The sequence below is a fragment of the Cheilinus undulatus genome, linkage group 10 (genome assembly GCF_018320785.1).
Source record: "Cheilinus undulatus linkage group 10, ASM1832078v1, whole genome shotgun sequence".
NCBI lineage: Eukaryota > Metazoa > Chordata > Actinopteri > Labriformes > Labridae > Cheilinus > Cheilinus undulatus.
In genome coordinates this window covers 1,257,559-1,329,647 of record NC_054874.1, presented here as the reverse complement: position 1 = coordinate 1,329,647, position 72,089 = coordinate 1,257,559, and the positions used below count along the sequence as shown (strand labels likewise).

At 40.5% G+C, this 72,089-nt stretch overlaps 2 protein-coding genes across 8 annotated transcripts in view; both read right to left on the bottom strand.

Annotated features, from left to right (window-relative positions):
• Positions 1-32,003, bottom strand: part of aff2 (AF4/FMR2 family, member 2) — an 81,108-nt gene extending 49,105 nt beyond the window's left edge. For 4 of the 5 annotated variants that reach the window (XM_041798266.1, XM_041798262.1, XM_041798267.1 and 1 more), the window contains exon 1: positions 31,892-32,003. In XM_041798266.1, coding sequence (XP_041654200.1) covers positions 31,892-31,944 — 53 coding nt within the window. In that variant the 5' untranslated portion in view covers positions 31,945-32,003. Of the gene's footprint in view, positions 1-31,618; positions 31,660-31,891 lie in introns of those variants that run through there. The other variant, XM_041798268.1, reaches the window with a different exon arrangement.
• Positions 32,004-37,545: 5,542 nt separating this feature from the next.
• On the bottom strand, positions 37,546-64,750 carry fmr1 (FMRP translational regulator 1). 3 transcript variants are annotated; one of them, XR_005992444.1, is made up of 16 exons: positions 64,355-64,750; positions 55,255-55,307; positions 55,066-55,159; positions 53,307-53,378; positions 52,104-52,252; positions 51,637-51,730; positions 51,373-51,489; positions 49,555-49,725; positions 46,042-46,120; positions 45,813-45,937; positions 45,613-45,699; positions 45,121-45,358; positions 44,629-44,823; positions 42,217-42,296; positions 40,491-41,279; positions 37,546-37,850 (listed from the first exon to the last, which is right to left on the bottom strand). XR_005992444.1 is itself a non-coding variant. In XM_041797153.1 (16 exons), the coding sequence occupies exons 5-16, from the start codon at positions 53,319-53,321 to the stop codon at positions 41,082-41,084; spliced, it is 1,548 nt and encodes a 515-aa protein (XP_041653087.1). In that variant the 5' UTR covers positions 53,322-53,378; positions 55,066-55,159; positions 55,255-55,307; positions 55,928-56,089; positions 56,181-56,216; the 3' UTR covers positions 37,546-41,081. The 3 variants fall into 3 exon arrangements, 2 of the variants coding, with proteins under 2 accessions (XP_041653087.1, XP_041653086.1); XM_041797153.1 differs by lacking the exon at positions 64,355-64,750 and adding exons at positions 55,928-56,089; positions 56,181-56,216 and having other exon boundaries at positions 37,546-41,279; XM_041797152.1 differs by having other exon boundaries at positions 37,546-41,279.
• Between the last annotated feature and the right edge of the window lie 7,339 nt (positions 64,751-72,089).

The following is a 72,089-nucleotide window of genomic DNA, read 5'->3' as shown; positions in this document are numbered from 1 at the left end:
TCACATCCATCACTGAGAGCTCAGATTGACTCTGATCAGCCGTCAATACGACCACAAAAAGGACATTTTTCTGTAGCGTTCACCTTTAAATTTGACCTGACAGCGAGGTCTGAGTGAGAGAAAAGGTCAGAAAGGCAACGACAGAGAAACTCACAGACTCACATGAGAGAGACCTACTTTAGGGTCCCAGACGGTTTCGGAAAAAAAGAAAAGAAAAATACTGACACACAGGGCACACCGGTAGTGGAGTGATGAAGGCGCACGCCATGTATGCAGGCAACCCGGGTTCGAATCCGGCCTGTGGCACTATCTCCTGCATGTCTCTCCGCGCTCTCTTCCCTGTTTCCGACTCTATCCACTGTCCTATCCAGTGGAGGCAGAAAGGCCAAAAATAAATCTTTAAAAAAATAAAAATAAAAATAAAAATACTGACACACAGAGAGTAGAGCTGGGAGTAGAGGGAGAATAGCGATAAACTAGAAGTAAAAAAACAGCAGAGAGCAGCAGAGAACAGTAGGGGGCAGCAGAGAGCAGTAGGGGGCAGAAGTGAGCTGTAGGGGGCAGCAGAGAGCAATAGAGACTAGTAGGGGTCAGGCAGAGAGCAATAGGGGGCAGCAGAGAGCAGTAGAGAGCAGTAAGGGGCAGCAGTGAGCTGTAGGGGGCAGCGGAGAGCAATAGGGACAGCGGAGAGCAGTAGAGAGCAGTAAGGGGCAGCAGAGAGCACTAGGGGGCAGCAGAGGGCAGTAAGGGGCAGCAGAGGGCAGTAGGGGGCAGCGGAGAGCAGTAGGGGGCAGCAGAGGGCATTAGGTGGCAGCAGAGAGCAGTAGGGGGCAGCAGAGAGCAGTAGGGGGCAGCAGAGAGCAGTAGGGGGCAGCAGAGAGCAGTAGAGAGCAGAGGGGACAAAGACTATGTTCACATAGCTGTTAAAAGTGACCGGAATATGATTTTTTTTGGCTAACATGTGACTTGTAACTATTTTATTTTATTTTTATTTTTTTAAGTTTTTTAAAGTGGAACTTTTTTGAGGAAATAAATTGATTTTGTGGGGATTATAAAGATGTACATTTACAAGAAAAAAACACTTTATGGTTTGAAAGTTGTAAATTCAAGGGGAAAAAAGAGTCTAGAAAGTCTGAAATTTTGACATTAGAAACTCAAAATTTTCAAGTTTTTAAAATCATGAATTCACATCACTGTAAAGGAAAAGATTTTCAAGAAATCAAACTGAAAACAGATTTATTACTTATTATTATTTTTTATTACTTTTCAACTTTACTTTTTTTCTGTCTCCCTCTCTCTCGTCCCTCTCTCTTTCCTCTCTCCCTCTCCTCTCTCTCTCCCCTCTCTCTCGTCCCTCTCTCTCTTTCCTCTCTCCCTCTCCTCTCCCTCTCCTCTCTCTCGTCCCTCTCGTCCCTTTCTCTCCTCTCTCCTCTCTCTCTCCCCTCTCTCATCCCTCTCTCTCTGTCCTGTCATAACGCTGATAGCAGAGTAAGCTTTGGGGATTTAATCTCCGCAGAGCTTCTCTGAGCTCCCCTGATAATTCAGTGCATACAAACTCTCACTAAAGTCTGAAACACAGCTTCATCAGCCCCTCATTCATTCTAACCAGAGAGTCTTTGGAGCAGTTTTCCTCTCCTGCTTACAAACACTGAACCTGTAGCTCAGCATGAACAGCTGCTTCTCTTTACAGATGATGGTGAACATGGAGGAGTGTGACTAATGCAGCTGCAAACTGATGAGATAAACTTTATCAGATGTGTCCGATAGATTTTTTTCCATCTAAATTTACTCTGGCAGACTTCAGCAGGATAAGACAGATTTACCTGATTAAACTTCTAATGACTGGAAACCAGGCTGACCAGTATAAAGAGTTAAAATAAATAAATAAAATGAGTAAAAGATGAAAGTATTCAGCTTTGTCAGAGAGGACAGATGGATGGATAGACATCCTACGACTATAATTAGCAGCATGTAAGTCTGTCTTGATTTGCACGCCACACTGTCGCTCCAGTTGATCCCTCTCAGAAGACTTCATGGGTGTACTGGTTCTAAACTGGTGCCATGAAAATTCATATATATGACAGATTTTCTATAAATTGTCAAAATGTGCCGAGTCATCATTCAGGGGAATTCCGCTGTGTTCCATTTACTTCAGAAGTCAGATGTCAGAGCTGGGAACGGCGTCACATCCGAGTTGAATGCGTTTCATTTGCTACAAGCTTGTCAGAGAAAGAGACAGAGCTGAAAACAACCGGACCTTGCAGAAACACACCCACAGGGAAACGTATTTAGCTGATAGACCCGCTCCACCATCCTTGGTCAAAGTCAGCTCACTTTAAAGCTCCGCCCCATGCTCATATTTAACCAGATTACACAGGAGATGAGCCACAATCATTACGGAGAAATCACGGCTGTTTTTAGCTAGCGTCGCTGGTGCTGTGTTAACATGTTTGGATGGGCTGTCTGAATCTTTGTTAAGAGGAACCCTGCATTATCAGACCAGTTCATCTTTGTGGACAGATTTTTGTATCTCTTGTATCCATATTGAACTGAAAAACTCACTAGATATCTTCATTTTGAGTAATTTGAATTTATAAACTCACCAGGATGCCGCCATGTTTGGGTCTGCGCTGGCGCTGTGACGTCACAGTTCCACAGCACTCCTTGCTGTTTTTATGCAGTAACTGCTTTTTCAGACTGGCAGCCCATGAGGGTTGCATCTCAGAAATGCAGCACGTCCTACGCATGGAGAATTATAAAATTTGAGGTCTCTTCTATTACTTATTTGCACCATGAGCAGTTAACAGTCCATCTAGACAGGAAAATGATAAATACAGTGCCATATTTACATTCTTGTAGCAAATATTTAAGGTAGAATATGTTTGAAATCTGTTTCTTGATGAACCAGATCAAGACCACAAGCTAAAATGCTGTTTAATAAAGTTGTTCCCTGAACTTCTCCTCTTTATGAACCTTTCTATTCCCACACGGTTCAGGTAAAGGTAAAGACAGTACGAGAGGACTTCCGGTTTGCACCTTTCAAAGTAAAAATCCACTTTAGCAATTTTTTGGAGAAACTCCCTTCATATGTACGTAAAGCTTTTATTTTGAAAAGCTTCCGGTACGCTTCCACTACACACTGAATCCAGTCACTTGTGGGAGGTTTACTGAGGTAGAACTAGGAGGAATGACAGAGATCTGACAGCAGGGAGACAAAACCAAGCATCGGAACGGCGAGGAGTGCTCATAGGGAGCTCTGCAGAACTGTGACGTCACACTATCAGCGTGGACTAAAAAAATGGTGGCCTCCTAGAGAGTTTATAAACTCAAATTTACTCAAAATGCAGATGTGTAGTGAGTTTTTTAGTTCAATATACATTCGGGAGGTACACATATCTATCCAACAAGATGAACTTGTCTGATCATGCAGGGTTCCTTTTAAAGCTCCACAAAAACATGCATGTTCTAAAACTTTGTAAACTAGTCTAAAGTCACATCTTTAATGCTCCTATTATTGTGTTGTTGGCCAGTCACTGCAAAATGCATTGGCACGCAGAGACACTGAGACATTATGCAGTTATTTGGGAAAAAAACACCTTTTACATACAAATTAGCCTTTTTGCATTAGCATCTAATGCTGAGGATGGTATCAGCATGGTGTTAATAGAAGTTTTATGATGCCCAAACTTTCCAGAGATCAGGAAACATTTCCACCTCTGTAGACTTTAGATAAAAGGTGTGTAAATATGACTTTGACATTGCTATAACTAACCATAACCAGGAGGATCTCTGCTCTACCCACTGTCTGTTATTCTGAATATTTAACATGGACTGTCAGGTGCAGGTAAGAGTGAATGGGATGCTCTGCAGGAGTGGGCGATCTGTCAGAATTCCATGCAGAGCTCTAGTTGATTTTAATCATTGAAACAGTCAAACACACTGGTTAGAAGTCTCTCCTCCTGACCTCTCTCCTTTTCTTTACGGCTCTGTTTCATCCAGGAGGATTATGGGATGCAAACCAATGCTCATCATTCTCAGGTCTACTCACAGGATCCAGACCGTTTCCTAGACTGCAACCTGGTCGGGACTGGAGAGGTTGGAACTGCAGGTGATGCTTTGTTGAATGCAGTTTTTGCAAATTGATTCAACAGGTGTGAAGAGAAGTTAAAAAAATGGGACTTCACTGGACTAAAATGTTTTGAGGTTTTCATAGACTAGAACTATAAAAGTTCAAATGTCTAAACAAACATTTGATTCCAGTGTCTACTGAGTCTAAAGACTGAGACTGACTTTACTAGGACGGTAATAACCTCTTTAGAACCGGGGTCAGATCGGTTCAGGACTTTTTGATTAAACTGAGATAATCAGGTGACTGAATACACACTGAAGGGACCTCCGATAGCTGGGAGCAGGTCTACAGCTCTGCTGGGGGGGGGGGAGCGAGCGTTCTGGATGATGTAGAAGTGAGGGGGATAATGAGAGAGGAGAGAGGAATAGCTGTCAGGCAGCAGACAGAAGCTTTGTTTGAAGTGTCAGTTCAATGAAGCACTTTCTCTGTTTGTGTGCCTTTTCATTGTGTGTTCATTAAAAGTGAATTCAACAGCAGGGAAATAAAGGCAGCCTTTCTGGGATAAAAGGAGGAAGAAGCTCCAGAAATCCATCAGGGTGAAAATATGAGGCTTTTAGCTTTCTCTCTGCTGATTTCATGGAGGATATGAAGGATGGCTTCTTTGTGTTTCTGTGTTAGTGACATTAGAGATGCTCTAATGAGACCCAGTCCTGCTTCCTGCGTTGTTTTCATGCTCGGCACACAAACCCTTGAATGTGACACTGATGGATTGATGAAACAGCCTGAGAGTGAGGAATGAGAAAGAAAATGAGACGGCACGGTGCAGCCCGGTGTTCTCTGGGTGGAGGAGAACCTGAAAACAAAACCCGGGAATCAGAGAGCATCAGAAGTCCTCCCAGAATCCTTTTCTCCTGTGGGTTTGTCGTTTTGTTTGTTTCACACGAGGAAGAAGTGATCTTCAGCCAAACCAGCGTGAGGTATATTTTATATTACGATTGTATCAGAAACACCAAACTACAGCGAGATTACCACAAATCCATGGATGCTTGTCCCGTATATAGACGTTACTTCTCTGTAGTCACTGGACAACATTTTACTGATCCTGGATCAGATCTGACTGATCATCATACACTGATCTCATCTAATTTATTTAATGCTGTAGTTCATTGATTGTCAACTGGTGGCCCAGGGTCTGCATGAGGCCACCCAAATATTCCCATCTGGCCCCCAGAATATGATCAAATTCAGGACAATTAAAGGTAAACAGCTTCCTGTTGCCATTAAAACAACAGAAAAAAAACCCAACTGAGATTGAAAGAGTTTCATTAGGAATGACTAAGGGAGCTTTCACATTAGGCCCAGTTGTTTCGAACCACGCCACAGCGCAATTCCTCTCCCTCCCCCTTCTCCTACTGGCTTGCTTTCACACTCAACATCGATCTGTGCCCGGGCCCACTTGCGTATTTACTCAGTCTGAAATAGCAGGTGGCGGTATGCACATAGCTGGTTTACAATCCCAACAAGGAGGAAAGAGAAGAAGAAGCTACCATGGCAACCACTGGGGTCATGACCTGAGCGAAGATTGTTTTTGTTTTGACCCGGCAAAAAGTCCATCCTGCAGCCATGGATGATTAAAACCACTTTTAAGATGCCAGCAACTTCACTCTTCATATCTGCACATCTACCACAGCTCAGAGGGTTAAATGGGCTTGCACTGCACAGATACAGCGGTTTTTGAGGTGACAGGAGACTTTTATTGCCTTTGCACCTCCTCTCACTGAAACCAACCTGTGTTCATCTGTAAGGTGAGTCACAACAGACCGTTTATTGACTGGATTCTGATGATTTCTGCCCTTTATTGAGGGAAAATGTGAACGAACGGCCGTGCTGTGGAAAGAAGTTCAGTTTTTACGATGATGTCATAAAGCTGATACGGCGCTCTGTCCCGTATCCGAGCGCAGTTGCATTCACATCTCATCCAAACCGTGCCAGAGTCCAAGACCGGGCCCCTAGTGTGAAAGCAGCCTTAATGTTTCATCCATTTTTCAGACATTAACCTGTCAGCTGTTAGTAACAAATATAAAGATCATTAAACAGATTTATCTGTTTTTCCTGATAAAACTTTTTTATGTCAACTTTCAGCTTCAGGTGTTTTGGGAGTGTCATTTCCACAAATCACTACACAGCACAGAAATATCAAACCCAGTGATGGACAACACACCGGGAACAGGAATATTCTGCTAAGATATCTCAGTCGCCCCCTTGTGGCTGGCTGTGGTACAGGGACTTATCTGGCTGTTAGAGCCAGACGACTACATATGTTTGAAAGAAAATAAAATATTCAAACAAAAAAGCTAATTTCTTTTGCTTCCTCAGAACGCCTGTAGAGGAAAAATCTGCCCTTGTCCAAATGTGGTGTATGATCACTTGATCATGCATTCATCCTAATTAGAATTTTTTTCTTATGTTTGTTAAATAATACATAAGATGAGAAACCTAAAATAAACGCATATTAAATCGCAATCATGATATTGAAGAAAAAAATCGCAATCAGATTATTTTCCCAGATTGTTCAGCCCTATCTCTTACCTGTGTTAAACAGGTCATCAACCCTCGTGTCTGGTAAATTTCTGCATTTTGCTGCTATCATCATGAACAAACGTCTCTGATTATTGTTGTTAATTGTGCCTGTGTTGATATAAGACTGGCTAGTGACAGGATTTGTACCATAAGTGGATGAAATGCTGCAGATGGATGCGGGTTTTCGAACCAGAGACCAAAACCCTGACTATGGAGCTGCTAGCAGCCATCTGAGTGAATCCAGAGCCCCTGTTACATTATATTTTTATGAACTTAGTATTTGGAATGTTACTGGGATCTGCATGTCTCAGTATTTTTAAATATTTAACAAACTAAAAAATGAACTAAAAGGAATAAGAAATGATAGAAGTGAAAACTGAATCAGATTGTTGTTTTAAAGCTGCAGGAGTGTTTGGATACCTGGCTGCTCTCTGATTGGTTTGATGTCATTATCTATAGACAGTCAGTTACCTACATGTTGGATTTAACCCTCTGACAGCACCGTCCCGTCTCTCCCTGGGCTCTTAATGAACTCTGATGAAACCCAGCAGAGCCGCGTTTCTGAGCTCTCCATCATCACATCTAAAGATTTCTTTCCTCTCTGCCTTTGATGTGAAAACCTCCGACGTCTGCCTGACGGCTGTTTTCATGCAGAAGCAGCCAAATGACTTCTAAACTCTGCATACACATAAAACAAACCTGAGGAAATGGATGTTCACGGGAAACAATTGCGGTCTGTTCCTTAAACCATCATTTGACATGCTAATTATGACAGAGATGTGCCACGCTGAGGAGCTGCAGGGTCTGAAATCCTTTACTGCTCGGTGTTTGAGAAGAAAAGTGGACTATTCCTTTATTAACCAGACCAGCGATATAGATAATTCAGTATTACTATATTCATTCATTGTTGTTCTAACAGGCTTTCTTCTGTAATCTCAGTCCTGATCAGGCTCTTCTCTCTGTCTTAGACATAATCTCTCATGTCACATGTGTGTTTGTGTGTGTGTTAGCTACAGGGATCTGGTGTGTGTGTTCCTATCTCTTCTATAATGAAGCCGTCAGTGTCAGCCTGTCACATTCTGCTCATTATAAAGACAGCCATGGGAGAAATTCACTTTAATCTGTCAACATTTAAATGTGGATACAGAAACAGAGATTTCCAGTTAAATCAAACTTTATAGTTTTCATAGAAGTTTGTAAAGGTGGATTTCAACGTGACTGATATCGTAGTTTTATCAGTATCAAGAAAATGAAGCTCAGAGTTAGTTCAGGCAAGACACTGTAGTCATACGGTCAGCTGATCCCAATAACCACCTCCCAGGTTCCACAGCCAATCACAGCTCTTTCTCTCAACACAGTAGCACATTTACAGATTATGTCATTCTCACTAATCTCTGCTTGCATTAATGCTGCTGCTGGCAAAGCTCCACCTCCTCCACCCCAGCCTCCTCCTTTATAGACTAAAGCTTCACCTCCTCCACCCCAGCCTCCTCCTTTATAGACTAAAGCTCCACCTCCTCCACCCCAGCCTCCTCTTTATAGGCTAAAGCTTCACCTCCTCCACCCCAGCCTCCTCCTTTATAGCATAAAGCTCCACCTCCTCCACCCCAGCCTCCTCCTTTATAGCATAAAGCTCCACCTCCTCCACCCCAGCCTCCTCCTTTATAGACTAAAGCTTCACCTCCTCCACCCCAGCCTCCTCCTTTATAGACTAAAGCTTCACCTCCTCCACCCCAGCCTCCTCCTTTATAGACTAAAGCTTCACCTCCTCCACCCCAGCCTCCTCCTTTATAGACTAAAGCTTGCTGCAGCCTCATATTCAGATTCATGCTGCTATGGATTAATTGCTTTTGAACTCATTTAATCATATTTAGCACACAATGACATAAACGTGTCTATCCATATGGGGGTTTCTAGCTGTGTGCTCTCTGAAAGTCAAACCTGCTGCTGACCCAGGGAGCATCTTTGAGCAGAGTCTGCTCTGCAGAGTAAAACTGTAGAGTCAGTTTGCAAACAAATGGAAAGAAAGGTGTCCCATTAAACTACTGTGTTTTCTTCAGAGGAGTGGTGGACTTAGCAATTTAGGGGCCCAAAGCAAAAATAGGCATGGGGACCCTCCACATCCATATTCTCCACTTTTTAAATTCTTTTTTATTTTGTTTGTTGTGTCTTTTAATCAGCTTCAACAAATGAACTCACTACAGAAACTATAAAAACATTTTTTTGTATTTTTTTTCTACAATATATTTCATTTTTATTTATTTCTGCAGTCTTCTAAAGCTGTCAGTATTTAGTTTTAAATCATCTTAAAGTTTATTTAGTTATGGCGGTGATATCTTAGCTTAATGGAGCCACTAGCACATGTGTGATAACATTCAATGATTTATAATTAGAGGAAACTATGTATAAGAAACTGTGTCGCTGCCATTCTGGAGAACTAGATCTCTGACCTCAGAAAGACTAACCTGGCTAAATAAAGGTTAAAGAAATAAAATCAGCTGAAATTTAATGCAACACAAAACCAAAAAGCAATGTGTACAAGGGCTGGAGAAAATAGAAAAAAATAAACTTTAACCTGCTGTCATGTTTTTAGTGAAGATGATGAGCTCTAGCTGCTAACTACTGTAATGACCTGTTATATTTTTCATTGCTATGTATAAAGGTAAAAGCAGAAATATCTACATGTATTGCATCAATTAAATTAACTAATAAATAACATTGTTTGACTTTTAGAGCAAACTTTGACACTAAAACACTGGAGAGTTGTTTCAGGGCTCCATCTCCACTATTAAACGGCTGATTTAGCCTCAGTGGGCCACTAGATGTCACTGTTTTTCCTGAGAATGAAACCTTCATGCTCTGAACATTACCGCTCTATCTTTAACTCTTTATTCACCGCTTACAACCATCGCCACACAATCCCAGTCCAACACGTCCACCTCAAAGACCTCCAGCCTGGTCTAACGACAAAGCTGGCTCCTACAGGGACGGACGTTAGAACTAAAAACACACGAGTTCTGACCGTCCACTCAGCTGTCTGGGTTAGCAGGAATGAGACATTCAAAGGTGTAGCGGAGACCTGACACCTCCAACATCTGAGAGTGAGTAAAACACGATCTAGACCAGTGGTTTTCAACTGGTGGGTCCGGACCCAAAAGTGGGTTGCGGTGCTGTTTTCAGTGGGTCGGGAGTGTATCTGGAAAAAATGATGGCAAGAGGGATTTTGCCGGGCTCCCTCAGGTTGGCCCAGAAAGCTCTCCCTTATGGACGGCTCTGAATATTAGAATTAATTTGCATGTATCCGAATTTTGCAAAAATTCAGTACCATGCATCCCTAAGAAGAACAGTAGCTGCTTCATCTCTGACTGACGGTAGATGTTTTTACTCCAAATACCCTCTAAAGCCCCCGTGCATTATGCTAACCTCTGCTACAAACTAATAATGATCAGTAATATAATAATAAACAGTCCATGTAGACAGCAGCCCGCTAACTGCTCTACAGCAGACTACCTGTAGTCAAATCCAGGCCTACAGAAATGTGCCTGATCATAAATGATGAGCAGCTCTACAGCAGACTACCTGTAGTCAAATCCAGGCCTACAGAAACGTGCCTGATAATAAATGATGAGCAGCTGATGATCGGCCTTCAGTGGCACAAACACACCCTGCTGTTCTTAGATAACCTCATCTATTCTGCACCAGCACACTGCCTGTCCTCCTTCTCCTTAAACCAATCTCTCATTCTCTGGGTGCATTTGTCTGTCTGCTTCTGCATGCCAGCACTCACAGGCTGTGCTGGACCCACACAGATAAACACACAGGCTCTCCGCTCACTGCCAGTCTATCTACCACAGAGGAGCAGGAGCATGTGTGTGAGCGTGAGCATGCACGAGTGTCTGAAAAAGATGATAACATTTTTGGACTCCAACAGCAGTACCTTTTCTTCTAAGTTGCTATGGTAACAAGAAGACCAGAGAGTGAGCGAGAGAGAGAGAGAGAGAGAGAGAGATGGATAGAGAGACCCCCAAGGACAGACACAGACTCATAGAGCAAACATGCCTTCTCACCACCTCCTTCACTGTCTCAGACAAAGGCTGGACCAGCCAATTATGCTGCCCTGGCACGCCGAGGGTTAACGGCTGCACGGTGTCTATGCAGCGCTGAGACCTTGAGCCATTCGGTCCTGGCTCCAACCACAGCGCGCCATTATCTGGTATGAGGGGCAAGGACTGTTGGTGTTCAACCGTTAACATGCAGAGAAGAGGACAGAGAGACTACTACCAATACTACTACAACCACTACTACCACTACTACTACTACTAATGATAATACTACTACTACTGTTACTACTATTACTACTACTACTACTAATGATTTCAATAATAATAATAAACATGCAGAGAGGAGGACAGAGAGACAGTACTACTACTACTTCTACTAAAAATAATAATAATAATACTAATACTACTATTAATAATCACGATAATAAAAAAAACACATGCAGAAAAGAGGACAGGGAGACTACCACCAATACTACTACGACCACTACTACTACTACTACTACTAATACTACTGCTCCTGTTACTACTGTTACTACAACGACCACTACTACTACTACTACTACTACTACCACTGTTACTTCTATTACTACTACTACTCCTAATGATTTAAATAATAATAATAAACATGCAGAGAGGAGGACAGAGAGACTACTACCAATACTACTACGACCACTACTACCACTACTACTACTGTTACAACCAATACTACTACTACTAATAATAATAATACTACTGCTCCTGTTACTACTGTTACTACAACGACCACTACTACTACTACTACTACTACTACTACTACTACTACTGTTACTACTATTACTACTACTACTACTACTAATAATACTACTACTACTGTTACTACTATTACTACTACTACTACTAATGATTTCAATAATAATAATAAACATGCAGAGGACAGAGAGACAGTACTACTACTACTTCTACTAAAAATAATAATAATAATACTAATACTACTATTAATAATCACGATAATAAAAAAAAAAACACATGCAGAAAAGAGGACAGGGAGACTACCACCAATACTACTACGACCACTACTACTACTACTACTAATTATAATAATAATGATATCAATAAAAATAATAATACACATGCAGAGAAGAGGACAGCGAGACCACTACTATGACCACTACTACCACCACCACTAATACTAAAACAAATACTACTGATAAAAATAATGATTATAATAATAAACATGCAGAGAGAACAGCAGGACTACTACCACTACTACGTACACTACTACCAATAATAATAATAATGATAATAATAATAATAATAATAAAATACTGGTAAATATCCAGGCAAACTCCCAAAAACATCCAAACAAATTCTATAAAATTCACAAATATATTCCAAAAACAAAACAAAAAACAAAAAATCCAGGAGAATGACAGAAAATTCCCTCAATCATCCAAACAAATTCCATAAAAATTACAAGTATATCCAAAAAAAAAAAAATAAATAAATAAATAAATAAATCCAGGAAAATTCCCCCAATCATCCAAACAAATTCCATAAAATTTACAAGTATATTCCAAAAAATTCCCAGGAAACTGACAGAAAATTCCCCCAAACATCCAAATTCCCTAAAATTTCAATAATTATTATTGGAAATGTCAAAGGACAGCCTCCCCCAATTTCGATCTAATCCCCAAAAATGTAATAACAAATTTCACAAATTTCCAAAAAAAATAAAAATAAAAATAAATAATAATAAAAAACAAAATCCAAATCAAATTTCTACCAACTACTAATGAAACTCTCCAAAATATCTGACTAAATCCCCAACACATCCATGAAAACACTGGAAAATATCCAGGCAAACTCCTCAAAATTTCCAAACATATTCCATAAAATGTACAAATATATTCCTCCTCCATCAGAAAATCCCCCCAAAACAGCCAACAAATTCCACAAAATTCCATTAAAACTCCCAAAGATTTCATTGCAAATTATCTCAAAATTCCAGTCAAACACTTAAACTTTAATGGACATCCTGGACTATAACCTCTAAATTCTAGTAGCGCTGTAGTGAGGCCAGAATGTGATGTCCTCATTCATGCAGGCTAATGAAAAACTAAACACAGAGGGATTGGTGAGGACGGCTGTGTCACGGCTGCCTGAGGGCGCAGGAACATCTTCCTGTCATCTCTGCAGGTTTCTCTGAGACTCAGCTCAGGACAGATTCACTGACACTAGTGGGTTAATTATTTAATGTGACTGTTTCTGTTACAGCTCTGAAACACATCCATCCATGAGTGGTCAGTAACAACGCTGCTGTCTCTGCAGTCATCCTCCTCATCAGACTTCCTCTTCTCTCTCTGAGTTAATGTCAAAGATGGCTGCTGGCATTAAGAGGAGCTGTTAACCTGGAGCTCTGTTCAGAAGATCGCCACCAGCCTCAGAATGAAAATAAGAACACGGAGGAAATGTTTGCAGGAATGTGTGGGAAATCTCAGATTACATAACTGTCTTTAGCACAGGTTCTTTTCCTACGCAGCGGTCCAGGTTTAGAGGAACGAGGCTACAGTTCAAGACTCAACAGGTTTTTATTATTAACAGAAAAAGACTCAGAATAGCTCAGAATAACACACGTTTACAGAAGAAATCAGAGGATTCAGAGGTTTGACTGAAAACATCACTGGTATCTGCCTCATCTAAACCCTGGAACAGTGACTCAGAGGGGTTTAGTGGTTTTTGATGGTCCGTCTGTCTGAGCAGGACCTGAAAGTCCAGGAGAGGGTCTGAAAGGATGGCAGGTGGTTTCTGGTAGACCATCAGGTACCTGAGTGATAATCTGAGGATGTTTTATACAGTAGATCCATAGACCAGCACTCTGAGATCTATCAGGGTGAAAATGTCAGATAAAGAGCTGGAAATCAGCCCCAATCACAGATAAATACAGAGACTTCTGAGGAGGCTTCACTAACGGCCACCATGACAGCAGCAGCATCTAACAGTGGGTTTGAGTTAACTGCATTAATTAAAACCCTTTTTTCTGCTCCTGACTTTATAGATGGAGACCTTCCTGCTCACTGACTGAAACCTCCTCCTCCTCCTTCTCCTCCCTGTCTGAGCCGCTGTCAGACGTTTGTGCTGTGATGGTTTGACTCAGAATCAGAGGAGAGTGGGTCTCCAACGCAGCTGGTGTATCTGCTGAAGGTGTTTGAACCAGCGTCCTGGTTGTTGCATGTCCAGACAGACAGCAGCAAGTCATGATGCAGGACAAATCTGCATGAATTTGCAGTGCTCCCATATCAAAAACAACAAAAGTTTGCATGGCTGAGTTCTGAGGCCTTCACAGAACAGCTGTATTTAAACTGAGACTAGATCACACACAGGTGGACTCACTGGCTGACGTCAGAAGGTCATTGGTTGACCTGGATTTTATTTGTGGGTATCAGACTCTGGTAACCTGGAAAAGCTTCAAAAGGAAACGTTTGAGAAAAGGCAGAGGCTTTGAAAAAAAACTCGGAGTATGATTGGGTGAACGTTCTGTCTGTCACATCTCTACGGGCCAATCAGAGCATCAAAACACGTGACAAGCTGCGCGTGCACAGCTACCAACAACGCGAAACATGGCGACTGTAGACATGTCAGTACTCGACTTTTGTTGTTTTTGAAAAGAAAACAACTCACTGCTGTTCTTTGTTCTTCTTTTAACGAAGAAATGTCGTCAAGTTCTGATAAAACTGGCGCTTTAGCAGCATCCACGCTAATCTCTTCCTCCATAACTGCACCAGCTCTTGCTGCTGCTTGTTTATGTCACGACTCTGCTGCGCCTGAAAGTACGGCCCCTCGTTGCTGATTGGTCCCATCACTTTCTAACCACACCCAAACAGTTCAGATGGGAGCTTTGCAAGATGGATTCACCAGTAAAAAAAAACAAGGAAACAGGCGTAGCCATCTGCTTTGCAAGGTTAAGACTCTAGGGGGCTGAAAACTTTTGCACACCACACTTCTCAGATTTTCATTTGTAAAAAAATTTGAAAGCTATGTTAAATTTTCCCTCCACTTCACAGTTATGTGCCACTTTGTGTTCGTCTATCATGCAAAAATCCCGATAAAACATATTCACGTTTGTGGTTGTAACATGAAGAAATGTGGAAAACTTCAGTGGTATGACTACTTCTGCAAGCCACTGTAGATGAGGAGGACACGATAAAGAGAACTTTAAGGATGTTATCAGAAGCATCAGTGAGGATACCAGACATAAATCATAGTCAGAGCAGCTCATCTAAATATGCATTTGTTCAAATTCCTGTAGAAAACTCACCTTTAAGGCCCATTTATGCTCAACGTTAAATACGAATCCGGATACAAATGAAGCCTTCTGCCCTGCTCTGTGTTTATTTCGTTCATATTTCTGCACGTTTCCATAAAACTTACAGATACGGACCAAACGGAGCAGAATCACCAGAAACCGCGGGGGCAGTGTTGCCGTCACTGGCCGATACGTAGCTCTAGTGAGACACAAAAAAGAAATAACAACGGCGGAACTTTTTGAGGAAAGGTTGTTCGACTTGGCCTCCAATTTTGTCTTTTATGCAAGAGGTACATTATCAATACCTCCTCCACAGCCGCCATGTTTGTTTTTGAGTTTGTTGTTGTCATAAACTTTTGACTCTGCGCTGCCCCCCCACCGGTAACATCGTTTGAAAATGACGTATACATTTTCGTACGTAAAGGGAGTATAAATGGGCCTTTAGCATGCACACACCTTTCTGGGCAGGATCCTGAACTGAAAACCTGAATTAGAATGAACGACCCTCGTAGTCCCAGAATGAGCAGCAGAGCAGAGACTGTCCTCAGACTGCTCTCTGTAAACACAGATTAATGCCACTGCAGCTGACTTTATCCATCATCGTCTGCTTGTGAGGCAGACTTCATGAAACTCAAACACAGAAGTCCATCAGACACACAAAACACCACCGCAGGATCAATACACACTCAGGCCTGCAGACAGTTTACCTCTCATAGTTAGACAGCAGTCAGGCCCACATCTTCAAAATGTCAACTTTTTCTCCACCGGCAGATAAAAACACTCTAAAGCTTCCAGAGAATCCTCACTAAACCACCATCCCCTCCATCAGCAGGTTCATGAAGCCTCACTGAAGCATCAGGTCAGCCAGCACAGGTCTGAATGGAACCCTGGGAGTTCTACGCAGGGCTGAAACCATTCCTAATGTAAGTCACTGGATAAAAATAATTCTGTTTGAACTGGTGCATATATGTCAGTGGTTTAACTACAGAGTCACAGTGTGCTGTGATTCATTCAGACTGGTGTTAATGTGGTACGATCCTCTTCTCTCTGCTGTTTCTGTAATGGGAGGTAAAGTTGATGCAAGGTGTCAAAATTAAAATACAGACGGGCAAAAAGAGCACACACCCGTATGTGTGTGTGTGTGTGTGTGTGATCACTGAGGGTAAAAACAGCAGAAAGTATTCTGCAGCTCCTCACACCACATCCGACCAAGCTCAAACCAAAAATACAACAGCAGCATTTAAAATAAATGATTGTGTTTCATACATCAAGGCTAGAAAAGTCCATGAGTTAATATCAGCAGTTTTAATCGATGGTTGAGAACATTTCAGCGGTGGCCAGGAGTCCCTCAGCTTAGTTTTGTACAAGAAAATAAAAAGCAGCTGTTAAATTTGTTAAATCTGGGCTCATTTATGTCATTAATACTAAGAACTGTGCCTGCGCTTTCCTCAATCCCACTCCCTCTGGATGTCTGACCATTACCGCTCTCTCCTGCAGCGTATGCCATCCACTCCCGACCGCACCTGCACCAGGCCTGTCCTGATCCCACCAGCAACCGGCACAGATTCTGACAATCCGTGTTAAATATTCAGAACAACCAACAGTGAGTTTGATTAAAGGAATGGTAATATTAATGTGTTCATTTCAGCATCACTCAAAGATTCTCCCTGAATGAAGGACAAAACCACAACATCCTCATCATAACTGTGCCACACATGGATGAAAGATCAGCTGAGAGTCTAAAACTCCTTAACTCCTGGTTATGGTTGGTAACAGAAATGTTAAAGTTCGATGTACCGACCTTATTAACAGATTATTCATTTTAAAGTCTACAGAGATGGAACTGTTTCCTGATCTCTGGAAAGTTTATGCATCATAAAAACTTCAGCACTTACAGACAGTAGAATCATCTCGACTCTGTGAACACTGTGCTGTTACTGTTACCATTAGAGAGATACCATTAGACACAATTTCAAAGAAAACAGTGAATCCGTTGTGCCTTTTCCTAATAAAACTGCTTAAAAGGACATTTTTGAGAGCTGATGTTCTCAGTTTTTAGAAAGTCTTTTTTGTTGGGCACATTTAGAAGTTTATTGCGCGGAAGCTGCTCCTTTTTCCCAGGTGCAATAAGACTAACTTGCATGGAAAGGATTTGTTTTGTCCAAATAACTGCATGATGGCTCAGCATCTCTGTACACTGGTGCGTATGTGCGGTGATTGGCCTACGACACAATAAGGGGAGCATCAAATCTGTCTCTTTGGACTAATTTACAAGGTTTAAGGACACATAATTTATTGTGGAGGTTTAACAAAGAATCACACCGCTTGTCTGCACAGAGACAGACACAAATACTAACATGTTTACTTAGTACAACCAACAAATAACAGCTAAAAAATCATGATTTCTAACACTGGCGTGTGACACGTCTCCTGTGTTGTCTTGTCTAATAAGAGCACAGAGAAGTGCTTTAAAGAGAGCTGACTTTAATCGGGGATCAGGGGTATATAAATACGTGTCCCTGTGGGTGTGTTTCAACAGTCCAGTTATTTCCAGCTCCATCACTTCCTCTCTCAGTCATAAAGAAAAATCAAAGTCATGAATGATCAGGGGACTAAAATATAATCCATTTATCTGTCAAAACCAATAAATGAAAAAACGTAAAATGGTGCCCTTTTTTCGTTTTCAACCAAAACAGAAAAACTTTTTTTTTTTTCTTTCTGAACAAAAAACGAAAAACAAAAAACCAAAATCAAATAATGGCCCGATATTGGTTTTTGGATTTTTCCTTTTGCCATTTTAGGTCTGGAAATGAAGAAACAGAAGCACATGACCATGAGGTAAATGGACTCCCTACCAAAATAAAATCCTAACTTATAAATTAATAATAACAAAAACATAAGTTACGTTAAAAAGCACTTTTATTTTTGAACAATGTTACAGTGGTTATTATATACACCATTAGGCTCATTATGATAATTTCAGGAAATAGAAATTTAAAAATATATTTATATAAAAAAATAATATTGCATGGCCATGAGAAATTATATATATATCTTAATCTTTTATTTTGGTAGGGAGTCCATTTATCTCATGGTCAAAAGGCAAAAGGAAAAATCCAAAAAACAATATCAGGCTGTTATTTGATTTCGATTTTTTTTGTTTTGCGTTTTTTTGTTCGGGGGGGCGGGGGGTCGTTTTTGGTTGAAATCAAAAAAAAGGGAAAAGGGCACCATTTTTTGTTTTTTCTTTCATTTACTGGTTTTGACAGAAAAACAGATTATACTTTAGTCCCCTGACCATAAACCCACTGTAGTTTCTGTCTTTCAGCATCAGTTTAAGACTGAAGGCTATCTCCTCTTCAGTATTGGTGTGGAGTGATGGTGTTTCATTTAATCTCGGAACTCAAAAATTCCAAGCAGCCAGTCGGATATGTCTTCAAAAATGTGCCCTGGACACGGAATTATGATTCAGACGGTCCGAGCCCCAGTTAGGAACTCCTACTGAAGTGAAATTGAAGTGAAAGGCACTACAATTTTGGATTTGACATAAAATCTGTACATATTTATGATTTTTTAATGGTTCCAGTTTCAAACCAGTAAACCCATGAAGTCTTCAGAGAGGAAAAAAGAACAACTGGAGCAACGGTGTGGCAGGCAAATCAACACAGACAGACAGACAGACAGACAAGGCACTAATTCTAGTAGTAAGATGACTGATTACTGCAGCCCTGTATGTTAGAATACAGCAGTTAAAGCTGTCTTGTCCTCAGAGCAAAACAATAGCAGACAGTCAGCATGAATACATGAACTATGACGCCATAAATCTCCAAAATAAAGGATGAGGAGGTTTGGGAAAGAGGACATTCACATGTCGACTGTACAAAAAAGAAAATATTTTCATAATTTTCAAGCACAGCATCTGCGGTTCATATTCCAGTGAGGAGATGTTATAGGTCTACGTTTAGAGTGTATGCTCATAAAAATCTCACAGAGGAGCCATGAAACTCACAAAGGAGGCTGCCAAGAACCCAGACAAAGACAAGAACGACTGACTAATACATTCACTGGAGACTGAAACAGACTTTCTGAGAGAGGAGAAGCTCTGAGTGGAACAGAAAGTGGATCTCTGTGATTTAACGGCTTACACACTGAGAAATTGTCTGTCTGGAGGTAATAGAGCCTCAGACGTAAAGGTGAGGAGCTGACCTGAATCCATCTTCTTTTCTGAAAAATGAGAGCGACTTTAGAAAAGGACGAGTCAGAATGAAACAGGAGGGAGTGGTAGAAAGAAGTGGGCCGATGAATAGAAACAGATGGAGGGCATGTTGATGAAGGAGGGGGTTAATTCTGTTTAAACAGTTCTAAACCTGAGAGACAGAGAGAGACAATAACACTGAAGGTTTAGAATTAAATTCTCTGAACTGAACTGTCTCCTAAAAAGCAAGGCTGGAATAAAGATTATTATTAAACCCTCCAAAATAAACTGCTGCAGCAGTTTTAAAAATAACTCCTCATTATTGCACCATCATTCTAACCGACAGAAGCTGAAATAACAGAATACTACAGGTATGTTCATATTGAGCTTGTATACTTCTGACTGCTCAGAGTACTATTACACCACAGTTCACACTCACCCATCTCTGATCCCATCCCATTCATAGAACCACAGGCGTCTGACATAACAGTGTGAGTGACAGCCTCATTCATTCATGTCTCTAACTCCTCTTTTTATTCAATTTCAACTATATTCAGTGAGCTTAAGCATAAAATCACACATTTTCTTTGCCAAAGCAGTGCACAAATAAAACTATCTTATTATTGTATAATTAGCAGCATGTCTGTCTGTGTTGATTTGCACGCCACACGGTCACTCCAGCTGTCCTTGAAACCTTTTTGGGTGTACTGGTTCAAAACTGGCATCATTAAAAAAATCATAAATATGTACATATTTTCTATAAAGTCCTAAAAAAGTTTTGCCATGTCATCATTCAGCTGTGTTACATTTACCTGGGAAGCCAGATGTCAGAGCTGCTAATGTCGTATTGTCAGAGAAAATGACAGAGCTGGAAAAAAACGGACTTGAAACACGTCCACAGGGAAACGTATTTGGTTGAGCTCATGTGAGAGGTTGTATATGCCAGGCATAACTAATCATTCATCTCTTTCTCCTGTATTGCATTTATCACAGTTTTTTCCTTTTTCGGTGAAAATGGTTTAATTTTTAGTTGTTTATGTGCACTAGCATTTGTCGTTTGATTCTTTTGTTAGTGTTAAGCGGAGTACACACATAAGGATTTTCTAAATCTTAAGAGATGTTTTATCTGTTACAGACCCCACACATGAAGATAAAAAAATCAGGCACTGAACAGTTTTGATCGTACTGTGTGCGGTGTGCTCTGATAATCTGAATACAGCACACCACACACATCATGACTCTGTCCCACCATCGTTCTAGAATCTCATCATCCAAACCAGAAATCTCGCGTGATCTAACAAAAACGAAGAAGAAGAAACATAGCAACAGCCGGAAAACACAACACGATATGGAAGAGGACATACAAGAAGAGGGAATGATGGTGTTCTTGGGACTATTTTTAATGGAAAAATCACAAACTGAAAAAAAGAAAAAAAGACTGTGGAGAAAATCCTGGAGACAGCGCGAACACGGACTTTATAGTCTACTGGGCGAGCTAGAGGTGAGTTGTTGTCAGTCAGCTCGCTTCTTGATTGGCTATATTCCGTTCCACGTCACAATTCACAGAGTCATGACTCAGGAGTTGTCAGCTTTCCCCACACACAAAGATTTTTGGTCGTAAATATTGAACAAGTTTAAAATTTACGATCATCAGCCTTGACGATCGGGGCCGATTATCGGGACAAATTCACTCTTAACACACCTCAGACCACAGGATAATCTTATAGGATAATCTTGTAAGACATAAGATAATTGGATGTTTACCGTGCTTGGTCGGGAAGGGGGAAAATCGGGACAAAAACAGCCCAATTATCTTTATGCGTGTACCCCGCTTTGACAAGAAAATAATGGTAAAAGTTCATTTAGAGCTTTGTTTATAAGCCTTGACTTTTTGGGGATCGGTTGCTTCAGCCTAGGGCTGCAGGGAGGAGAGTTTGCGCTCTTTTTCTCTGTTACACTTTATACAGACGAGTGAAGAAAGCAGTCACGCGTTTTTCCTGGTTCTTTACTCATTGCTAATGTTCCCTTTTTGAGGGTACAGCACTGATAGACCTGCTCCATGACCCGCAATCAAGGTCAGCTTCTTTAAAGCTTTTCATGCACATTAAACAAGATAATTCAGTAGATGTGTCACACGTTGGTGTTAGATTCATTCACTGAGAAATCACGGTTTCGTGGCTGTTTTGTCAGCTGTAGTCGCCGGTGCTGCATAAAGACGTTGAATACGTGTCTTTCTCTGCGTAGCCAACATCACACTGCACATGGTGTGTGATTGCTTGTTAAAGCTCCACAAAAAATTGCATGCAGTAAAACTTTGTAAATAAGTCAAAAGGCACAGCTTTAATGCTCCCCTTATTCTGCTGTTGACCTATCACTGCAAACACGCACCAGTGTGCAGAGACGCTGAGCCATTATGCTGTCCATGCAAATTAGCCTTATGTCATTAATCATTTACTGATGAAGACGGTAACAGCACAGCTTTAATAGAGTAGGGCTGAGTCTCCTGTCTGTGAGAGCTGATGGAAGTGAGCTGCAGTTTTTATGAAGCACAAACTTTCCAGAGATCAGGAAACAATTCCACCTCTGTAGACCTTAAAATAATAAAAGAGTCCTACTCAGGCCTCTAGTTGTATAAAATAATAGAAATAAACTAGAATACAGTATTATGTTCAGTCTCTATATATTGTCAAAGGCTGATGGTCAGATAGGCCACGTACAGGCAGCACTGCTGTAAACGCTGTCAGCTGTTTTAAAGATGAACATTTTATACAACAGAGAATGATTCAAACTGAACACAGTTAGCTAGAAAAGGGGGATTAAACAAAAATCGTCTTGCTCTGCATGCATTCTAAAATCAAAATAGTAAAAATGAGACTTTAAGACTTTTCATAGCCTTAATTTTCCAATGTAAAACTTTCTAAGCCTGTTCGAGGATCCCTGTCTTTAAGTGATGCAACACCATAAATAATCTAATAATCTAACACTCTGCTGGTGCCGGCTGGTCACTGAGTTTAATGAGGAATCATCTCAGAACAAGCTCAGGTGTTCTGTGTCTGGCGAAGTCCAGGCGAGACCTTGGTGTTTGATGCTCTCGTCTCGTCCTCAGAGGTAGAGACAGGCTCTTTCACGCTTTCTCTGTTTGCATTAACACCACTAAAACCTCTCCCTGTCATTTCCTCATCATCTGCATTCTCTCTTCCTGCCGTCCTGTGAGTTTCTTATGTGAAGTTCCCTGAAAGCTGCTGTAGCAGACGGGAGCTCGTTTGTTTCAGCATTCTGATTCTGATTTAGTTTTTCCCTCTCCCATCTAATCACCTGAGATTTTTACGCTAATCTCTCTGGGATTACTTTCAGACACGCCTAATCGTGTCCCATTCCCTTCATCTATTTAAGGTGAATGAGTATTTTTGCTCTTCATCAGTGACGGCTCCCATGGATCAATGATCCATTACACGGCACATTCAGGTGTGTCCAGCTAATCTAAAGGTGTGTGGCTCCTTCGTTCAGATGTTCTGTTGTTCTTGTTAGACCGTTCTAAAGCGGCTCTCTGTCAGTCCGGCCATGCTCCTGTGATGATTGGATCTCTGTTTGTTTCAGTAAATAAGAGCATTAACAGGGTTAAGAAGCAGAAAACACATCTGAGAATAAGGACAGAATCACTGATTGTTGATTGTAGAGCTTGACTGGATTTGATATGATTCTGATTATCACAAAGAATTATGATTGCTGGAGTTGGGGTGCATCCTCAGTTTACTGTATCTCTGCTGAGGCCTGAGACAAACGCATCCATGCAGATTTTACATAATCATTACAGTCATATACAGTGTGACGGCAGAAGGCAGCAATCATAAAACTGCACGATGCAGCCCTAGCACACGTCTCTGCTAAAAACAAGCTGGTACTCAGACCGGGAACAGAGACTGTGTTTATCTACAGCAAGCAGGATAAAGGTACGGGATTATTTAAGGTTCCTCCAAACAGCAGACAGTCCGGAGTTCATCTGAGTCATGACAGCTGTAAGAAGGTAAAACACTGCAGCAACACCAACCTTCACTGACCCACGACACCGGGTTTATTAGCAGTTAGCATCAACAGCTAGGCTAAATGGGCTAACCAGTGTCATCCAAACCAGCACTGAATGACACTGTAAACTCAAAGTTTCCCTCAACTTCTGATCAGGAGGTCATAAGCAGCACTTTAGGTTTATTTAAAGACAGGAGCTGGACAGCAGAGTTGATAACAGCTCCAGGCAGCTGCTGCAGGCAGTGTTGGTAATGCTGTTCAATCCTCAGTCACAATGGTGCTGTTTGATGCATAACTAAAGCAAAGTGTGGCTAACATTAGCAGCTAGCTACATCAGCCTTCGTTCCTCTTTGCAGATCAATATCGTGCTTTGATATGTGATCTCTGTTGTGGCCTCTGTATCGTGATACGTATGGTATCGTAGCCTCTGTATCGTGATACGTATTGTATCATAGCCTCTGTATTGTGATATATATCGTATTGTGAGGCGGGAGAAATACCCAGCCCTATCCCTAGTAGCTAGAGGTGGAGTTTAGTTTTACTGCATATCAGTAAACAATGGCAACCAGCAGATCGATTAGCTAAGACTCAGCTAGCAGTACTTTGATCAGAACAGGACATTTCTTTTTAAAGAAGAGCAGACAGCCACACTGGAAGATTTCCTTGGTAGTACAGATGTTTCTGCTCTTCTCCTGGCTTCAGAGAGAGATTATTTCCCTGGCTCCACTGACAGTGAACAACCAGAACAGCGGCCTGTTGAGCTAGCATCATGCATTACTCCCTGGAGCTCTGCAAGGGCTGACAATTTGGGAAAATAATATAATTGCTTTTTTTCTCCCAATATTGCAAATAAGTATGCGATTCGTTTTAGGTTCCTCATTATGTGCATTTTTCAACAACACAATAAAAAATCTTTCTATATTAAAATCAGCATGATATTAACTTAGAGTAGGGATGAACAATTTTGAAGAAAACACCTCTGATTATAGAGATTCATATTGCAAATTTGTTATGGATTCCTGCATCTAAGGGAGTGATCATTTCATGCTGCTCTCATTTTGTCTGAGAAAAAAATTTTAAAAAAGAAAGAAAAGTAGAATTTTTATTAACTAGGCCCAAAAAAGACAAGTGAAAGTTTGCATTATGTCAAGCATAACATCTCTGCTGCAGAAAAAAATCAGCTGGTATCTTTTTGTAGTTCAATGAAGAACCATCAGGGAAGTATTTGCAGACATCTTCATGGTTCTCCTGTCAATAAAGCTGTCTACATCTAAACCAGCTCTGTATCCTTTCTCTCCCCTCTTTATCTGTTTCTGAGTCTTGATGCCTCTTTATAAGCGCTGTAGAAAATAATTTGTCACAGACTAGCCTCCGTGTCGACGATGACCTTTTCAAACCACCCGCTAAATCGGCCTCAGCTGGAGAAGCTTCATCATCAGACCCCTCCACCTTGCTCTGACCTCCTCAGCGGCATCTCTTTTTCAAATCTACTTCTATTATTGCTATTTAAATTCAGAGTCAGAGTTTAATCTACTCCAATGTTAGGCTAAACAGCCGCAGCTTCATCTCAGCTCAACCATTCAGCCGGAAACCATCCAGAGTCTCTGTAATAACCCCGGCACAGACAAGCACCACGCTGTGGTAACAGGGACCGCCTCACACAAAAGCTCTGGACAGGACAGCGGGGTCATGGAGCAGACAGAGGATAGGTGGGGAAGCAGGTACAGCAACAGGTAGGCGGTCGGGGATGCAAATATTCCAACAGGGCAACGTTACTCAACCCTGCTCAACCAAAGAGTCAGACTGTTGAAAAAAGCCTTTGCAAGAGCCACAATGTAAGTGGTGAAAAAATGGCAAAAACTGATTAAAGTGGCAAATAATGGTCAAACAGTGGCAAAAAAGCGGCAAAGTAGGTATATAAATGGAAAAAAGTGGGTGAAAAGTGGAAAAACAGAGAAAAAGTGGCAAAATAGGGCAGAAAGTGGGAAAAATGGGTGAGAAGTTACAGAAAAGTGAGTGACAGGTGGCAAAACATGGCCAAAAAACAGCAAAAACTAGAAAAGGACTCAGAGAGCGCAGATCTCCGCCATTAGCCCTATCTCCCAATAGTGACGAATCCTTTAAAAACATTCCTTGATCCAGACAGTGATCCAGATCACTCCCAAAATCTAATGTGCCGATTAGTTCCTCCTTGGTGGGGTGGAGACACAGTGAGGCAATAGCATTGGCTTCACTACGTGTGGACTGTCATGGCGGAAGCACCCATGGTCTCACTGGATGACTGAAAGTCATGGCAGAGGGTGAATATTCCTCTATTCCTCCCAGCATTGTGAGTATTCTCGCTACAGTTCGCTGTCTTTCTCTCTGTTACGCTCCGACTCATCTCCTCGACCGGACGTGCGTCTTTCAAACTCTCTAAACTCCAAAACTTTGAATAAAAACACACCCACAAATGCTGCTGGGATTGAAGTTACTCATGTCTGCCATCTCCTGGTGTAAAGTGGTAACAGAGCAGACCTCTGCCATTAGCCCTATCTCCCAATAGTAAAGAATCCTTTAAAAAAACTCCTGGATCCAGACAGTGATCAGGATCACTTCCAAAATCTAATCAGTTCTTCCTTATGCCATTTCTGACATTTCCTGAAAATCCGTCCGTGATTTTTTGAGTTATGTTGCTAACAAACAAACGAACACACCTGATCACATAACCTCCTTGGCGGAGGTAAAAATGAGTGTAAACGGGACTAAAATGGGCAAAAATGTGGGGAAAATGGTCAAAAAGCAGCAAAGAGTGGCAAGAGTGCTGGAAACAGTTGCATTTAATGGTAAAATACAACTTAAATGGGCAAGAAGTGGCAAAAAAAGGGAAAAAAATTGCAAATAGCAAAAAGCAGGATAAAAGGCAAAAAACTGGTGGCAAAAATGGGATAAAAGTTGTAAAAATGGGCAAAAGGTGGCTAAATGAAATGGCAAAAGTGGGCTTAAAGCAGTAAAAATGGAGTAAAAGTTACAAAAAAAATTTGCAAATAAGGGCAACGGAATTATGCAAAAAAATAAAGGTAGAAATTTAAAGCCAACTGTATTAATGTGGGGATTCAAACTGATTAATGTGACTGGCAATGGACAATTTCTGAGGTCACAGTTTCCCTTTTTTTTAAGATTTTCTGAGGGAATTATATTTTAAATGACGACATAAAAGAGCCACGAATCACACGCTGAGTATCACGGCAGTACGGCATTACTACTAAAGATCCTGATTATCTAGGAATAACCTCCTAAAGTCTGTGTTTGGTGGGACACGTTAGCACTGGAAAAGTCCATAATTTACTGACATTTTTAAACACAGAGGCCGCGCATTGCCACTACAGTCGATGTTAAATCCTGTTAAAGGTTGTTTACGTCCCGCAGAAGTCTGGATGAACACAAACAGTTAATCAGCAGAACAGGACGCTTACACTCAGACTAAACATCCTGGAAGATGCCCTCTTTATGTCACGTTAAATATATTTTTATCTCTGAAACATGCGGCGGTTATCTCCTCATTCACACGTGTAATCAGCTCTAATGAACTCCTTACACGGGTTAACTGATAACCATTTAGCATCAATTAGCATGCTAGCAGTCTCCCTCCTGATTCTCTGCCATGATGATTTAGCTACACGGTGAGCAATTACTACAACGCCGCCACCTTCAATGAAGGCTCTTTGAAATAATACAAAGCCTTCTGATCTCAGAGAATACGCTCAAGGAGAGGAAGAGGAGGAGGAGGGGCAGCCAGAGAGGAGATGAAAGTCCTTTTCTTCAGGAGGAGCAAACCGACGGTGTTGGATTCATTCAGATTTAAAAACAGCGTGAAGACTTTCAGGATTGTTTTCTCACTCCTGTCTTTCCCTTAAAGGGAGAATCCAGCGTCAGGCCTGAGCCACAAATCAGAGAGCGAGTCTGTGGTTCCAGCTTGTGTCAGCTTTCAGCCCAAAAAGGATGAAGAACCTGAGAACACGGGCCTTCTGAAATACATCTGCTGGGAATCTCAAACTCCTCACATTTAAATGAAGTGAGGTGTGTGTGACGGTGACGCAGTGTCCCAGAGCTGCAGGACAAGACCGTTAACGCAGATCCAACACGTGCTGCACCGTTAATTAGCCCACACATCCCAGTCCTGGTTCCTCTGGATCATGGAGCGAAGGCTCACTCTGTAGTCTTCAGTTTTCCTGAACTGAGGGTTTATCTCGACTCTTTCTACAACATCTCTGTCAGAACACCGTCTCTGACCGTGAAGCCTGAGTACAGAAACGAGGACCTCAGTCCAACCTCAGGGACCGTCTCTGAAAGCTTTCTGTTTCTGCAAACGTGAAACTCCTCTGAGGAGTTAGCGCCATCAGTATTCTGCTTTTCAGGCACAATAACAACAACCTGAGTGTCACACAAGTTCAGTCAGAGACAATCAGAGCAACTAAACCATCAAAACACAGACAATCACAGGAAATCACTTAAACCCACAAAATCCCTGAGAAAAGATACCAACTCACTGATGAGTTCAGGTACCTCTGTAATTCTCTAATTCAGTGCAGCGCTGCCAGTGCCCTGGTGGCCTTTTTAGTACTCTCACCCCTGACCCTCAAACATCCTGAGAGCACCCCTGCTAGCGCCACCAACATGGAAAAGATGACTGTATTCAAATTAGGTCTGGGCAGTTAATCACAGAATAGATTAAATCACAATATGGCCTGCTGCAATTTTCAAATCGCAGAGGTGGCAATATTTCTTTAACTTGAAATGTGTCAAAATACCAGTTTAATAAATCAGCAGCAGAGATTTTATGCACATAATGCAAACATTGGTCAAATGTTTGCATTATGTGCAGTTTCAAGTTTTTATAATGGTTTTCAAAAACCCTCCTTTTCCTGTTTTACATGTTTTTCTTAATCAAAATAAGTGACATTAAATGATAATGTCCTTAAAGCTAATGACATCACATTTGCAAAAATAGTTAGCTCATTATAAATAAAACTGATGAAGTCCAGCATTACTTCATGAAAGTCATACTCCAGCTGTGATCAGCTGGTAGCCAGCCTCACCTCCTCCACCCCAGCCTCCTCCTTTATAGACTAAAGCCTCACCTCCTCCACCCCAGCCTCCTCCTTTATAGACTAAAGCCTCACCTCCTCCACACCAGCCTCCTCCTTTATAGACTAAAGCCTCACCTCCTCCACACCAGCCTCCTCCTTTATAGACTAAAGCTTCACCTCCTCCACCCCAGCCTCCTCCTTTATAGACTAAAGCCTCACCTCCTCCACCCCAGCCTCCTCCTTTATAGACTAAAGCCTCACCTCCTCCACCCCAGCCTCCTCCTTTATAGACTAAAGCCTCACCTCCTCCACCCCAGCCTCCTCCTTTATAGACTAAAGCCTCACCTCCTCCACCCCAGCCTCCTCCTTTATAGACTAAAGCCTCACCTCCTCCACCCCAGCCTCCTCCTTTATAGACTAAAGCTCCACCTCCTCCACCCCAGCCTCCTCCTCTATAGCTTTAAAGCAGGGATGTCAGACTCAATCACAACAGGGCTGAACTCTGGATGTGGGTCTAACCTGAAGGCCTATCTGGGTAACAATTTCTCATAAACTGTCAACCTCATCTTCACCGGTACCAAATTATAGGGGGGAAAAAAACGTAACAATGATTTTGAGATTTAGAAAAAGTCAAAAGTTAAAATCATGATCCTTAACAGTTAAAGAACTGAAAAAAATCATGAGTTTAAGAGGTCAAAATATAAGTTAAAAAATGTAACATTTTGAATTGAAAAAATCAATAATTAGGATTAAAAGTTATGTTTAGGAGTTGAAAATGTAAAGTTATGAGAAAAAAATCCAAATCAAAAGTTTAGAAGGTCAAAATATAAGATAAAACTCTTAATAATAAGTTTGCGGTTAAAATTAAAAGTAAGGCGATGGAAATGTCACAATGTAAGATACAATTCAATTTCATGAGTTTAAAATTTCAAAATATGGCTTAAAAATTTAAATTGTGGATCTTAATGTTCAAAATATGAGATAAAAAGCCCAAACTATGGGACGTGCCGGTGGTCGAATCTGGCCTTTTGCACCATTTCCTGCATGTCTCTCCCTGCTCTCTTCCCTGTTTCTGAATCTATCCACTGTCCTCCTATCTCTAATAAAGGCACTAAAAAGCCCAAAAATAAATCTTTTTTTTTTAAAAAGCCGAAACTATGACTTTAAGTCAGAATTTTGAGATGCAGATTAGAAAATATGAAATGAAAACACAAATTTATTTTCCTACGTTTCTGACTTTTTATCAGATTATTTTAACTCTATTTCTCATTCTTCTGACTTAACAGGGATATTTTCAGTCATCAAGGTTAAGTTTACATTGTCTTACTGGAGGAAGTCTGCAGACCTCATACTGGTGGACCAGTTATAATAAAAATATGATCTGGTGGGCCGGGTACAGTCATGGACGAAAGTATTGCCACCCCTGGAATTTTTCCAGAAAATTCACCATTTCTCCCAGAAATTGTTGCAATTATAAATGTTTTTGGTAAACATGTGTTTATTTCCTTTATGTGCATTGGAGCAACACAAAAAATCTGAAGAAAAAGACAAAATTGACATAATTTTACACAAAACTCAAAAAAGGTCCAGAGAAAATGATTGGCACCCTCAACTTAATATTTGGTTTCACACCCTTGGAAAAAAATAAGTGAAACCAAATTTTCCTCTAACCATCAACAAGCTTCTTACACCTCTCAGCTGGAATTTTGGACCACTCTTCTTCTCCAAACTGCTCCAGGTCTCTCAGATTTGAAGGGTGCTTCTTCAACAGCAGTTCTGAGATCTCTCCATAGGTGTTCAATGGGATTTAGATCTGGACTCATTGCTGGCCACTTCAGAACTCTCCAGCTTTGTCTCCAACCATTTCTTGGTGCTTTCTGAGGTATGTTTGAGGTCATTGTCCTGCTGGAACACCCATGACCTCTGACCCAGACCCAGCTTTCTGACACTAGGCCCCACACTGTGGCCCAAAATCTTTTGATAGTCTCCAGATTTCATGATTCCTTGCAGACAGTCAAGGCACCCAGTGCCAGAGGCAGCAAAACAACCCCAAAACATCCTTGAAGCTCCTCCATGTTTGACTGTAGGTACTGTGTTCTTTTCTTTGTAGGTCTCATTCTGTTTTCTGTAAACAGTAGAATGACGTGCTTTTCCAAAAAGCTCTACCTTAGTCTCATCTGTCCACTAAATGTTCTCCCAGAAGGATTGAGGCTTACTCAGGTACATTTGTGCAAACTCCAGTCTGGCTTTTCTATGTCTCTTTGTCAGCAGTGGGGTTCTCCTGGGTCTCCTGCCATAGCGCTTCATCTCATTCAGATGACCACGTATGGTCCCAGCTGACACTTTTGCACCCTGAGTCTGCAGGACAGCCTGAATCTGTGTGGAAGTTGACTGAGGATGTTTATCCACCATTCCAACTATCCTGTGTTGCATTCTTTTGTCAGTTTTTCTCTTCCGTCCACGTCCAGGGAGATTAGCCACAGCTCCATGGTTATAAACTTCTTGATTATATTACACACAGTGGACAAAGGAATCTCAGGATCTCTGGAGATGGTCTTTAACCTTGAGATTGTTCATATTTTTCCACAGTTTTGCTTCTCAAGTCCTCAGACAGTTCTGGGCTCTTCTTTCTCTCCTCCATGCTTGGTGTGACACACACAGACACACAACACAAAGGTTGAGTCAACTTTTATACTCTAACTGGCTTCAGGTGTGATTTCTAGATTGCAGCACCTGTTACTGCCACAGGTGAGTTTAAATGAGCATCACATGATGAAATAAAATGATTTACCCACAGTTTTAAAAGGGGAAGATCATTTTGTCTGGCCCATTTTTTGAGTTTTGTGTAAAATTATGTAAATTTTGTCTTTTTTCTTCTGATTTTTAGTGTTGCTCCAATGCACATAAAGGAAATAAACACACGTTTACCAAAAACATTTGTAACTGCAACAATTTCTGGGAGAAATGGTGAATTTTCTGGAAAAATTCCAGGGGTGGCAATACTTTCGTCCATGACTGTACGCAAGATTAACCCAAAAATAATCGCATATTTAACCGCAATATTTGGGGAAAAATCGTAATTAGATTATTTTTGCAGATGGTTCAGCCCTGATTCTAATAACTGGGGTCAAAGGTGAATGTTGTTTTAATTTTCCTTGTAGAGGAGGTCTACGCTGTCTTCAGTCACACACTGATGCATTCAATCCCAGGAGGAACTTTCAGGTTCTGCTGACGTTCTAGTGAACTTCTGTGTCCATGTCTGATCGATCACCAACACCTGTACAACTCACCTTAACTCTGAGAGCCTTCCCACACTTCTGTTACCTAACAGAGACTGACCTCATGCCACAGCTCTGGTATCCAGACTCCAGGATCCAGAACCGTTCCCTAAAACCCCAGCAGGCTGAAAAAGCGGCGTTCCTCTGAGACTGAGCAGACGTCAGCAGCTCTGGGCTGACAAAGACAGACGGAGGGCTCGGTGTGGGTCTGCCTTTCCTTAAAAACCACCTAAACCAGTGACGTGAGCTCAGAAGCAGGTATGCCATGTCCGTCCATTCATCGCCCCCCCCCCCGAACTCCCGGTAGATCAGCAGGCGGTGAACCGGGACTTACCATGGCTGCTCGATCTCCCAGTCTCTGAAGAAGTCGAACTCAAACAGATCCATGTCCTCTCCTGCTGCTGCTGCTGGTGGGTACGGTCCAAGGCTGGTGCTACGTGGTTCTACATGGGCTACCTACTGACTCAGAGAGGAGAGGAGAGGAGGCACGAGCGGCGACGTGGTCGACAGACAGGAGGGAGGGCGCGCGCACCAACACAAACACAGATCTGTACAAACAGAGCGAGGAGAGCTGGAGACACAGAGATATCCCAGCAAACACCAGACCACTCATATCTACGGATATCTGACACACAGGATCCTGGGAAATCACCACGGAAGATATTTCTTTAAAACGTGTATTGTTTCAGCTGTTAGGGTCAAATATAGATCAGTATTTCCCAATGAATCATGGACACGTTACAGTTTTCTGCATCTAATCTTTCAGAGCATCAAAACTGACTTTAATATCAGACAAACCGGAGTAAATACTAAAGTCAGTTTTTAAATGATGGTTTCATCTATTAAGGGAGAAAATCCACCCAGACCTACCCGGCCCCCTGTGAAAAACACACTGCCCCCCTTATTAAATCATGAATTTACTAAATCACATTAAATCACATTTTTATAAAGCTGAGTTAGTCTGACTATCCACACCCAGACCTGATCACTGCCAGACCTGTTGGATCCCTTAACTAGAACCTGTCTGACAGAGAAGCAGGCTATAACAGCTGTTTTCAACATGGGGGTCGGGACCCCTATACGAGTCGGAAGACACTAAGAGGGGGTCGCCAGATGCCTTCCAAAACACAAGGAATATTTTCAAATAAATTCAAATTGACTAATTTTTTTTTATCAAGTGAAATTGTCATTTGGTGGTTATGCTGACATCAACTTAAGTTTAAAACAGTGTTACTCAACCAAAGAGCCAAACTGTTGAAGAATACCTTTGCAAGAGCCACAATCTAAGAGGTGAAAAGTGGCAAAAATGGGTTAAAGTGGCAATTAAAATAATTTAAAGGGGTCAAAATGGTCCAAAGGCAGCAAAAAACGGTGAAAAGGGGCAATATCAGCATAAACTGTCAAACATTGGGTTAAAACTGACAAAATTGGGAAGAAAAAGTGGCAAAATGGCAGAAAGTGGCAAAACTTGGGTGAGATGTGACAAAAAATTAATTTCAGGTGGCAAAAATGGTCAAAAAGTGGTAAAAACACGACAAGAAAATGAGTGGAAAGTGACTAAAATGTACAAAAATCAGAAAAAAGTTGCAAATTTTGGGGAAACAAAGTGGCATTGTAGCTTAAATGGGTGAAAAGTGGCAAAAATGGGGAAAGAATTGCAAATACTGTAGTAAAAAGCAGGATAAAGGCGTTAAATACTCAACAAAAAGTGGCAAAAAGAAGTGACAAAAATGGGACACAAAGAGCCACAAATCATCATGAAAGAGCCACACGTTGAGTATCACTGGTTTAAGATAACCCTTTACATTTCAGTCTGCATTTAAATTTTAAAATGTTCAACCATGCTTCAACCACCTTTAGTCAGTCTCTGGTCTCTGGTAGTTTTATTTTGGGGGTCAGGGGCTGAAAAGTTAGGCCCCGTCCACACGGAGACGAAAACGATATATTGCCGTTTCATTTTGAAAAAGTTTTCCGTAAAAACGGAATCGTTTCAGGAAATATCCGCGTAAGCACGAAACCACTGGAACTGACTGAAAATGCTGTAGTACATATGCCAAGCCTGTAAGTGCCGCCGTATTGCTGCCATGGAAATGCTCCAAAAGAGAGAAGAAGAACAGGAATTTTTTTTGAAAGGATTCTGTACTTCTGTATAGGGCTAATGGTGGAGGTCTGCGCTCTCCGAGTGCTTTTCTAGTTTCAAATAAGTTCAAATTGACCAATTCTTCTTTTTTTTTAAGTGAAATTGTCATTTGGTGGTTATGCTGAAATCAACTTAAGTCTAAAACAACACATTAAATTTCAGTCTGCACATAATTCTTTTACAATGTTCAACCATGCTTCAACCATCTTTAGCCACAGTCTCTGGTCTCTGAGACTGGTCTTTATTTTGGGGGTCAGGGGCTGAAAAGTTAGAGAACTCCTGGCTTAAAGATCTCAAAGATCTCCAACACATCCTGAAGCCATCTAAAGAAACTAAAGACCAGATGAGAGACAAAGTCTCTGACATCTATCAGTCTGAAAGGGTTACAGAGACATTCCAAAGGCTTTGGGACTCTGACAGCCATTACCTACAAATGGAGAAAACTGTGAACAGGGGTGAACCTTCCTACCAACATGACTTCAAGAGCGCATGGATGACTCATCCAGGAGGTCCCAGAAGAACCCAGAACAACATCTAAAGACCCTCAAAGACAAGCACAGTGTTCTTATCCAGTGAGTAAAAACACTTGACATAACACCGAGCTTAACCATTGCAATAAAGACAAAATCTTAGTAAGGTTTCTCTCTTCTACTCAACTTTGTCCACATCAACATTTGGTGAAAACTGCAAATAAAGATATAAAAACATACAATTTTTTCTATGCTACAAAAGAACAGTGTCTCACATGCACATGGAATAAAACTACAAATTACACAAACATATTCCAACAATATCCTATTAGTGACTCTGACTGTTGAGTGATCATCAGAGTGACTCTGTGACTGTTGAATGGTCGTCATAGTAACTCTTTGACTGTTGGGTGATCATCAGAGTGGCTTTCTAACTGTTGAGTGGTTGTCATTTCACCTTAGCAGAGATTAACAACCTTTATAAACAAAGTAAATACGTGCAAACTAGTGTTGGATTAAAAAAAGGCCCTATTAAAATAATTTTGAATCTTCTTGCAGATATAATATGAATTGAAGTTTCGATGGGCTGATCGTTTCACAAAAATAAACAAAGCAGGATTGTTGGAAACTCTTCTAAAATAAGACACTTGAATGTTTGCATGGAGAGTATTACATCTCTGCTGCAGAAATGTATTAAACTGGTATTTAGACATGCTCAGGTTAAAAGAATATCACACCCTCTGTGATTTGAAAATTGCAGCAGGTGAAATTGTGTTTTATTCTAAATTTGGATGAATCTCTCAGTCTTGGTGGGAACAATAGCTCATAGAATCAGTGTAAGTGCTGCAGGAGGACTGCTGGACTATCCTGGCTGTGTGAGTCTCTGTTTGGATGGTGTGTCATTCTGTTTCTGTGTGAGCGGTTGTGTGTTTTGGTCTGGTCTGGGGCAACATGCCAACACCGCTCTGCATCACACAGGCAGAAGAAACAGCAGCCTGAGCCGAGGAGAGGAGAGGAGAGCTAACCACAGCATGATGCAACACTGTCTGAATGTTGTGACCTTGATCAATTTCAGCCAAATCAGCCCTTAAACCAGAGCCAACACCTCTCTGGACTTTAGAGTCCACAGTGAAAACCAGCCTGAAGTCTACCGGAGGATCGGGTACACCTGGAGGAGCAGGGAGAGTCTGTGTGCGTGCCAGCGTGTTGTTCATGTTTGTGTGAGAATAAGAAGGGCTGTCCAAATTTAGGTCAGACTGAGAGAGACAGAGACGAACTGAAGAGAGAGAGGGAGGATGATACGGTAGAAAAGGAAATAAAGGATGTATTTAAATATAAAGCATCAGGATGGACTGTGAAACTCACTAAAATGTTATACCAACAGATTACACTCTCTTTAATTTTCCAGTCAGTGGCTGGCAGAAGTGTTGAGGCCACAGCTGTCAGAGATCCTTATTTGAGATGATCTCATAGATTTAGAGAAAGAAACTCGCTCCTCTGAAAGAGTCGTGAAGGACGGCGCTGTCAGGGTTCATCATACTCGCTCTGGTTCTTGCAGATGTTTAGGAATGTGTCATGAATTTTCAAACATGTCTGTCTGTCTCCTGCTTCCTCCTACATCAAGTCTCAGAGAATTACTGCAGCGCCACAGCGCCCCCACATGGACAAAGAGAAACAATAAACCAACATTCATAGATTGTTTTACTGAATAAAGATTCTCAACCTCATGCTTATCCAAAATCTCACTGATTCCTATCTACCTTTGTACATTTCAGCAGTAATCATGACTTTAGATCTGTAAAAAGAGTTATTGTTCCTTTAATATCCTCCTTTTTATTTCTTTGCTGAGAAAATATTACAGCTTTGACTCTTTCACAACAAAAAGCCCAGAATTTCAGATATTAGAATATCTCTAAAGTCAGATATTTCAAGCATTTTTGTGAAGGTTAGAAATGAACCTTTTCACCTCCCTGCCACAGCGACCGCTGGACTCAAAAACACCAGCCACTAAATTTCAACAGGCAGCATAAAGTGATGAGGAATAGTTTAATAGTGGAGGCTTTTAGTATTCAACTACATTTGTATAAGAGCTGCCTTTTTCTTAAACAGGCCCTTTAGGAGCCAAATTTTTAAATAAACTAAATACATTTGAAAAAAAGGTCTAAATAACACATTCTTGTATATATACAGTGCTTAACAAATGTATGAGACCAGCTGTCATATCTGTCTCAGAGACCATCCAGCATCATGAAGTGCTTTAATGCGGACTCTTTCATTTTCAGTCAGCTCTCCACGTTTCACCATTTTGAACAGGAATGAGGAATTTCAAACTGAATTCACCCAAATTTGAGCCGGCTCACTGGGCTTCTCTGAGAAGTCAGAAATGAATCAAGCATAACATTCAACCACTAAAACTAATTTTTCTCTTCAGGTATGCAAGTAAATAACTATAACTTGACATATTAATCATGAAATATTAATGTGCTTTACTATTTTTTTCAGTTTTTTTGTAAATCAGTAAATTTGAAAATTCATGGATAACAATAATAATTCTATTTTAGCATTAAAAATATCATTTGGGTTAAAGAGCTTCTACATATTGGTGTATTAACCATTGCAGAAACATCAAAAATGATTCTGGTAATTACCAATGCTGTTAATTTAGGGCAGCTGTGGCAGAAACCTTACTTTGGTTAGGATGGTCTAATACATTTGTTAAGCACTGTACATTTCAGCGTATGTTGTTCATCAGGGTCATCTAGAGGATTGATCATCAACTAGAGGCCCGGGGGCCACACCCGGCCCCCAGAAGCTCAATTAAATTCAAAAAAAGTGCTGAGGGGAAAAAAATAATTGCTTTATTTGGGGTGTTTTTTTTTCCTTCTTAATCCCTATGAATATTTAAATAACTCTAAAAATAGTGGCGACTACATGGCAGCCCCAGAAATACATGGTTTAAATATCTCAAGCGCCCCCTTCTGGCTGGCTGCAGTATAGGATTTTAACTGTGTGAATAGGAGTTGACCACTGATCTAGAGGATTGTGATGCTCTACTGATGTGGATAAATCTGCTAAAACTAAGTAAATATGGCTCATTATCCTTTCCTGTCTATTTGTGCTGAGATGCTCAGGGCTGACGGAAAAATGAGGCGAGCCCTCTATTCCAGAGATTCTCCACGTGTGAGACGCCTCAGCTCAAAGGAACCTGAAAACCCAGATTTATTTACATGCAAACTAAAGTGAATACGAGGCTGCGTCTCGGCCACAGCGCGTCTCATGTTCCGGTCTGAAGCGGCCTTTAGAGATGAGGATGCACTCTGTGTGTAGTCAGTGTGAGCGTGCATGATAACAGATACATGACAACAGCGTGATTTCTCTGTACAACAAAAGTTTTATTGATGACTGTTTTTAATGACTGTACACCATTGTGAATATAAAGGTTAAATCTCACCATTTTATGCTAAACTCATAGTTCCATTATTGGTACTGTATGCGATGGATCATTGACATTTACAGTAGCTACTCTCCATTTTTGTTTGATCCCCATAATCGTCAAGGCCAATCCACAGAGCATTAGTGATGTCCGACACTCATCCGTCTCAGAGGAGGAACGTCCTAACCGCCCGCGTGCTCTGGAGTCATGAAATGAGTCAATGCAACGAATCAAGGTTCACAGTTTCATCCTGGACACAAGAAGCTTGTGTGAGATCATAAAATCAACAAATCCATAAATAAAAACAATGCCATCATCGCTCTGTAGAATCCCCATGCAGCCTACTAAAAACATTTTACACAAATTTACAGTCAACGGCGGAGTCTGCCAGGGCTTTGGGATGTTTCTGACCTACCAGCCCCTGAGGAGATGGATTCAGGAGGCCGCTGGTTCTTACAGTGAGGGGGGAGATCAGTGGGCTAGGATGGACCAGGTTTGGATTGAGCTCACACAATTTACCTTCAATGTGAACCCCCAGACACTGAGAGCGTTTACATGCACACTAATAAACCAATCATCTTCTTCTGGAGTTCCCTGATTAATTCAGCAGTCATGTAAACAGCACAACCAGATATTAAGGCCGTTATCATTTTACACACCTAGCTTTGTGGTCAGATTATTCAGCATGTGTTAACAGTTTAATCTGATGTCCTCTATTATATCTGCCAGGGTTGGGATTTCATTGTAATTTCAGTACTCAAGTACTTACTAACACTAAGGATGTCACCGTATTTGTCCTGTACTGGGTCATGATTCGTGATTTCCCAATCTAGGCAGCAGAGATGCTCATAAGTGTTCGCTAACTGCTATTTAACAACCAACAAAGAAGAGAAGGAAGCCTGAATAACAAAACACACTAAAAAGTTAGGAGCAATGAGACCTCGGCACGTCCACACTGTTTTTAAAAAGCCAGTTCATGTGCAAATAGAGACTTGGACCATACTGATGGGAGCTGGTGTCACTTTTAACTGCTTTTCCCCCTCGTTAGGTCATAACCGTGCATTTCAAGAAAACAGGAAGTATACCGTTAAGTAAATAAACCGTGTGGAGTGCTGGGGACACTCCTCAATGAGGACAGGCTTGGGTTGAGCTCAACTACCGTATTAAAGCTAGAAGATGTGCAAACTTTATTTAGCCAGAACAGATGGTACTAGCTGCAGAGAAACTGCATGTTGAAGACTTCCATCCACCCATTTATACACCGCTTATCCTGTTTGGGGGTCGCAGGAGCTGGGTGAGACGTGGGGTACACCCTGGACTGGTCAGCAGTCAACCACAGGGCTGACATGTGGTGACAGCCAGCCAGGCACTCACACACTCAATTTAGAGTCACCAGTTAACCTAATGAGCATGTCTCTGGTGATGGGAGGAAGCCGGAGTACCTGGAGAGAACCACGAATGCACGGGGAGAACATGCAAACCCTGCACCGGGAATCAAACCAGGAACCTTCTTGCTGTGAGGCAACAGTCCTCAGGCATCACTTTAATTTACTAGTAAATTTGTTAGTTTGGGCGGCACAGCGGCGCAGGGGTTAGCGCTGTTGCCTCACAGCATGAAGGTCGCTGGTTCGCTTCCCGGTCAGTGCCAGGGCCTTTCTGTGCGGACTTTACATATTCTCCCCGTGCACACGTGGGTGCTCTCCAGGTACTCCGGCTTCCTCCCATCACCCAAACATATTCGTTAGGTTAATTGGTGACTCTAAATTGCCCGTAGGTGTGAATGTGAGCGTGCCTGGTTGTCTGTCTCCATATGTCAGCCCTGCCATCGACTGGCAACCAGTCCAGGGTGTACCCCGCTTCTCGTCCAATGACAGCTGGGATAGGCTCCATCCCCCGCGACCTGGAACGGAATAAGCAGTATAGAAAATGGATGGATAGATTGTTTCCCTGTGTTCCCCTGACCTGTTAGAGCAATTGAAATTTGAAAATTTGCTAAGAAAGAAACTTTGTTACAAAAAATGCAACCATATGCACTAACACAGCCAAAATGTTTTGTCCCAATGGACAAAAATGTCCCTAGTGATGCCTGAGGGTTAAATCTTTTCCCCTTGGGAAACTCAGCTTATATATCAGGGCAATTTATAGTCCTTAAATCCCAGCTCTGAAGGACAGAATAAATGATGTAACTGGGGTTATCAGTTCTGCCTAAACCACATTAATATAAAGAACATGTCTACCTCCATCCCCCATTTTATGCTTTACCACCAGCAGAGTTTGGCTCTAAAGCATCTACCTTGTCAGAATCATGTAAATGTGCAGTTAATGTGTCAAATCAGATCATTACCATGACCTGATTGCTCCCAGACATCAGTTTATTAGTGTCCAAGTAAACGGGCTCACTGTTGGCTGAATCCACAGGTCACATGACGAGTTGGTTCCAATGAAACCCCTGTTATTAACGTCGATTCTTAAGTGCCTCAGATTTCTGTTTCCCCATTCGTACGTCTAGTTTGGGGAAACATTGATGCTCGGTCACAGCCGGGGAGATTAAAAGAGCCAATCATCATCTTATTAGCAGTAAACTAAGCACAGACTTCATGGATGAAACTAAAGTCCTCATCAATGCTAAACGTATCTGTGTGCACGTGGTTCTGCAAACATAGGAGCTGTGAGCTCTGCATCACTTTGCTGTTCCAAAGGCAGTTTGGATAAATTAAACTTAACTCAGGGCTTAAATAACCACAAAAAAGGGCAAAAAAGCTAAGTGCTGCTTCATCTTCTCTTGGTCTCAAGGTTTTTTCCGCAAACGTATCTGTGACACCAAAAACACGTGTACAACCTCTGAAAGAAGGTGAGTCCATAAAGATTTAAAGTGTCCCTGTAAAAGCACCTGGAAGTTGATGATGGCCTTTCTGATGAGTGCGTGACGCTCTTCTTTGACTCAGATCTGCTCCTGGGAAGGCAAAGGTTTCCTGATTCCTCGTCACTCCATGATTTCCTTGATTTGTTTGACTGATTCTATTTTTCTAAAGTGAGAAATCTGAACCGGGTCAGAAAAAAAAAACAGTAAATAAATTAAACAATGGTTTGCCTTTAAAGGGGAGAGGAGCGTTACTGTGGCGATGCCTCTGTGAGTGCTGAGCTGTGGCCGACTCTTCTTTACCTTCCAAACAAACAAAGTGCACCGTTATTAGTTTTCAATCAAGAGAAGAAGAGGAGAAACCGGATCAGTCCAGAGGAAACCAGTGGAGGGGCAGACCAGCAGATACCAGACCGACTCTGGTCTACAGCGTCACAAAGGTAAACTCTTCCATGCTGATGAAATATGTGTACAGTGAGTCTGACAAAAAAAAAAAAAAAAAAAAAAAAGAGAGAAAGAAAAAGCCAGAGAGATTCTAAGATGGTTTATGACTGCTTGATCCCATGTTTGTGTTTCTGAGTGTGGTCGTCAGAGTGAGAAGGTCCTCCGGTGGCGGCGTTTTTACGACACTCCATTCACCAGCGGGGGAGCGTCCTGTTTCTCCTTCTTCATGCCTCGGTCTCTGATGGGTCTCTGATGGTGATGGCGAGCTGGACCCTCGCTGCCAGCACTGAGGCCACTCTGGGACGAGGAGGGACCTCCTCCCCGCCCCCCTGAGGAGTGCTGCACGCTGCGCTCGTTATTGCCATCCACACGGATCTGTGAAGGACGTAAAGCACCGCCATATTTATCTCCAAAGAGATTATCTCTCAACTAATGCATGATGACTTATGGATGATTACGGATCCTAACGGCACAGTTATAGTCAGAGGAATAATGCTGGTTCACCATCATCATGATTGTTTAGACCAGTGTTACTCAACCCTGATGAACCTAAGAGCCAAACTGTTGAAAAATAACTTCGAAAATGCCACAATCTAAGGGGTGAAAAGTGGCAAAACAGCTTGAAGTAGCAATAAAAAAAGTTGAAAGTAGCAAAAATGGTCAAAGAACAGCAAAAATGAGTGAAAATGGGGGAAAAAGTGGAAACAGGGTCAAAAAGTAGTAAAAATGGGTGAGAAGTGACAAAATATGAGTTACAGGTGGCAAAAAATGGTCCAATAGTGGCAAAAACATGGCAAAAAAGGAGAGAAAAGTGACTACATTGGGGATAAAGTAGTCAACAGTAGCAAAAAAGAACCGGAAACAAGTGGTATTTAATGGCAAAAAGTAACTTAAATGGGCAATAACTGGCAATAAAATGGTGAAAAGGGGCAAAAATGGGATAAAAGTGGCCAAAAGGAGAAAAAAGGGCGAAAAAAAGAAACAAGTGCTTTTTAAAGGCAAAGGTAACTTAAATGGGCATAAAGTGGCAATAAAGTGGTGAAAAGGGGCAAAACTGGGGGAATAATATTGCAAATTAAGACATAAAAGAGCCACACGTTGACTGTCACTGATTTAGACAAAAACAGGCCGAAAATAATCCAAAACAGACATCTGTGTGTGAAAACAGCTCTCCAATCACAATACTGATCATTTTCTCTGATATGAGAGAATCATAATTTTCCTCTCCTTGATTCTAATTATTCTAAAATTCATAAAAACAAGCTTAAATATGACAGATTATCATTATTCCAGAGCTATCTCTGTGTTTTACCTGTAGTGTGTCTTCCTGTGCTCTTGGCTTCGAGTCTCTCACATGGCGAGGCCGCGGTTCGCTCCACTGTATGTCATCTCCTAAAGACAGGAAGTCCCAGACTCATTTAAATATAAACCGGACTGTTGACACAAACAGACTGTACTAAAACTGGACTCACAACTGTGATTCCTGATAGCAGGAAGGAGAAACTCCAAAACCGTGCATGTCAGGGCGCTGTAAAACATCATATTCAAGACTTTAGCGGTGACCTTCAAACTTTTTTTTCTCAAGACACACCACGCTTTAATCCATCCAAAATCAGCCTTTAAAATACAGTCTTTACTTGATGTTTAGTTGTGGTAATAGTATGGTTATGGTTGATCAAATTCTTAATACACACCTACACATGCAGCGCTACACCATCTGGGAACAACCCGTTCAAACTTATACTAGGGGTGGGAGAAAAAAAATCAATATAGTATCGCGATATTTTGCCTGGTGGCATATCGTATCGTCTCGTCCACCAAGTTATCAAGTTTTTCCAATTAATTAACTAATATAAACTGAAGTCTATGATGCTGGATAAATAAATCAATTATTTGGACAATTGTTTGTCCAGTGAGGTCGGCAGAGGTGACGGTCATAGAGCAGGAGAAAGTTAGTACATCAAACATGGCGGCACCAGGGGACATTAGCAACACAAGCAGGGCACGAATGAGATGGACATGAAACAAGAGGTTTGGAAGAAGTGCTACATAGAAATAAAATACGGCACAAATACGACAAACATGAGAGCAAGGCTAACGCTAACTCAGCTAAACAGTTGGAAAAATGGTACAAATCGCCATATGTGGTATCGCAACTCTGTATTAAAAAATGTTCAAAATCGCAATAATATCGAATCGTGACCTAGGTAACGTGATAATATCGTATCATTGGGCCTCTAGTGATTCGCACCCCTAACAAATACATGCTAAAATTTTAGTTTTTTCAGCAAACATTTCAGCCGTGTTAATTAAAAGAGTTTTCTGTAGCAAATTAAAAACATTTAATTTCATTCATTTCAACACTAAATTATCCAAAATATGTACTAATGAAACAAAAGCAAAGTCTGAAAATAACCAAAAAACAAGCAGAATTTCTTTATTTATATTTGAATATTATGTGATATTGCAAGTTTTAAAACAATATTTTAGTATCAAAAATACACTTGTAAAAGTATATTTAGTTTTTTATTACTGTAGTAATCAAGCATGGCATGCCTGAACACTGCTGTGAGAACCTCTGCGTTTAAGACTTTAAGGATCTGCAGTAACCCTGCGTTTGTTGTATAAAATTCAATACCTGGGGACAATTTTTAAAGTATAAATATGGATTTTAGAGAAAATAAAAAACAGACGAGTATTTTGTGCAGGATGTCTAGAGAACTTGGAATTTATTAAATTCCCATTTTTAGAAGTTAAAAACAATTTACAGCTTTGAGGATTTGAGCTGACCTCTTTTACTGCTTTTTTATTTCCTTTCTCTTGTTTTTATTTTTAATTTAATGTGGATAATTTCCCCTGTTATCATCAGAACAAGCTCTACCCAGGGTTCTGAAAATCACATTTAAAACCTTTTTAAGGCCTGAGCTCAGAAAAAAAACTGCTTTTCTGGCAGCAAAGCTGTGAAATGTCTGTTTTTCACCATTAATGCCTAAATCTGAGGATTTCTGGGATGTATTATCTTTATCCTACCAGTATGCCATACGGTCATATTCATCATAACTAATTTTATCAGGTGTGCTGAACTGATTCAGAACGGTTAACTATTAAAAGCAGAAGAATGCTTTTTGTCAGGGAAGACCTGTTTAAATGAAGTTGAGCTGCACTATTTTTATGTGGGCAGCTTGGTAGACCAGGTGTTAGAGAAGTGGACCAGTGTTTTACAGCGGTACAGAGTTTATTTAATCACAGGGAGTAATAAAATAAAATAAACTTTAAAAAAAGGGTGTCTGGGGGTCCCGCAGGAAACTGAGCATCTAACACCAACCTCCCTAAATTCTGGGGAATATTTTATTATTACAAAATTATCGATTATTGATAAAAAAAACAGCAATAGTTCCTTTATCAAGCTTACATTCTTCTGTTTGAATTTGTGATTTTTAACATTTTAAAACTGAGTCATTTCGTATTAAACCCAAATCAAGTTGCCCCAGTATATCAGCCACAGCCAACTTTTAGATAAAAATATAGGTATTAGAAGCGTGGACTTTACCTGATTTTCCAGTATATATTCAGAGATAATTCTAGTTGTTCATAAAAGCTGAAGTGGCCGTTCTTCAAGGTAACAGGACCCAAGTGGCTCCAAGTTAATTTAAGTTTCAGACCCCTGCACCCCAAATATCATCTGAGAACAAACCTAAACGACAGTGAATGAGTTACTACGAACCTTTATAACCTCCTCTTCCTCTCCCTCCTCTGCCCCGCGGTCCTCCTCCGCCCGCTCTCTTTCTTCCATCTGTTCGTCTTGGCAGCGTCCCGCCTCCGGTCATTAAGTCCTCAGTCGGAGCTAGTGACCAATCACTGAGCTCCTCTCTGTGGTCTGACTCTGTCTCTGATGCATTCGATGCCTCTGAGTTGGTGCCTGGAGAGTCAAAGAATAAATGTCAATTTTCATTTCAGTAATTAACCTTTTACATTTGGATTTTAGTAAAAGAGAGACATCCTGATGAAAAGACTCTCCATTCAAAGACTAAAGCCTTTAACTGGCTGGAGATCTGACTTTATCGTCAGATATCGGAAATCCAGACTCACTTCATCCTGGACTGAAGCCACCGTACCCCACCCCCCAAATTTAAGGTACTTAAAAATAATAACACATGAATACAGTTGATTTCCACTACTCCTTTTACATTTTTATCTCAGTTTTATTTCATCTGACCTGAGGCGAAGGCTGCACCACCGCCTCTCCTCCCTCTGCCTCCTCGTCCTCCTCCTGCATAGGGCTTCCCTCCTCCTCCGGCTCCTCTCCCGATCCCCAGCCCCATGCCGTTGTCAAACACGTAGGTTTTGTCCTTGGGGTTCCTGGGACCTGTCCCTCCTCCTCCCCCACCTCCTCCTCCTATCTGCCTCAGCTGCTCATCGATCTGAAGGCGCTCCAGGCGGAGCTGATCCACCTCCTAGAAATAAAGAAAAACAAAACATAAAGCACATCCTAGAGAAGATCCTGATGTTTCTCCAGTGTTTCTACATCTTTCTCTGTTCATATGATTCCAAAATAACTATCCCCTAAAATATCACCATGGGAGCATATTTATGGCCTGTCAAACCCTGATCGATGAACTCTCTTTGGTCTCTCTGCCTCACTCACTGTTGCTGGTAATACCGTGATTCTATCTGATGAGTATCTATCTGATTAGTGGACTCTACTCACCTTAAGGTAGTTGAGGTGATAGTCCAGCAGTACAGTTGCGTTGGAGATGCTCTCCTTGGTCCCCACAAATACAAATGGGACCATTCCCTTCAGAGTTTCAAAGAGGGGGACAAAGATTAACCCACACTAACCCAACAACAGTATTAAAGGCATATCTGTCATTAAATAAGATGTTCTGTAGTCTTTTCTTACACACTGACCTCGTCTGCTGCTGCAGCTGCTGCCGAGGGCTTCTTGTCACTCTCAGGCTCGATACGAACTCGCACCACCCCAGATTTATCAACCACCTCCTGGATCAGTTTGCCGTTTTTACCGATCACCTTCCCTGTCAGGGCAGAAACATACTCAGTCAAGGTCTGCTCAGACTTGGTTTAGTTGTCTGGTTACTTCATGGAGATTCGGACTGTGTCAGCTGAGCGACATTCTCACCTACTAAGTTCCTGGGAACTTTGATGACATCTTCAGAGAATTCCAAGTAGCTCCTGGCCATTCGGACCGCATCCTGATCCTGAGATAAACAAAAAGTTAAATAAAAATGAGTGACTAAATTTTACCCTCAAGATTAACTCCAATATAAAAGTATTAACTACAGCATACACAGGGTTCCAACACACTTATAAAAATTACATTTAGACTTTAACCCTCTGAGCCCTCAGCTTTTTCAGCCAGTGTGTCTCTCCTGGACTTTCTGCCTTAAGAGGTTGTAAAACATCAACCCTGTGGTGAAAAGTCAAGCTCTACACATCCTTTCCCTCAGGACGACCCGGGCTTTAAGAACGTGAAATGAAATTTTAAAAAGTTATGGGACTTTAAAGACAAAAGAAAAAAAAAACTAACACTCAAAGATTTTTATGCATTACACATAGTAAACAAAAATGATTTAGGGTTTTTCTGAAAACTTATTCTCACAGTAAAAAAGTAAAAAATGATCATTTTGAGACAAAAAGTCTTTAATCTAATTGAGACTTTTTTTTTACCCAATATTGTGATTACGATTTATAATGTGATTATTTCTTAAATTTCTCATCTCATTATTTTCCAACAAAAACAAACAATAATTCATTCTATACTACAATCAACACAATATTAGATTAAACTAGAAAAGCATTTGGAGAGTGCAGACCTCCACCATTAGTCCTATCTTCCAATAGTAAAGAATCCTTTAAAAAAATTCCTGGATCCATGTGAAATTCCATGTGATCCGGATCAGTCCCAAAATCTAATCAGTGCTTCCTTGTGCCATTTCTGACATTTCCTCAAAAATTTCATCAAAATTCATCAATAACTTTTTGAGTGAAATCAAAAAGTTTAATCTTTGCATAATCAAACTAACAAACAAACTCTGCCGGTCACACAGCCTCCTTGGCAGAGGCAACTAGGGCTGAAACATTTTGAAAATATATAATTTTGATGATTTTGACTCATTTTGTAAATGGATATAAACTGTTTCATTAAAGGGAATGATAATATTTATATAATTCTCACATTTAACAAGAAAAACATTCAAAAAAATTGAGAAATTTTGATTTTTTTGTGCACTATTCCAAAAAATGCCACTAGTATGATTACATATGTACCGTATAACGCCTCTGCTGCAAAAAGTTTTAAACTGTTCTTCTGACACAAATTTCAGGTAAAAGAAATAATGCACCCTCTGTGATTTGAAAATTGCAGCAGGCCATAATGTGATCTAATCTAATTTGTGATTAATTGCCCAGCCCTACTATTCACTTTTTACACACACAAAAAAATGCCCTTTTGGGAATTTGAGTCATTTTCTCAAGCGGGGTACACTCATAAGGATTTTCTAAATCTTAAGAGATGTTTTATCTGTTAGAGACCCCACACATGAAGATGAAAAATCAGGCACAGTTTTGATCGTACTGTGTGTGGTGTGCTCCGATCATCTGAACACAGCACACCACACACATCATGATTCTGTCCCACCACTGATCTAGAATCTTGTCCTCCAAGCCAGAAATCTCACGTGATCACACGTGATCTAACAAAAACGATGAAGAAGAAACATAGCAACAACCGGAGAACACAACACGACATGGAAGAGGACAAACAAGAAGAGGGAATGATGGACAATTTTTAGTGGAAAAATCACAAACTGAAAAAAAAAAAAAAGAAGAAGAAAAGACTGTGGAGAAAATCCTGGAGACAGCGCGAACACGGACTTTGTAGTCTACTGGGCGAGCTAGAGGTGAGTTGTTGTCAGTCAGCTCGCTTCTTGATTGGCTACATTCCGTTCCACGTCACAATTCACGGAGTCATGACTCGGGAGTCGTCGGCTTTCCCCACACACAAAGATTTTTGGTCGTAAATATAGAACAAGTTTAACATTTACGATTGTCGGCCCCGACCGTTTTTGGAGCTGATTATCGGTACAAATTCACTCTTAACACACCTCAGACCACAGGATAATCTTATTGGATAATTGACATAAGATAGTCGGGCGTTTGCTGTCCTTGGTCGGTAAGGGGGAAAATCGGGACAAAAACAGCCCGATTACCTTTATGTGTGTACCCCGCTTAACGCCATTCCTGTCTGCAGACTCAGAGGGGCCCGTCACGGCCTCTCTGTGTCTCTTTCTCTCCATTATGAGTCATCCAGGCTCTCGCCTTTAGTTTTTAAGTCAGTGCACGGGCGCTGTTCAGGAAAGAATGATGTGATGACGGAACAGCCTGCCACTGCTTTTTACAGCAATGCATTCTGGGATACAAATAGACAATATGATGACAGCTTTAGCTGCTAGCTGCAGGAATAATTTAAAAATTTGATAAGAAATGGATAAAAAGTCATTCAATAATAGAGCTACTGGTGTGGATTTAATCTTTAAAGACCCTGGAAAGTCACGAGGGCTGGGTATTGTTAAGAACCTCCCGATTCAATTCGATTTAAATTCTTTAGGTTGCAATTCGATTCGATTCGATATTGATTTAAATGCTTCGATGTCGATTCAGTAAGAAGTAGAGATACACAAATAACCTGTTGACAATTTTTTTATAACTATTTTCATGCCCATGTGAACATATGTGGTAGGTCACCTCACATTTTTTAGCAATAAAACATCTGACAATAAAAATCTGAACAATAATAACTTATCTGTGCATATGGAGTACAAAAGTAAAAAACATGACAGTTCTGTATAAACACTGAAAAAGTAAAGTGCATGTAAACTTAATTAATATTTCTGTCCTCTTGGAAATTGTGATAAACCTCATATAACATGGTTATAGTCGGTTGTTGTTTGGTCGAGCGTGTCCTCCGTCCATACACACAAATCACACGCACAGCGACCCCCACTGGCCAGGAGGTGAATCGATTTAGAGGATTCGTTGAATCGATATCGAATCGGGGGAGGAAGTATTGCGATGCATCGATTAATCAATTAATCGATATTTTTGCCCACCCCTCAAAGTCACCCAGGCTCCCAAGAAAAAGTTTTGTAGGAGCTACCAAGGCGTGGTTAGCACCATTAGAACAGCACAACGGAGGGATTTCAGAGGATAAAACAAATAAGTGGCTACCATTTATGGTTCAGAGGTGATTTAACTTTGAAAAACATGTCTCTTCTTGTCATATATGACAACGCCAGTTTCAGAGGGTTAATAAGAATGAGTCCATCTCTGTGGTTGAGGACATTTCTTCTTCTTTTTCTTTATCTGTAAATAAACATTACATGTAATGTGGACAAGCATGCACCAAAAAGAATGATTAAAGTTGACTAGAAAACAGAGACTGGATAAAGACAGATTTATTCAAAGTGCCTTCTACAACTTAAGACCTCTCACAAGCAAAAAAGGGATTTTAATTAAATTTAATTAAATTTTATGTCCAGTTTAAGACTTGTAAAGGCTTTTCAAGGTTTGGCAGGAACTCTGCTACAAGAGAGGTCTTGAGGCACCTAAGGCAGTCCTGCTATATCCACCGTACCTCTCCATATATGTGAAAGGTGCACGTCTCCTCGTCCAGGTCTATGTTAGTAACTCCAGGGACTTTTCTTGCTTGCTGAATGTTGGCCCCATGAGTTCCAATAGCCAGACCCATCAGGTCATCCCGAACCACGAACTGTTCATGAAACCGTGAAGCCAGCTGTCTGGAGCTCTGTGAAAACACAACCAAAGGAAGTCAGGATTAGGGGTGTAAATCACCAGTTTCATCCCGATAAGATACGATTTCGATATTTTGGACATGATACGTTTTTTTCCAATATCACAAAATCTGCCACGATACGATTTTGATTCAATTTGATATGGGGCCCAGGATCGGTATCAGGCGATTTTGTGCAAAAATGTCACACAGTTACAGAAAAACAAAACAAAACAAAAAAACAGTTTCTGCAATTAAATTATTGACAGGTCTCTGTATTTAATAAAAATATGTCTTTAACAAAAACAACAAAGACCTGATTACTGCTGATTGCCTTTAAATTAGGAACACAACTATGCACATTTGTGTTAAAACATATTGATTTAAAACAGCAAACATTTTCAGTACCAAACATTTTATTTCCTCACATCTCCAGATCCCTCTAAAGCACCAATAGCTTTGGATTTTTTCTGCAACCCTTTATAATAATGATCAAAATGTTTGGCCTGTGTTCCCATTTTACATTTTTTTCTTAAACTTATTTACACACGGCGCGCCGGTAGTTGAGTGGTTAAGGCGCACGCCATATACGCAGGCGACCCGGGTTCGAATCCGGCCCGTGGCACTATTTCCTGCATGTCTCTCCCCGCTCTCCTCCCTGTTTCCAACTCTATCCACTGTCCTATCTAATAAAGGCAAAAAAGGCCAAAAATAAATCTTTAAAAAAAAAAAAAAAAAAAACTTATTTACACACGGTAACTTCAACAGATATTTATGCTCTATATCAGCCCTTCATACTTTACACAGGGGCCTGTTAATGTGGCAGATAAGTTCATTTAGTTTATTCACCTTATGAGATTTAAATGAGGTAAAATATGGGGCATATGATATATAATGATTCTTTATCATTTTTATTTATTGCAACCTTGATTTTAATAAATGGAAAGATTTGACAGAATACTAGAGCAAAGTTTTATTATAAAAGACGTTCCTGTGATGTGCAGCTTTATAACAAGAGCGAGGGGGTGGGGGTATACAGAGAACACGTTAAGTTTGGACAGCTTATATTTTTATCATAAATCTAACGTGAGACGGCGACGTAAAATAAGTAGCGGACTTTTCCTCTCTGTGTATCTGCGGTCTGCTGCAGACATTGCTCGCTCCCTCAACCGTAACGGGTGGAGTGTTTTTATCCGTCAACGATCTCATACAGCGGTTATATACAGATAGAGAAGTAGATGTAGTCGGCAAACAGAGGGGAGAGATCCGTCCGGCAGTAGCGTCTGTCTGAAATATATCCACACAGCAGAGAGAGGACAGGAAATCCTCTTTCCCTCAGCCGCGAAACTTTAAGCCACGGCTGCTACTTAGTTAGCTTGTGGCTCACTTGTTGTGGACGCTGCCTGGGGCGGAGACTGTCAACGGGCATGCGGGAGGAATTTCAAAATAAAAGCGTAGCTTGAAGCATCCATTTAGATCGATGTTTTGACTTTCCATCGATCTGATTGGATCGTCAATCAACCAATCGATCTATTGATATACAATAATTATTTTTTACACCCCTAGTCAGGATGTCTATAGGGAAACCACAAATGAACAAATGCTATCTGAAGCAGCAGCTGTCTGAAGCCTTAGTTCATGTGTTCTTATGTAAATATTTACCTCTAGTTGTCTGCTGGCCTCTTCATTTCTCAGCATCAGAGACAGTTTGGTGCGGAGGCTTCTGAAGTGCATGTCGCTCATCATATTGGCCCGCTTCGTTGTGACCTCGTTCACAGACTGCAGGAACAACAAGACTTGAATCACACAAAGAAGCAGACTCTGGGACGTGTTTCTGAGGTTAACAGTGAAGGAAAGCTGAGTGGTTCTGTCTGACCGCAAACACAGACATTAGAAACAGAATAAAAACAAACGAAAGCTGTGTACCAAAATGACCAGCTGCTTTTTCTCAGAGTCGTAGGTGACACTGAACGATCCAACGGCCTTTTTGAAGTCTTTGTGTGCTGACTCCTTGGAGCACCTATTAACACAGAGGAGCACAAGAAATACAAGACATATTCCTCCATATATCCAGATAATTAGGTCATTATTGCTACTGTTAAAGACCAAGATCCTGTGTTTATCCTGTTTGTGTAAGCTAGTAACACACTGTTTCATCTTTGTAAGGCCTAAGGCCAAAAATACACCTGTTGTTAACTATGCATCATGGCGGCCATGTCTCCCCTGCCTGGCCAATTAATGAGAAGCAGTACGATCATGACTGGTCGGAGGAGAAGAGAATGAGGGGATGTAGCAGAGTCAACACGTTTCCTGTTGGAATTTACCTGGTAAACAAACTTTTCTTCCGTTATCTTAGATGTATTTCCTGTGTATAAGAGTGTATGTGGACTCACATCTGTCGTAAATCCTCGGGTACATCCAGTCTGATCTTGATAAAGGTGTTTTTGTTGGCTGGTTTATTTGGGTTGACTGGCCGTAGCCGCTCCAGCGTCACAATTTCATTTAATGTAGCATCACATGCAGCATATTCTATAACATAAAACTGGAGATAGAGACGAACAAAATCAGAGCAAGCTTGTTTAGCACATTCTAAAAGCAAAAATATGCACAAAAAGAAAGAATAGAAATAATACAGGTAACAACTGTAGTCTAATTTTTATGGCCATAGTCTAATTTTTATGGACATAGTCTAATTTTTATGGCCATAGTCTAATTTTTATGGACATAGTCTAATTTTTATGGACATAGTCTAATTTTTAGCATCGTAGTCTAATTTTTGTGGCCATAGTCTAATTTTATGGACATAGTCTAATTTTTATCATCATAGTCTATTTTTTATCACCATAGTCTAATTTTTATGGACATAGTCTTATTTTTATCGTCGTAGTCTAATTTTTATGGCCATAGTCTAATTTTTTTCACCATAGTCTAAATTTTTATCATCGTAGTCTAATTTTTTATCATCGTAGTCTAATTTTTATGGCCATAGTCTAATTTTTATCACCATAGTCTAATTTTTTATCATCGTAGTCTAATTTTTATGGCCATAGTCTAATTTTTATCACCATAGTCTAAATTTTTATCATCGTAGTCTAATTTTTATGGCCATAGTCTTATTTTTAATCACCATGGTCTATTTTTTATGGCCATAGTCTAATTTTTTATCACCATGGTCTAATTTTTATCACCAGGGTCTAATTTTTATCACCATAGTCTAATTTTTATGGATATAGTCTAATTTTTATCACCATAGTCTAATTTTAAGGACATAGTCTAATTTTTATCATCATAGTCTAATTTTTATCACCATAGTCTAATTTTGATCACCATAGTCTAATTTTTATGGACATAGTCTAATTTTTTTCACCATAGTCTTATTTTTAATCACCATGGTCTAATTTTTATCACCATGGTCTAATTTTTATGGATATAGTCTAATTTACCCAACAAGACATTTTTTAATTAGCTGACATCCCAGAATATCACATCCAACATCTGACATCCCTGCTGCGATTAGAATTTAATTTCTTAGCCCTTCATTGCTGATGATGCTATGCGACGTTATACTCCAGACTGGGAAGAGGTCTGAGGCCTACCTCGCCTTTGACCATGCGAACCTTGGCCAGCCACCATCCACATGGCTCCTTATCATTAGCCCTGGAGTATACCTGGTAACAGACATGCATGGTTAGCAGAGTTGACAGTAATAATCAGGGCACATGCTAATACTGATGTTTTCTCATGACTTGTTCTGGTGTGACACTTCCACATTGTCAACATTTTCTTTTATGTTTGACCATTAAAAAACAGATCAGAGTTTGTCCACTGGACCACAGATTCTGTCCGATAATAAATCCTTCCTTTAAATGAGCAATTTAAAGAAGGTGTGGAAAATTCCAGCAACTGACATCTGCTCATATCCACGTTATTTTACAATAGCAGATGTTTGTCGATATTGGCCAATACCGATTTAAAATCAAAATTAATGTTAAGTTTTGTAAACCTCTCCACATCTCACCCAGACAGACATTTTTATACTCTATAATCTATGTCTATGGGTATTCAGTAGTATAGCTGATGAGTTAGGATGACATAATGGATAATAATAAAATCTAAAAATCAACATAGACTACATAGATGTTGTGTAGATATGATTTATCCCCCCACCCTTCCCAGCTCTATCATAACGTCAAGGCGGTGGTAAATCCAAACTAGGGCTACGTTCACACTACAGGCCCTAATGCTTAATTCTGATCTTTTCTCAGATCTGATTTTTTTGTTTGCCTGTTCACACTGCAGTCAACTTCCAAAAGATCAGATACGTATCTGATTCAGAACCACATATGAAAGTGGCCCGAATCTGATTTGAAAAGGTCAGATTCAATGTGAATTGCGCTGTTCACACTGTCAGAAAAAAAAAAAATCAGATTCAGGTCACTTTTAACTGCAGTATGAATGTAGCCAAAGTAGCCATAAACACAAATTCTTTTACCCAACAACCACTGTATGAATTATTTTAAGTGCTATACAATGATTTGTATTTATATTTGCAAATCTAATTTTAACAACCTCATGGCAGACAGAGTAAGAGCATTTATGAAGACACTCGCATGGATGCTGCTAAAGCGCCAGTTTTATCAGAACTTGATGACATTTCTTCGTTAAAAGAAGAACAAAGAACAGCAGTGAACGGCACTTTTAAAAACTACAAAAGTCCTGTACTGACATGTCTACAGTCGCCATGGTTACTGTTATTCCTCAGTAGCTGCACGCACGCACCTCGGTCGCGGCTACGTCACGTGTTTGTTGCTCTGATTGGCCCGTATAGATGTGACAGACAAAACATTTGTCTAATCACACTCCGAGTGTTTTTCAAATCCTCTGCCCTTCCCCAAACGTTTAGTATTGAAGGTTTTCCAGATGGATATGTGAAACAAATCCATCTGGTGTGTCAGGTTAGAAAAGTAGTAAAATATCAAAAGTTCAGACAGAAAAATATAACCCCCCGTCATATTTCTCTCTTTTAAAACTAATTCATCAATAATGGAAGCCTAGCCCTCCTCATGATACCCAGTCTGACTTAGACTGACTGAATAATAAAGACTGACAGGAAACAAACAGATCTGCTCTCTGACATGCTCGCACATATAATCAATGTCAGAACCAGAGTTAAAGGCTGCTTCTTCACCAGCCTGGGTCACCAAAGTTTAACAATATTCTTATTCTCTTCTGCCCACACATTGCATTTCCTCTCTTTCTCTCCAACAATTTAAAAATCTAATACATTTCAAATAAAACACAAACTGACATTAGTCTTGTTTTCTTTGAATTAGCAAAGTAGGGAATCAGTCCCACCTCAACCTCATCACTTTCATTGATCTCCTTGCAGAATCCTGTAGGAGGAGGAAAACGCACATCCTGGAAAGGGATCTGACGTTCTGGTTGCCAACTGTGACAGAGAAACACACAAACAGAATTATGCATTTGATCATTAGCTAAGCTGAGGCAAAGTGACACTGACTTTTGTGTGTGTGCATAACTCACTTGTTTTCAAATGCCACAGTGACTGATCCTTCGTGAACATCCTTCACAAAAGCCTGCAGGTACACAGGGGTAAAAAAATACAAAGGTTAGAGTAACTCCAACATGACATAACAGTACAGATAGCATATGAAGCTTTGTTGTGGTACTGAGCGTGCAAAAGGGTACATTTTTGCTAGTCCACCATGACTCAAAACCCTAACAGCTCTGTGCCTGAGTCAGGTTTGGTTCTGCCTCTATCTGGCTGTACACTGAGTCTGTGTCAATGTGTGTCAAGTTTTGCAAGTAGGACATGTAATGCCTAGGAGGAAAGGGAGAGTTAGAGAGCCTAGGCTAAGAGTAGCAGTCGCCTGACAAGCTGACTGACCAATAAATGGAGTAAGAAATTTTTCTGATTTATAGAGACCCTTTAAACAAAAATTCTGAAGGCTTGTTGTAAAGTCCTGACAGAAATATGCAGACACTAATAAATCAAAAAGAGTTTAAAGACGTATTCAACTGAAAAAGGTGAGATACTAAAAAAAAAAAAAAATTTCACACCTATAAACATTTAGATTCTGTGCCTATTATTTCTCTGTCTTCAGCAACAACCTGTTGGCTTACAGCAAGCAGCACAGGAAAATATTAAGAAGGGGTAAGTTTTTCATCAGCAAACAGGGTCCAAAACCTGTCTCACAATCTCTGTTCCAGTTCATCCCAAAGGTGCTGGATGGGGTTGAGGTTTCGGTTCATGTTGGACTAGAGAAGGGCCTTGTTGCCACACTACTGGAAGCAGAGCATTGTCCACAATGTCTTAGTCTGCTGAAGCATTAAGATTGGTCTTCACTGGAGATAAGCCCTGAAAAACAGCCCCATACTATTAACCATCCTCCACCGAACGTCACAGTCAGACAGGTTACTCTCTCAGCATCCTCCAAATCCAGACTCACCCATCTGACCTAGATGATTAGTCGCTCCACTGCTTCACAGTCCAGCGTCGGTGTGCTTTACACCACTTCATCTGACACCTGGCACTGGGACTTGGTGATGTGAGGCTAGCATGCAGCTGCTATGGAAAAACATTCACGAAGCTCCCACTGCACAGTTTTAGTGTTTATATTAATGCTGGAGGAAGTTCATAACTCTTCAGTTTGTGCTTCATGGCTGTTGTTCCTAAACTCTTCCGCTTTCTAATGTCACATAAAGCTGACTGTGGAATATCCAGCAGGGATGAAATTTCACCACCATCTCACTGCAAATGGGGAATCCATCACTGTACCACGCTTTAAGTCACTGAGCTCTTTAGATGACCTGTTTAGGATCACAGATGACTGTAAATGGAGACTGCATGGCTAGCTGCTGGATTTTTTTATTCACCTGTGGCAACAGGTCTGACAGAAATTTGTGAATTAAAAAAATGGCAACCAGGTATGGCTTAATACTTTTGTCTACATGGTGTATCTCTTACCCACTGATGCTAGAATCAGCCCCTCTCATCCCTTACTGGACATGTTGATAACAGATAGATAATAGTGAAGGCTGAGAGCAGGGCTGGAGGTAAACTTTCTGTTAACTAATCTATATTCATGCATGATGGTTGCCATGCATCCTCTGCAAAGGTCTGGCACATAGGCTGTGCACACCCTCAAAAATCAGTGAGGCGCAGATACAAGGCGTAGTTAACAAATAAATGAGGGACACATTATATTGGAGTTTTGCTGATATGCAGATACTTCCAAACTCATTTTAGCTGATACATATAAACACACCTTTTTGTATCTGGTAGTTATTTTATGTTTGGGGCTTCATTCAAAATGTTTACAGCTCACAGTGAACCTCCTTAGCTGATGGTACAGTTATTTAAGGCCATGATAAGATTTATACTGAGGGGTTGTGTCTTTCTTGGATTTCTGCATAAATTGGTCATAAAATGTGTTCTGATCTTCATCGAAGTCACAACAATAGACAAACACAGTCTGCTTGAACTAATACTGCACTAAAAGTGATATGTTCATATGTACATTCACAGTGCAGGGTGGAAAAAGTATGTGAACCCCTAGGCTAATGACTTCTTCAAGAGCTAACTGGAGCCAGGATTCAGCCAACCTGAAGTCCAATCAATGTGATGAGATTGGATGTGTTGGTTAAAGCTGCTCTGCCCTATAAAAAACACAGTTTGAGTTTGCTGTTCTCAAGAAGCATTGCCTGATGTGAACCATGCCTGGCACAAAAGAGCTCTCAGAAGACCTACGATCAAGAATTGTTGACTTGCATGAAGCTGGAAAGGGTTACAAAAGTATCTCCAAAAGCCTTGATGTTCATGTGTCCACGGTAAGACAGACTGTCTACAAATGGAGAAAGTTCAGCACTTTTGCTACTCTCCCTAGGCGTGGTCATCCTGTAAAGATGGCTGCAAGAGTACAGCACAGAATGCTCAATGAGGTGAAGAAGAATCCTGTCCACCAAAGACTTACAGAAATCTCTAGCACATGCTAACATTTGTGTTGACAAATCTATAATAAGTAAAACATTAAAGAAGAATGGCGTTCATGGGAGGACACCATGGAGGAAGCCACAAATCAAAGAAATCCTAAAGGGTTTACATACTTTTTCTTGCAACTGTATATTGGCTGTAAATACTGGCAGACATTTTCAGTTATGATGATTTCTGTTTAACAGTTGAGTATTAACCTTAAGCTAATATCTGCCAATGCCAATATCATAATTTCAGTTTTATGCTGACATCTGGTTTATCTAGCTGCTGAATCAAATTAGACATTTAAACAGGGCAGAAGAAGTGAACTGACTTCTGACAGAGCCATGAAGAAGGGTTAGTACAACTTCATAAAGTTACTTCAATAATGAAATAACAAAACAAGAAAAAATTGAATATGAAACATATTCCTGAAGAGCATCATACCTAACATTCTCACCATGCGCCTAAGTAGATACTGGTTTCAAACTCTCTCTACCAAACAAGTCACGAACGCTCTTTCTGTAGCTTCAGACTGAGCTACGTTTACATTTTCACACATGATGGATAAACTGAAATGTTAATTTACTGTTCACCAAAAATACAAACATCAAGCACTTTGGTATCAGTTTCTGTTCAGATTTTCAGAATCAGTGCATCTCTCATTCTCTAGCTGCCAACAAATATATTATTCAAAAATATAAAAGTTGAACTTTTAGTTTCAGTGCGAAGCAGTCCAAACAAAGCAGAGAACTGACCTGAATGGTTGCTGTTTCAATGTAAAATAGTAGCAGCAAATTGACACACCTGAACCTGTATAACTGGAGTGACACCAAATACTTTTGATTTCCAAAAGCAGATCAACTGGTTGCTCAGGTATCTGCAATTTACAAATAGTTTTCCAGAATCCACTCTCTCAATCTAGTGGACTGATTTGGAGTCATAAGTTAAAACAATCTGTCTGATATCAGGCTAGCCTATGTTCCCAAAGAAAATGCTTCTTTATAAACTTTTAATACAGATATTTGGATAAGCACAGTTCCCATCAGGCAACACAGTCATACAGCATGATGCCACACCCCCACTTCACAAAAGACACAATCCTAACAAAGCCTCATCCTAATAAAGTCCCATTCTAACAGAGCCTCATTCTAACAGAGCCTCATCCTAATAAAGTCTCATTCTAACAGAGCCTCATCCTAATAAAGTCTCATTCTGACAGAGCCTCATCCTGATAAAGTCTCATTCTAACAGAGCCTCATCCTAATAAAGTCGCATTCTAACAGAGCCTCATTCTAACAGTCACATTCTAACAGAGCCTCATCCTGATAAAGTCTCATTCTGACAGAGCCTCATCCTGATAAAGTCTCATTCTGACAAAGTCTCATTCTAACAGTCACATTCTAACAGAGCCTCATCCTAATAGTCACATTCTAACAGAGCCTCATCCTGATAAAGTCTCATTCTGACAGAGCCTCATCCTGATAAAGTCTCATTCTAACAGAGCCTCATCCTGATAAAGTCTCATTCTAACAGAGCCTCATCCTGATAAAGTCTCAATCTAACATAGCCTCATCCTAATAAAGTCTCATTCTGACAGAGCCTCATCCTAATAAAGTCTCATTCTAACAGAGCCTCATCCTAATAAAGTCTCATTCTGACAGAGCCTCATCCTAATAAAGTCTCATTCTTACAGAGCCTCATCCTAATAAAGTCTCATTCTGACAGAGCCTCATCCTGATAAAGTCTCATTCTAACAGAGCATCATCCTAATACAGTCTCATACTAACAGAGCCTCATCATAATAAAGTCTCATTCTAACAGAGCCTCATCCTGATAAAGTCTCATTCTGACAGAGCCTCATCCTAATAAAGTCTCATTCAGACAGAGCCTCATCCTAATAAAGTCTCATTCTGACAGAGCCTCATCCTAATAAAGTCTCATTCTAACAGAGCCTCATCCTAATAAAGTCTCATTTTAACAGAGCCTCATCCTTATAAAGTCTCATTCTGACAGAGCCTCATCCTAATAAAGTCTCATTCTGACAGAGCCTCATCCTACCAAACACTCATTTTAACAGAGCCTCATCCTAATAAAGTCTCATTCTATCAGAGCCTCATCCTAATAAAGTCTCATTCTAACAGAGCCTCATCCTAGTAGTCTCATTCTAACAGAGCCTCATCCTAATAAAGTCTCATTCTAACAGATCCTCATCCTAATAATGTCTTATTCTAACAGAGCCTCATCCTGATAAAGTCTCATTCTGACAGAGCCTCATCCTAATCAAGTCTCATTCTGACAGAGCCTCATCCTAATCAAGTCTCATTCTAAAAGAGCCTCATCTTAATAAAGTCTCATTCTAACAGAGCCTCATCCTGATAAAGTCTCATTCTGACAGAGCCTCATCTTAATAAAGTCTCATTCTAACAGAGCCTCATCCTGATAAAGTCTCATTCTGACAGAGCCTCATCTTAATAAAGTCTCATTCTAACAGAGCCTCATCCTGATAAAGTCTCATTCTAACAGAGCCTCATCTTAATAAAGTCTCATTCTAACAGAGCCTCATCCTGATAAAGTCTCATTCTAACAGAGCCTCATCCTGATAAAGTCTCATTCTGACTGAGCCTCATCTTAATAAAGTCTCATTCTAACAGAGCCTCATCCTAATTAAGTCTCATTCTAACAGATCCTCATCCTGATCCGATTAAAGTCTCATTCTGACAGAGCCTCATCCTAAAAAAGTCTCATTCTAACAGATCCTCATCCTACTAGTCTCATTCTAACAGAGCCTCATCCTGATCCTATTAAAGTCTCATTCTTACAGAGCCTCATCCTGATAAAGTCTCATTCTAACATAGCCTCATCCTAATAAAGTCTCATTCTAACAGAGCCTCATCCTGATAAAGTCTCATTCTAACAGAGCCTCATCCTGATAAAGTCTCATTCTAACAGAGCCTCGTCCTAATAAAGTCTCATTCTGACAGAGCCTCATCCTGATAAAGTCTCATTCTAACAGAGCCTCGTCCTAATAAAGTCTCATTCTAACAGAGCCTCATCCTAATAAAGTCTCATTCTAACAGAGCCTCATCCTAATAAAGTCTCATTTTAACAGAGCCTCATCCTTATAAAGTCTCATTCTGACAGAGCCTCATCCTAATAAAGTCTCATTCTGACAGAGCCTCATCCTAATCAAGTCTCGTTCTAACAGAGCCTCATCCTAGTAGTCTCATTCTAACAGAGCCTCATCCTAATAAAGTCTCATTCTAACAGAGCCTCATCCTAATAAAGTCTCATTCTAACAGAGCCTCATTCTAATAAAGTCTCATTCTAACAGAGCCTCATCCTAGTAGTCTCATTCTAACAGAGCCTCATCCTAATAAAGTCTCATTCTAACAGATCCTCATCCTGATAAAGTCTCATTCTAACAGAGCCTCATCTTAATAAAGTCTCATTCAGACAGAGCCTCATCCTAATAGTCTCATTCTAACAGATCCTCATCCTGATCCTAATAGTCTCATTCTGACAGAGCCTCATCCTAATAAAGTCTCATTCTGACAGAGCCTCATCCTAATAAAGTCTCATTCTGACAGAGCCTCATCCTAATTAAGTCTCATTCTAACAGAGCATCATCCTAATAAAGTCTCATTCTAAAAGAGCCTCATCCTAATAAAGTCTCATTCTGACAGCGCCTCATCCTAATAAAGTCTCATTCTAACAGAGCCTCATCCTAATAAAGTCTAATTCTAACAGAGCCTCATCCTAATAAAGTCTCATTCTAACAGAGCCTCATCCTAATAAAGTCTCATTCTAACAGAGCCTCATCCTAATAAAGTCTCATTCTGACAGGGCCTCATCCTAATAAAGTCTCATTCTGACAGAGCCTCATCCTAATTAAGTCTCATTCTAACAGAGCCTCATCCTAATCAAGTCTCATTCTGACAGAGCCTCATCCTAATCAAGTCTCATTCTGACAGAGCCTCATCCTAATAAAGTCTCATTCTAACAGAGCCTCATCCTAATCAAGTCTCGTTCTAACAGAGCCTCATCCTAGTAGTCTCATTCTAACAGAGCCTCATCCTAATAAAGTCTCATTCTAACAGATCCTCATCCTGATAAAGTCTCATTCTACAGAGCCTCATCCTAATCAAGTCTCGTTCTAACAGAGCCTCATCCTAGTAGTCTCATTCTAACAGAGCCTCATCCTAATAAAGTCTCATTCTAACAGATCCTCATCCTAATAATGTCTTATTCTAACAGAGCCTCATCCTGATAAAGTCTCATTCTGACAGAGCCTCATCCTAATAAAGTCTCATTCTAACAGAGCCTCATCCTAATAAAGTCTCATTCTGACAGAGCCTCATCCTAATAAAGTCTCATTCTAACAGAGCCTCATCCTAATAAAGTCTCATTTTAACAGAGCCTCATCCTTATAAAGTCTCATTCTGACAGAGCCTCATCCTATTAAAGTCTCATTCTGACAGAGCCTCATCCTACCAAAGTCTCATTCTAACAGAGCCTCATCCTAATAAAGTCTCATTCTAACAGAGCCTCATCCTAATAAAGTCTCATTCTAACAGAGCCTCATTCTAATAAAGTCTCATTCTAACAGAGCCTCATCCTAATAAAGTCTCATTCTAACAGAGCCTCATCCTAATAAAGTCTCATTCTAACAGAGCCTCATCCTGATAAAGTCTCATTCTAACAGAGCCTCATCCTAATAAAGTCTCATTCAGACAGAGCCTCATCCTAATAGTCTCATTCTAACAGATCCTCATCCTGATCCTAATAGTCTCATTCTGACAGAGCCTCATCCTAATAAAGTCTCATTCTGACAGAGCCTCATCCTAATAAAGTCTCATTCTGACAGAGCCTCATCCTAATTAAGTCTCATTCTAACAGAGCCTCATCCTAATAAAGTCTCATTCTAAAAGAGCCTCATCCTAATAAAGTCTCATTCTGACAGCGCCTCATCCTGACAAAGTCTCATTCTAACAGAGCCTCATCCTTATAAAGTCTCATTCTGACAGAGCCTCATCCTATTAAAGTCTCATTCTGACAGAGCCTCATCCTACCAAAGTCTCATTCTAACAGAGCCTCATCCTAATAAAGTCTCATTCTAACAGAGCCTCATCCTAATAAAGTCTCATTCTAACAGAGCCTCATTCTAATAAAGTCTCATTCTAACAGAGCCTCATCCTAATAAAGTCTCATTCTAACAGAGCCTCATCCTAATAAAGTCTCATTCTAACAGAGCCTCATCCTAATAAAGTCTCATTCTAACAGAGCCTCATCCTAATAAAGTCTCATTCAGACAGAGCCTCATCCTAATAGTCTCATTCTAACAGATCCTCATCCTGATCCTAATAGTCTCATTCTGACAGAGCCTCATCCTAATAAAGTCTCATTCTGACAGAGCCTCATCCTAATAAAGTCTCATTCTGACAGAGCCTCATCCTAATTAAGTCTCATTCTAACAGAGCCTCATCCTAATAAAGTCTCATTCTAAAAGAGCCTCATCCTAATAAAGTCTCATTCTGACAGCGCCTCATCCTGACAAAGTCTCATTCTAACAGAGCCTCATCCTAATAAAGTCTCATTCTAACAGAGCCTCATCCTGATAAAGTCTCATTCTAACAGAGCCTCATCCTAATAAAGTCTCATTCTAACAGAGCCTCATCCTAATAAAGTCTCATTCTGACAGCGCCTCATCCTAATAAAGTCTCATTCTAACAGAGCCTCATCCTAATAAAGTCTAATTCTAACAGAGCCTCATCCTGATAAAGTCTCATTCTAACAAAGCCTCATCCTGATAAAGTCTCATTCTGACAGCGCCTCATTCTAATAGTCTCATTCTGACAGAGCCTCATCCTAATTAAGTCTCATTCTAACAGAGCCTCATCCTAATAAAGTCTCATTCTGACAGAGCCTCATCCTAATCAAGTCTCATTCTGACAGAGCCTCATCCTAATAAAGTCTCATTCTAACAGAGCCTCATCCTAATAAAGTCTCATTCTGACAGAGCCTCATCCTAATAAAGTCTCATTCTGACAGAGCCTCATCCTAATAAAGTCCCATCCTAGCATAGTCTCCTTGGCCTGTTTGTTTTAATTGTCGTAAATCATCCACCTGCAGGTCGTCCCACTTGTTGACTCTTGACCTTATTGGCTTTAAAACGTTGCAGCTTTAATGAAAGAAAAACTAAACACAGTAAAACAACATCTATTATAGCTGCCACAGGGTGAAAACTGAACGGAAGTTGGACAGAATAACACTGAATACTACAAACGTTGGCACTTTAGCCTGTCCAGCCAACTTCTGCCATCACTTTACAGACAACACTGGATCATGAGCACGGCTCAGTGATAACGTTACCAGCTCTGTTAGCTCACATCGTCAAAGCCAGTTTTCAAAAGCGGCCATGTTACTGAAATAAACACAAGCACGGTGATGATAGAGAAGCATATTAACGTCAGCTTTGTTTACACATTTCCACGTCCCGGTGAAGGCTTGACAGAAGCGCCGAGGCCCGGGGATAGACATCCATCCTTAGGCTAATGTTAGCGCTGAGACACAGTTCAATGTCTGATTGTCTAACTTTGACTATTATGAAGTTAATGGGACGATAAATCCTGAGCAAAGTAATTGAATTACCTTGTAAAAGGCCCCGCTCGTCCCCCTCACTTCCACGACTTGTTCGTCCATGACGTAAGTAACCACAGCTCGCCAGCTAGCTAACTGCCGTTAGCGACTTTAGTAGCTAGCTAGCTAGCTGGCTAGCCCGACGCTAGCCAAAGGTGCTACCGTTGGTCCTGCCTGATAGCCAAAACAGCCTCCGAGTTGATTCAAGAGGAGGCCACGGAGACTGTATAATGTTCCCGTTCTTCAGGTTCTAAGAATCTTGCGTATGCTCTGACAGATTTTACATTTCGGTTGAATAAAAATCAGATGTGAAGTATGTAGCCCGCTCTGTTAGCCTGTACTAGCTGGTTTTGTTAATGTGTGATTAGTGGAGGAGCAGCTACTGCTGGAGCATCTTTCTCTGTGACGTCTTCCTCCTCTTCCTCTACTACCATGGAGGCTAGTTACACCGGTTTAAGGCTAGTACTGCTCTCCACAGGCTATGGGAAGCAATGCATTTTCACAAGGTATCTACAGGTACATCTAAAAAAATAGAAGATGAAAAGTTTATTTTCGCTGTGATTTAATTCAGTAAGTGAAACATTCATATGTTCTTTATTCTTCTCATACAGCGTGATTTATTTCAAGACTTTTTTGTTTTGATCTTGATTACTACAGCTTACAGTTCATGAAAATGAAAAAATCCAGTCAGTCAGTCCAAAAAGGATTTATAACACAGAAATGTTGACCTGTTAAATCCTCCTCATTTATCCCTGAAGGTGTTTTCAGACAGACACGGTTCTGGTTCTGGCCCTGGCCCTGGTTCCGCACTGGAGTCTCAGAACCTTGGTGCTTTCTGGTGAACCAGCCCGTGTTCACACCAGTGTAAACGGAACCAAAGTGCGAGGACATGATGGACATGCACCACCACGCCCAGCTCCACTTTTGTTCAAGTTTTAATCGCCATCCTGGATTTCCTTCTTCAGTTTCTGGAGTTTATTGATTCATTGCTAACATTCTGGTGAACCCACACAGCAAAAACTGGACTATTAATTTTTAGTGTTAAACATTTCAGAGTTGAATTTAACCCCCAAAGTGTAATTTTAACTACATTCAGAATTACATGGCCTTCAGTGTTGGACTTATTCGACGGTGTTGACACATTTAGTGTTAATTCAACTCTGTAGAGCAGGGCTGTCTAACTCAGTCACAGCAGAGGCCGGATTCTGAGCTTGGGTCTAACCTGAGGGCCCACCAGGGTCAACATTTAACCAGAAACTGTTAACATAATTTTCACCAGAAATGAATTATGGGGGTAAAAAACTTGGCACTGATAATAAATGATTTTGTAATTAAAAGGTGAACATGATAAATTAAAAACTCAAAATCTGAGAAAAAAGGTCAAACTTATAAGTTTAAATAGCAAAAACATGACTTTTGAGGTAAAAATAATGTTTAAAAAAATGAGATAGAACACTGAAACCATGAATTTTAAAAGTCAAAAACTGAGATAAAATTCAAAATCATATCTTTTAATAGTCAAAATATGAGGTAAACGTCAAAATCATGAGTTTCAAATGTCAAAATATGAGATAAAATTAAAACTCATGAGTTTTTAAGGTGAAAAAATGAGATAAAATTTAAAGTTAGGAGTTGATACAGGTCAATGTGTGAGATAAAAGTCAAAATCATGATTTTAAAAGGTAAAAAACAGATAGAGTTAAAAATCACGAGTTTTTAAGATAAAAAAATGAGATAGAAGTTAAAGTTAGGAGTTGTAAAAGGTCAATACGTGAGATAAAAGTCAAAATCTTGGCTTTAAAAGGTCTTAATAAGAAATAACATTATTATTAATCTGAAAGGTTAAAATATGAAATAAAAAGTCAAAACCACAACTTTTGGTCATAAATGTGAGATGCAAAATTAAAAATATAGAGAAAACACTAATTTCTTCCCTATGTACAGTACCTGACATTTTATCAAATCATTTTTACTGTTTACTTTTTCTAATTTTTATGACTTAACAAGGATATTATAAATCATCAAGGTTAAGTTTACATTTTTATACTGAAGGGAATCTGCAGATTTTAATAAAAATATCATAGGATCTAGTGGGCTGGGTAAAACTGCACCACCGGCCGGATTTGGCCCCCGGGCCTTGAGTTTGACACCCGTGCTATAGAGAGTCAACTGATCTAAGCCCTGCCCACTGTAAATTCAAATTAGGGGAATTGAGTTTTCCCATCATGCTCCATGGCAGTGTTTAGATGTGTTTGGATGTGGAGAGATGTGTGAAGATGTTGTGTGTTGTACAGCGATCATTGCTGGGATTTCTTAGCTTTGTTTCTGGTGGATTATTGTTTTTGATGACAAACACTTCTGTGCCATGAGTGAAGTGGTCCACTACATCCGTCAGCTTCTGGATGTGGCAAGGGATAGGTCTATACCGTGGGTGTCAAACCCAAGGCCCAGGGGTCAAATCTGGCCCGTGGTACAATTATACCCAGCTGCAAGATCATATCACATTTTAACTCTAACTGGCCCAGCGGTACTCCAGTATAAAAATGAAAACTAAACCTTAATAAAAAATACCCTTACGTCAACAAATTTAGAGTCAAAGGTAAAAACAAGTAGATAAAATTAATTTGTGTTTTCATATCCAATTTTCAATTTTACATCTTTCAATTACAACTTGAAGGGATACTTCAACATTTTGGCAAATCCACCCATTGCCATAATTCCTATAATCTTAGTAATAGGTTTATTTCCGTTAGTTGTCGGTGCAAGCTGTTTTTAGATCTGGGGGCCGATATACCAGCTGCACAGCTAACGCTATGGAAGCAGATGGTATTTTTTGCTTTCCCTCATCAAACTCATCAAATACACAATCCAGCAACTCCTAAACGCTCTTGTGGACGAGTTGTGACCTGCAAAAAAAAGGTGGTATTTAATGGCAAAAGGAAACTTAAATGGGCAAAAATGTGATAAAAGTGGCAAAAATATAAAAAAAGGGTCAAAAATTGGCACAAAGTTGGAAAAAAAGTGGTTCTGAATGGCAAAACACAGCTTAAATAAATGAAAAGTGGCAAAAAATGGTGAAAAATGGCAAGAAGTTTACCTTTTCAAAAATTGACAAAAAAGGGGAAATTCCAATTTGTTCTACAATCTATGGTTGCCATAGCAACAGTTTTCCTGTTTACATCAGAATGTTTGGCCATAGACATCATCAAAGGACATTCTAACACCTATATAAGGCCTCTCAGTTTATCTGACGCTTTAAAGAGTGAGGACGGTGATTTTAACCATTCACGGCTTGGTTTTTTGGACTTTTAAAAATGTTTGGCGAACTAAAATCGTTCGTTTTGGCCCTCTTTGGCTGGGCCAGAGAGACGGCTACAGGGATGTACCATTGGATTAGTGGGGCGGAGTCAAAGGCTCTAAAATGCCAAATAAGAAATCTGATATTAGAACTCCAAAAAGCACGGCATACGGCAACCTGTGAGGAGGAGAAGGCGGCAGACTTCAGAGCCAACCCGGTGTCATGTGAGGGGGAAGTTGAATCCCTCTGGGACCAGGTTGAGTACCTAATGGCTGAGCTCGATCAAAAGGAATGCTCCTACAGACACATGGAGGAAAAGTTTAGGAAAGAGGCCGCCATGTGTCAGGAGGAGCAGAGGCTGAGAATTGAGCTCAACAAAAGGGTACTAATGCTCCAGAATGAGTTAGACCAGAAGAACCAGGCAGAGCTGAAGGTGGAAGAACTCAGTGCCAAGCTGGTTTTAGCCGAGGAGGACAGTAAAACCCACTGGGAGCAGGTTGAGGACCTAACGGCTGAGCTCGATAAAATGGAGCACTCCTACAGACACATGGAAGAAAAGTTTAGGAAAGAGGCCGCCATGTGTCAGGAGGAGAAGAGGCTGAGAATCGAGCTCAACAAAAGGGTGACAACCCTCCAGAATGAGTTAGACCAGCAGAGGAAGCATTCAGAGCTGCTGGTTAGAAAAGAGCAAGAAACCAGGCACGAGCTGGAGAAACTCAGGGAGAGGTACAGCAGGATCTACGAGAGGGATGAGATGATGTTTCAGACCGAGGCTGAAAAGAGGGCTCAGGCTGAAACACCACCAGAACCCAAGCTCGAGATTCAATGTGGGAGGGGACGAAGAAGAAGAGACAAAAAGAAAACGTCACACTCCTAGTTCATCTCAGCTCCTACTCCGGATCAAGAACTGGAGACAGAAGAGGGCCATCAGGACCAAGATGAAGGAGGAACTCAAGATTTGGAAGAAAGGAGACAAAATTTGAATTTGGAAAGACCTCCCTGCTGCCATGATCTGACTGGTTTGGCACAGAAGACAAAAAATGAGCCTCAGTTCAACTAAAATTAAAACTCAAGTAGCATCAACTAGAAAAGCACTCGGAGAGCGCAGACCTCCGCCATTAGCCCTATACAGAAGTACAGAATCCTTTCAAAAATTCCTGGATCCAGACGGTGATCTGGATCACTCCCAAAATCTAATCAGTTCTTCCTGATGCCATTTCTGACATTTCCTGAAAATTTCATCAAAATCCATCCACAACTTTTTGAGTTATGTTGCTAACAAACAAACGAATAAACCCTGCCGATCACATGACCTCCTTGGTGGAGGTAATAATAGGGCTGCATGGTGGAGCAAGGTTAGTGCTGCCACCTCACAGAAAGGTTCCTGGTTTGAATCCCTGGTTCAGACGGGGCCTTCCTGTGTGGAGACTGCATGCCCTCCTCGTTTAGCTGGGTTTTCTCCAGGTGCTCTGGTTTCTCCCATTATTGTGTCTTTATGTCTGTCCTGGGATAAACTGACAACCAGTCCAGGGTGAACCTCCATGTAGAGGAAGGTAAACTCCGGATTGGCTTCGGTCTGAACAGGACAGGCAGTGAAGGGACAAATAATAACAAAACCAAAAACAATTAAAATTTAAAGCTAAAATTTTAGATGCATGAGTGGGTTATATTTTCTTTCTTCACTACTGTTGCATTTTAGCCATGTCATACTTCCAGTGTTCCTCAGAAACAGGCTTTTCTCATTACAATATTTAACTTCACCGCAAAGAATATTAAGAAACTGTTTTATATCATTTATATTGAATAAGTGGATCAAAATGATCAGTTTTTGTTCGGCTGGCCAACTAAGGGGGGTCCTGTGTAATTTTCTTTTTGGAGGCCCAAAATCCCTAGCTACGCCCCTGCTCCTGAGTGTTCAGGGTTCATCAGCTTGAAACATGGAAATCTAAACCAGTGTTACTCAACCCCTGCTCCTTGAAAAATGCCTTTGAAAGAGCCACAATCTGAGTGGTGAAAAGTGGCGAAAATGGGTATAAGTGGCAATATTAAGTTATAGTGACAAAATGGTCAAAAAGCAGCAAAAATGGTTGAGAAGTGGCAAAATAGGTATAAAATGGCAAAAATGGGGAGAAAAAGTGGCAACAAATGAGTTACAGGTGTCAAAAATGGTAGAAAAATGGTAAACAGATGGCAAAAAATGGCTGAAAAGAGGTAAAATAGGTATAAAATGGCAAAAATGGGGGAGAAAGTGGCAAGAAGTTAGTTACAGGTGTCTATTAAAAAAGCACTTGGAGAGTGCAGATTTCTGCCATTAGCCCTATCTCCCAATAGTGAAGAATCCTTTAAAAACATTCCTGGATCTGTCCCCATGTGCCCCCCACCACAGCATTCGCCAATTACTCCCTCCCTGGTGGGGTGGAAACATAGTGAGACAAAGCATTGGCTTCGCTATGTGTGGACTGTCATGGTGCGTCTTTCAAACTCTATAAACTCCAAAACTTTAAATAGAAACACACTCAAAATGCTGCTGGGAATGAAGTTACTCATGTCCGCCATCTCCTGGTGTAAAGTGGTAACAGCGCCATTAGCCCTATCTCCCAATAGTAAAGAATCCTTTAAAAAATTCCTGGATCCAGACAGTGATCCGGATCAGTCCCAAAATCGATTCAGTCCTTCCTTATGCCATTTCTGACATTTCCTGAAAATTTCCTGAAAATCTGTCCACAACTTTTTGAGTTATGTTGCTAACAAACAAACAAACAAACAAACAAACAAACAAACCCACCTGATCACATAACCTCCTTGGCGGAGGTAATAAAGACTAAAAATAAATCTAAATTCTAAATGCCGTAGCTCCCAAAATTAACACTGCTTATGAGGTTCCATCAATATTCAACAGAGTCCTCAATATAAAAGTAGACTGAGCTGTTCTGTCCTTGTATTATTGTTGTTATTTAGAATGAGAGCCCCCTGGTGGCAGAATTTTACATACTGTGCGTTAAAATAACAGAGAGAGAGAGCGAGAGAAAAAGGCTTCAGAAAAAGAGAGAAAATATTTTGGCAGGAACATTTGAGTATCATCAGGTGTTAAAAAAATAACAAAGCAGATGAAACAAGTTCAGCTGCAATTCTAAGTACCAACAGGTGTAAAAAAAATGTTTTTTTTTTTATTATTAAAAAATGGCAAACAGAAAAAATAATCGGCAATTCTGGGCAACATAAAGTGTACAAAAAAAAAAAAAAAAATCAAAAACAACAACAAAAAACAACACGGCACAACAGAAGACTCCGACAGCCAGGGGGAGCAAATGAAAATTAGAAAAATGGACCATTTCTTTTCAGAAGAGTGTAATTTGTGATTCCTAGATAGCGACGTCACTGACTCAGAAAAACAGAACAAAATTTTATTTTTCATGTGAATGCGACACGCCTCAGTATGACACTGTAAAACTCCTCTGTTGTTGTTTTTCCAATACAAAGACATTCAGTTTACTTCCATACAAGACAATTAAAAACAACAAAGTTATCATTTAAGAATAATAAATAAATAAACTCCAGCTCAATTCACGTAAATAATCAAACACTTTCATTGTTTCTATTTTAACTCCTGTACAACTTACCCAGAGTTTATCTCCACCTCTCTAAGACCCGGTCAGCTGAGCACAGCTCTTTTCTTTATAGAGTCTAAAATAACAGGTAACCACTGTCACCGGGTAAATTTCTAATCAATAAGGCATCTCTTTAGCAGCAAGTAGGAAAAATGACACAAATCGACTGCAAAAAAGAGCAATGTATTTTTACAACACATACAAAAGAAACAAACCAAACCAATCAACAAAAACCCATAGAAAACAGGAATGCAACACATTTACATCATTAATTCTAAAATGTAGATAAAACATGAATTGGTTATGATTTCATATGATTAATGTTAAAAGAAGCCATATAACACATCTTTGTATCATTTTGGGAAGGACATGAGACTTTATTTTTCTGTCTTTATGCTTGTCCTGTTTTTTCTTTCTGTCTTTCTGTTATTAAAGCCATAAATAATTTTTCACAGGTATAAAGTTGAAGGATTTGCAGACAAGTAATGGGACATGACCCCCATGAGATAACTGATGGGTTAGCAGGTATTTATGTGTTCATGTGCCCAAAGGTTTCTCTTCAATATTATGAAATAAAACTGGGCCATTCTGGTGTTTTACATGCATCCAAACCTTGCTGCTTTTTTTTCTGCTGCTAAAGAACAGATGAAACTGGGGAAGTTAAACTCTAATAACCAAACCAGATAAAGCAGCATGGATTCCTCCTAAACTTGCACAATGTTCAGAATTCTAAATGACATGGACTCAGTAGTTCATAGCAGAACTAGGATATTACTGGGGACTGTAATGGGATTTTGCCTCCTTTGTCTCACCTCTTTTCCCCCAACACCCCCCACTGTCC

Excerpts from the sequence above, each read along its gene's own strand:
- fmr1 (XM_041797152.1), bottom strand. The coding sequence starts at position 64,405 with ATGGACGAACAAGTCGTGGAAGTGAGGGGGACGAGCGGGGCCTTTTAC. Across the intron at positions 51,731-52,103 it reads CCCGAGGATTTACGACAGAT|GTGCTCCAAGGAGTCAGCAC; the intron begins GTGAGTCCACAT and ends CTGTGTTAATAG. Across the intron at positions 51,490-51,636 it reads AAAAGCAGCTGGTCATTTTG|TCTGTGAACGAGGTCACAAC; the intron begins GTACACAGCTTT and ends TTGTTCCTGCAG.